Below are 72,089 nucleotides of genomic sequence, written 5' to 3' on the forward strand. Positions count from 1 at the left end.
TGCTTTAGGAAATGCACTTAACAGAATATGATTGTTGGTTTACAACCAGTTTTCCCTTGCATTTTTCAAGACGTAAAGGTCTGTGCAAGTCTCCTATTATCACGGCATACTGAAGAGCAGAATTGGTTCAGCTATGGAAAGAGTGAGTTGGGCCAAGCAGTCTTTTGATTGCTGAGGATAATCTATAAACGTAAGACACCACGTTGACCCTTGAAGTGATCTCTTCTCACCTCCTCACAAGGGATGGCAAGCCAGTGATTTCGTTATAGGGTACAAAACAGCATTTAGGAAAGGTTCCTAAAGGAAATCATTCTTCCATTCAATGGTGTTGCCATGGCAACCAAACCAATCAAGCTTCTTCACAAAGGCTTTTATGTCAAGTTCTGTTAGCAAACTCATAGAGAAAGTATAACTCAACTAAATTAACACTACATCTGTTACCTTATTAGAGATAGGCGAAAGGCACAAATCTTTTTCAAAATTAGAGAATATGTACTCCTTCCACATCAACATTTTAAATTAGTCAAGTTCAGTCTTTTTAAATAAATAGAACTCTCTTGAAGGCTCTTCTGGAAGCGGGGGAAAGGAATTTACCTAGCAGTATTTGCCCTTTCCAAAAATGGATTTTTCCTCTACTTTCCAAAGAAAACAAGAGAATTCTTATACCTTACTAATTCTTTTATTATCATTTCTTTGTAAACCTGTGCTTCAGATACACTTGTACTATAGGCATAACATGGAAATAATCCTAGCATTTACCACTGGTCATTTTTAAGGTAAGCAGATAGATAGAGAAACACTATAGATTCATTTTATTAATGGGCATTTTTCTTTAGCATGGCTTGATGAAGCTATAATATGAATTACAGACTTAAATTTGAAGTCCATTTTATGTTAGTGACATGGTTTCACACCAGGGTAACTCCATTTTTATGGGACACTCCTCATGTTAGTTTAATTTATTTACTAAAAATAACTCTGGCTCAGCGGGTTAAGCGTCTGCCTTTGGCTCAGGTCATGATCCTGTGGTTTTGGGATAGAGTTCTGCTTCTTGACTTCCTGCTCAGCAGGGAGTCTCCTTCTCCCTCTCCCTCTGCCCCTCCCCCCGTGCGCACACCAGGGCTCGCTCTATCAAATAAACAAATAGAATCGTTAAAAAATAAAAATAAAATAAAAATAAGTCTGACCAACAAGCTTTAGTAAACTTAGTAATAGAACACTCAGCTCCAAAGCCAAAGGATTTTCAAGAAATTATCAGTAAATCACTCACATTCTTATCTTTAATTTTATTCAGAAATACTAAATGAAGGCTGATGATAGAATTCTTAAAATACCCAACAAGCAAACTGATTACTGAAGTGAAAAGTTAATAGGTTAAGGCTCTGTCCTAACATCAAGCTTCGATTTTAAATAATCATTGTTTTCTTCCTAGACTCAATGGTAGAATTTCAAGATTCTGATAACCAGACTTCACTTTGAACATTTGACCATGTGGGAAATAATTACCTGGATAAGGCCCAGGACTGAATAGAACCGAAATGAGTTGCTTGGAGGTTTTTAAAAGACTAAACATCATCAATACCATTAAATGTAAGTTTTGGTACACATCGCTCTTCCAAACTAAGTGCCTGGCTATGATCTGAGGCATGGGCAGTTTAATATAAATATTTTTAGGGCATATTAGCCTGAGTAAAATTATAAATTAAAACCTGAAACACTATAAATTAAGATCTCCCATTTTAATTTTTAGGTTTTTTAAATACCAATTAGCTAAAACATCAATCCAAAACTTTGGAAACTATCATTTTAATTGGTCTTATTTTTAAATATAAAATTATATTCTCAATAATAAAGAACGATAGCACTTTGCATTTGTATGGCCACTAGAAAATTTACTATGTATATTCTATATATCACTTTATTTTACTGTCTACAATTCTGGGACACTGGCAGGGAGGTAAGAGGGGAAGAAAATGAGGCTTAATTAGGTTTGATAATATTTATTTATAATGCTGTTATTTATAATAATGATTGTAAGAACAATAATTTTGCAGTCACTTATTATAGGCCAGGTATTGTCTGTCCCAAGATCCCTTCATTCTCTCTCTCTGATTCTAATAATAATTCTGAGATGTAGTTATTCTCATTTTACAGGTTAAAAAAAAAAAAGATGCAGAGACATTAGTCTGCAAAAGGCACACAGCCAATAAACCCACCTCTCAGAATTCAAAGATCAGATCCACTGAACTGACATTATCACTCATTTGCTCTAATAAGACTAAATACTCAGATGTGCTTCCTACTAGACCACTCTTTCGTATAAATATGATATTTAATTGTTGCTAATGAAACTATTCATGAAATTTCACACAAATTGTTAATTTGGTTCTGATCACTGCAAATTTTCCTCTCACAGATACATTCAGGTATTTTTATAGCAATAAAATACAGACACCCTAAAACACAGAATTGTCGTAGTCACAACAGATTTAAACAGTTACTCTTGATAGGTTCCCTGTTTTCATTTAGAACACTGTATCCTGTAATAAAGGAGGAGAAAGACATAGCCTACTAATTGTAATGTCTGCTGTGTTAAATACAAAATACCACTATACCAGAACAAGGTATAAATGCTAGGAAGTGAGAGTTTAACAAGAGCTGAAATTTCAAGATCAAGGGAAACATGATCTTATTATCCTTAACCTTGTTAGGAATAAAACAAATCACTAACTTTGATGACATATAAAATACCAAGCTTTCTGAGTCCTGGCCATTCCTTTGCTAAGTAAAGATATTATTTAACAAAATTTGCCACATATTTGACTATATGAATAAATTAAATATATAAAATACATAAAAACTCTTTCTGATAAAACATATTTTGTATGTTTTTTATTTATTTATTTTACTTTATATTGATACATTTTAATATTAATATATTAATTTATATTTTACATTGATATATATGTCTAATACAAAAGCTCTTTGGCAAATTTGGAACACATATTAACCTTCTATATGACATTTTCATTGTTTTCAATAAAACTAGCTAGGAAATTTTTAGTTAAGGCCAGATTCTTTGGTGACACAATATCGTAAAGTTCTTGATAGCTAAAATTACCAGATAATTCTTTTACGTGACATATAATCAGAGAACACAAAATGAGCTGAAAGAAAGATCATATGTAGGCTCTTCTTTGTCTTGTTCTCTTTGTCCACACAATGATATATTCTGAAAACCAACTTATTATAAAAATAGAACAATGACAATTGTCAACCCCATGACAATTGAGTGTCCTTGTGTCAAGTTTCTTAAAGTAGCCTTTCACAACAGATAGCATTGCTTTTGAGGCAGGATTCTAGATACGCTGAAATTCCTCACTCCAGTTTTTTATTTGGACAGGGAAAAACAATGTACTCATCACCGGTAAGAGAATATGCCATATTTATTGGTTAATTATAAAATGTCATTATTCAAATGAGGAATTTCTTGGTGAATTTCTTGAAGTGAAAATACATATACACTACACAGTGCACACACTCAGAGTGGTGTATGGATTTACGTCTCTGGATCCACTTAAGACTCACATAGCATAGTGACAAAATGCCTTTATTTCACCTTCCACCACACCTTTATTTAAAATTTATTAAGGGCAAAGTTATCTGCCCTTACGTGACAACTCAAGCAGTCCAATTACTTTCCTATCGAATAATATGATGACTTACAGTCACTTTAAGTCACCAAATACAGTCCCAACTCAGAAATTAGAGTGCTCAGTTAAATATATTAGCCCTAGTTAAAATGATCCAGTTATAAGTACCTCACTCTTGTAGCCAGGATTGGCTACAGACCAGCATCCAACAGAAAAGGAGATGGTCTGTCCCTTCCTTCCCTTTTTGAGCTCTTTTGATTCCTCAGTTCCTCCAATGGATAGATAAATTTTCCAAACCACCAGGTTGGAGTGCTAAGGAAAATGGGAGTAAGACAATTTTCAATGGGTACAGCTGATAGCTGACTTCATGTTGTCCAAGTTTGGCTACTGTTTACAGACAGCTTGCTCTCTCTCTCTCTCTCCCTCTCTCTCCCTCTCTGTCTCGGAACCTGTCACCTGCTCTACTTTATGGAGATGTTATAATCTCTCCCACCCATCACTTACTCCTTCCACAGCTCCTAAGAATCCAGAGTGACTTCTGGTGAGGCTTGATCCTTTCTTCTGGCAGCAAATTGAATAGAGCCCAAAAGGGCCTCAGCTCTCTCTTATAAATGGCCCATATTTTGTCTCAGGAAGCACAAATGGAGGGGAAGTCAATGTCTATGCAGTTACCTCTTCTTTCCTCGACTTCATAATAAACAGCAAGTAGGCCTATTCCTCTCTCTTTAAAGACACCTTTCCACTAGATTCCTTCAACTTCTGAAAACATGCAAAGCTCTAAAGGTGGTCCCCTGAAAGTTTCTTCCCTGATTGGCTTAGTCAAGGTGGTGGGAAAGGCATCTGAAGAATACCACTCCTCAAAAAAATTGTCTTCATGGGGATGCCTGGGAGGCTCAGTCTGCTTAGGTCATGATGTCAGGGAGCCTGCTTTTCCATCTCCCTCTGCAGCTCCCCCTGTTTGTGCTATCTCTCTCTAACAAATAAATAATTAAAAAAAATTTTTTTGTCTTTATGAATCCTCTTCTTAATGCCCAGTCCCTAAAACAACTTTCCAGTATTTCTTTTAAAAATTTGATATCTATCATCTTTGGGTTGCCGCCAAAGCTACTTATTTTAATACCTTTACTAATATATTTGTAATGAATCCTATGGACACTTGAGATGTTATTTGAATTAAGTTTGAAATCAATTTCAAATGATGAGTTAATCTTGAGTAAGGTATTTTAAACATTGATACTGTTATTTTAAGAACTTAAAATACCAATTATGAATATTTCATTTTAAAAGAAATTTCTATGACTACTTCTATTTTCATAGTTTACATTTATTACTATTTGTTCATTAATAACATTATGTTTCCTTATAGATGTGCCAGATATTCAATAATCAAAACACTGGGCTATTTGTAGAGTATTAGAGAATAAATATTCTCATTACTAATCTTAGAATAAAGTGGATTTCTTTTATAAAATAATGACTCATTATTGAAAAATTATTATTATTTTTAAAAGATTTTATTTATTTATTTGTCAGACAGAGATCACAAGTAGGCAGAGAAGAAGACAGAGAGAGAGGAGGAAGCAGGCTCCCCGCTGTGCAGAGAGCCTGATGTGGGGCTCGATCCCAGGACCAAGATCATGACCTGAGCCGAAGGCAGAGGCTTAACTCACTGATCCACCCAAGTGTCCCATTATTGACAAATTATTAACAAATTTTAAGACAAAATACTGTGCAGATACATATCATTCTCAAACACGTCTGTATTTCCCTCCCTCGACCTCCCAAGTAAGCTAACTCTGAAAGGAGGTAAGCGTCTTTACAAATTCTGTGACCACATGCAGTTACAAGATTTGTTTCTATCATTTAGGCAAACATGAAAGTCATGGTAAAGAGGCACCTGAGTGGCTCATTTGGTTAAGAATCTGTCTTTGGCTCAGGTCATGATCACAGGGTCCTATGATTGAGCCCCGCTTCAGGCTCCCCACTCAGTAGTGAGGAGTCTACTTCCCCCTCTCCCCTGCTCCCCTCCGTCCCTTCCTTTCCCCCTGCTCTTGCTCTTTCTCTCTCTCTCAAATGAATAAAATCTTTTTAAAAAGTGAGGAAGATGTTTGTTAGTTGTTTTTGTTTTGTTTTGTTTTTGTTTTACTTAGTAGGCATTTGCCAGCTTCCATTATTCCTTAAATACACAAGGGGCTACACGCCTCTTAGGTTTTTTATTCTGTACCAGATCGAGTCGCTGCCAGTTTCCTCAATGACTTAGGACATCTGTTCTCTTTGACTTTTGCCCTTGAAACAATTACCCACACCCTGGTAATGTCTGCATCAGCCAGGGTTCTAACACCCCAACTGCTATAAAAGCATACAAAGACTGAGAAATGAAAAACTGTAAGAACTGGGGATAAAATGTTGAAGTGTGAACCAATATAAACATGTGTTCTATCAGAGAAAGGGTGCTTTAAATTGTGCACAGCCAGGTGCTCACTATAATTTGGAAATTCTTCCAGAGAGATTAGAATTACTGCATTTATACCTGGATAGAAGGTTAAAGACATGGTTGTTGAAGGATAATGTTAAAATACTACCACAAGGGAAGGGCAAAGTGCAATGCTTTACAGAGATGTAAGCTTTATAAAAGGCATACACATGCTTACAAATACAGTATCAATGATAATAATAATAAGTGATACTATCAGGGGCTTATCTGTATGATACATTCAACCTCATAACCCTCTGTGGGGGGGTATTATATTTTATCCTCAAATTACACATAAGGAAACCAAAGTTGACAGAAGTTAAGCAACTCTCAGGTCCTGGGGCTGACAATAGAAAATAACTTGGATACAGTTCTGTTAAAACCCAAAGTCCCCCATCTCCCAAAACCACTACATGTGCTGCTGTCAATTTACTTTAAGAGAAGGCAATTTAACAGGTTAGAAAGCAGAAAGGATGAACAGATTTCTGTTCCTCTAAACTAAATTCAGTGTTCACACAGCCCACATTGTGATCTTTCTAAAATACACTTCTAGTCAGGTCAGTCCTCTGCACGAAACTCTCCGATGCTTTCCCATTCACAGCTGAAGAAAAAACAAATAAACGCTCCAGCAAAATATATAATGCTCCATGCTTTGTCTTCCTCTTGTTAAACATAATCACCCACTCCCCCAGCCTCCTCTTGAAAACCTCTTCTCTCTTGGTGTTCTATTGTACCATCCAATCCTGGTTTAATTCCTACCACCCGAGCTCCTCTTTCTGGGCTCCTTAAAACTTCCAGCTAATTTGCTTGACCTCGAAGGACTCTGTGCCCCACGGACTCTCCCTTCATGACATCCTTGGGTGATTTAATCTCTGTCCACATAGCTTAATGTTTTCAAACTTTTATCTCTATGGCAACCACACCTTTGACCTACAGACTCATATTATACATAGTACCCCTCTCTCCTTTGATGTTTCATGGGGACCTCAAACCAAAGTTTCCAAAATGATTTCCCCATCTTCCAATATCCTCACTCACCAATTCCCCCATCTCAGTGAATGACATAATTTCAAGACAAGAGCCTGTATTGTTCTCCTTTTGTATCTGTCCTTCCTCCTCTTCTTCCACCTACACTTAATCCATCAGAAATCCTGTCTTCATTGTCCCTGCCATCTCTCCTCCTACTACATATAACAACTTCCTAAATGGCCTCCCTATGCCTACTCTTATACCTCTCAATCTATCCTTTACAATCTTTCTGAAACAAAAATCAAGAGTGTCACTCTACCTACGGCCCCTCCCACAGTCCCCACTGGGCCTTAAATGAAATCCAACTTCTCTACCAAGGCCATCAAGCCCCATTGACCAGCTCTCTCCCATATTAACCACTTTCATTCTCCATGAATCTACCACACTCCAGCTTGGCTGTAAAGTTTATCAAGCAGGTATCTCCACTTCTTGTCCTTCACACATACTATTATTCACCACCCATATCCAACTGATTATTTCTCATCCTTCAGACCTCAATTCAAACGTTGTCTCCAAAGAGAGATTTACAAGGCCAGGATCTACGAAGCAGGAGCCAATTTCTTTTTCTTCGTAATCCTTAACCAGCCTGTTACTGCATATTCAAATACTATCTCATGCTTCTTCTGATGGCAAGCTCCCCACTCTCAAGCTGCACTGATCACCAATAAAAATCCAGTGCCCAATGTGGTACCTGGCAGTACAGAAGACCTTCCACACATAGTAAAGTTAAAGCCCTTGTGTGATCTGGTCCCTGGCTGTCTCTCCCAACTTTCCAACTCTGTACTCCTGTTCTCATCATGTCTTTAAAAGGCCTAAGGGTTACCCCAAGAGCACATTTCCTTGGTATATGCTGCTCATTCAGCCTGGAAAATTCCTTCCCTCCTTGTTTAAACTGGCAGAACTATATTCACAGCCTGGATCCAACTCCAGGATCTTCTATTTTCTGTCCGCTCAAGCATAAAACACAACACATGCAGAGAGAGATGCTGGGTGGAGTTGATTACTTTCTCTTCTATAGGTTCACTGTATTTCTATTAAAATATTATCACACTAACTTGCTATAATCTGTTCTCCTATCTCCTAGATTAACTTCATTGAGGATAAGGATGATTTCTAATTCATATTTCAATCCCCAAAGCCTAGCAAAACCCATGGTGAAAGAATAAATGATTTAACCCACCAATCTGTCTGGTATTCAAGGAATTTTAGTTTTCTCCCCCAGAAAGTAACCAAGTTCCTTTTTCCCCCCAGACCTTGCAAAGTAATTCAACTCATCATTTACATTTCAAAACAGAGCATACTTTTAGCCTATAGGCTATTTATCATGTCCCTTCACCCAAAGATTTATTCTTGTTCACTAGAGGTTATTAAAATTTTTGAATTAAACCAAACATGGATTTAATCCAATTAAGCCATAGCTAAATGAACGTGAATAGGTTCCATTTAAAATAATAGCCCTGAAATTATGTAGAAGAGTATCTTTCTCAGGAAAATCTACATTTTCGTAATTATTAGTATAATATCCTGAAGCACATTGAATTAGCACTTATCATCACCCTAAAAATAATAACAAGATAGTAATATATCCAAAAATGTGTTGGGCACAGTTTGATCTATTTTGCTTATAATAAGTCCACTATTAAAAAAGGAAGTAAATCTTATGAGAGTCTATTGGTTACATAAAAAACAGATGAAGAACTTGATGTCATGGCTATGAAACACACAGGCCTGACAGAAAGAGAATCATTTTCATCTTCAAAAGATTTATGCTTTGAAACGGAAGGTGTTTAAAGAATTGTGTTTAAGTACGAGTATACTAGAAGTACCACAGGATAAACAAGAACCCAAAGCTACTGTGGAATATACACAGTTGCTACAGAACTGAACCAGGTTCTGTAGAAATCGCAGAACTAGTTGTCAAAATTGAGAAGATAACAGGTTATTATTGTGTAGATAGCTCTAAAAAACATAAAAAATGAAGTGCCAAGACCATGCTTGTTGGCTTCATTGTAAAACTTTAATCTTTGCAATGGGATAAAAAAAAAAATGCCATATAAAATTTGTGAACTGCCCCCCCAAGTAAACTCAAATAACTCAAGACATGGCAGGTTTGTTATTATTTTTAAATAACTCATAGTACTTCAGAGCATATGTGAGTAAGGGTGGTCCATTCACTGTGGTACTTGTAAGAAATATTCTTTGCAATACTCTATGCAGCTACCCTACAACCCAGCATATTTATCCAAAAGACACAAACTTAGTAAACCAAAGGGGTACATGCACCCCAATGTTTATAGAAGGAATGTCCATATTAGCCAAAATATGGAAAGAGCCCAGGTGTTCATTGACAGATAAATGGATAACAAATATACTGGTATCTATCTATCTATCTACCTATCTTTCTATCTACATATATGCACAATGGAATATTACTCAGCCATCAAAAAGAATGAAATCTTGCCATTTGCAATAACGTGGATAGAACTAGAGGGTATTATGCTAAGCAAAATAAGTCAGTCAGAAAAAGACAAATATCAGATGATTTCACTCATATATGGAATTTAAGAAACAAAACAGATGAACATAGGGGAAGGGAAGGGAAAATAAAGTAAGATGAAATCAGAGAGGGAGACAAATCATAGAGGCTCTTAACTGTAGGAAACAAACCAAAGTTTGCTGGAGGGGAGGTAGGTAGGAAAAAGGGATAATTGGCATTAAGGAGGGCATCTGAAGTAATGAGCACTGGGTAGTATATGCAATTGATGAACCACTAATTCTACCTCTGAAACTAACAATATACTGTATGTTAATTAAATTCAATTTAAATTTTAAAAAAAGAAATATTCTATCATACTACACTGGCAATGCCGTATGTTGTATATATCCATTTTACATTTACTTTTGAGAGCTTGCCAATGTGAATAAATAATTACCACTAAAGCTTTCTTAATTATCATGTAAATTATTTTTTTATGTTTAAAAAAATGAAATACAATTTATGTAGTGAAATACACAGATCTTGAGTGTAACTGGATGAACTGTCACAACTGGCATGGGTATATGACCATACAACCATAACCACACCATATAACCCACATCTTCATCCCGATATACAAATTCCAATTATTCTGAAAAGCTCCCTACTGTCCTTGTCCAGCCATGCTCTGCCCCCCCTCCACACCTCTTCCATCCTCTGTCAAGGGAAATACTGTCATGATTTCTGTCACTGTAGATTAGTTTTACTTGCTTTAAACTTCATATAAAGGGAATCATATAGCATGAATGCTTTTGGGTCTGTCTTCTTTCAACCAATATATATTTTCAAAATCTATGTGTTTGTACATTTATCAATAGTTTATTCTGTTTATATTGCTGAGTAGCTTTCCATTGAGACTGAAAAGCTTGGCCAGAGGGACATTTTTTGAAGATTATTATAAAGCCCACAGCGGCTGGGTGGCTCAGTCGTTGAGTGTCTGCCTTTGGCTCAGATCACCTAGGATCAAGCCCCATATTGGGCTCCCTGCTCAGCAGGAAGCCTGCCACTCCGTCTCCCTCTCTCCCTGCTCGTGTTCTCTCTCTGTCAAATAAAGAAATAAAATCTTTTTTAAAAATAAAAAATAATCCCCATAGAGTCTTTATTGTAACAAGTATCACACTGGGTTGGAGTTTCCTGGTAAACTGTACTTGTCCCTCTGTGAAAATGGGATTGTGCCTGACTTGATCACTGGCAGAGGTCCAGCACATGACAGAGTATCCACCACATCCTGGAAGCCCAGTTACTGGGAAGAGGATGAGCCCCACTCTGAATACATTTTGTCGAGAAATATATTTATTTGCAATACATTTTGACAATATGGAGTAATGTAACAACTCTAGAGTCAAATGATCAGGGACAAAGAGCCCAGTCTATCACTAACTAGCCACAACATGCACAAAGTCATTGACTTTCCTTGACCTTCACTTTTCTAATCTGTAAAATGGGAATAACAGCAATGTTTTAGAAAATTACTAAGAAGTTCTAATGATGTTTCTTGTATGAAATTTCCTCATAAACTGTAATTCTATAAAAAAGTTATTATAATGTAACTGAGATAAGAACTCTTCCTCAGTAATACTAGTAAACAAAATATAAAAATTAAATACAAAAGCTTGAACTTATTGAGTCTTCACTATGTTTGAATCAGGCACTGTTTTTAGTCACTTTGCATATATTAATTTTCTTAAATTTTTAAACAATCCCATGGAATAGGTACTAATATTAACTTCATTTTATAGGTAAGAAAATGAGATAAACCAGATTAAGTGACCTGGACTGATAGCTCATGAGAGGCAAAGCCAAAATATAAACTTAGTTACTTTGGTCACAGAGCCCAAACTCTTAACCGCTTTGTTCTGCTCCCTTTAAATAATTTTGTTTAGTATAAATTTATAGAAATTATGCTTAACTATAGCACTAAAAAAACAAGTATGAAAAGATACAAGGAAAATTTTATAGACATCCTGAATGAGACCACCAGTCATTTTCAAGAGAATCTTGGAAGGGGTACCAATATTAAGAAGTAAGAGTTAAGGGGCGCCTGGGTGGTATAGTCAGTTGAGCATCTGATTCTTGGTTTTGGCTCAGGTCTGATCTCAGGGTCATGAGATCAAGCCCCCCTTCCTGCCACTCTCCACCCCCCACCATTGGATCTGTGCTCAGCCAGCATGGAGTCTGCCTGTGTTTCTCTTTCCCTCTACCTCTGCCCCTCCCCGCTGCCCTCTCTCTCTCTAAAATACATAAAACAAATTTAAAAAGAAAAGGAGGGGCACCTGGGTGGCTCAGTGGGTTAAAGCCTCTGCCTTCGGCTCAGGTCATGATCCCAGGGTCCTGCGATTGAGCCCTGCATCTGGCTCTATGCTCAGCAGGGAGCCTGCTTCCCTTCCTCTCTCTCTGCCTATCTCTCTGCCTACTTGTGATCTCTGTCTGTCGAATAAATAAATAAAATCTATAAAAAATTTAAAAAAAAAAAAGAAAAGGAAGTAAGAGTTAAACAAGAATGGAAGGTAAGAAATAAGCTAACATGGCTGAATACCAGATACATGATAGGGTGTCTCAAGGACAATCAGGAGGTCTGTGATCAAGTAGAAAAATGAGAACCAAGGTCAACACAGCACTTCTCCATCTTCTCCAGAGAGAGGAAAGAAAGGAGGTCATGGTGAAGCAACAGAGTATTTGCCTTGATCATGAAGACACCATGTTCCTTCCAGATGATGACTGCTAGAGTACACAGCAAAGGGGAAGTGGACAATGTATGGCTGAGAGGAAAATGAAGAGAGTACAGTGTCTATGGCTATTCACTTCTGAGGGTATTCCCAATTCTGCCCATAATTAAGAGAAAGAGCTCCCATAGTGATGAAATCATTGCTTAAGAAATATCTAAACCTCTCCAAGGTACAAATTGTTGCTTTCTTTTTCCAAAAATTCTTGTTTTTTTTAAATTAATTATTAAGATGCCTTAATGAAGATTAATCAACAATGATATTAGCATTTGTTATAAAGTCTATGTGTTTAATAAAAAAAAAAATGCTTCAGAATTTTCAGGAATAGTTTTCCAAACAATGCTGATGATCCAACTCCACAGTAAGATATGCATTTGAAATTTTATGGAATTAGAAGGGAGTATTGATATCATCAAATCCAACCCCCACCTGGCAGATCAGGAAACTGAGACTCAAACTGTGCTGTCTGAGTTTCAACTTCCTGTTTCAACACAAAATGTAACAGTAACACAGGAGGACAAAATAACATTAAGTTGTAAATAAAATGTCACCAATATGTTTCAATGACAGAAGGATTCCTTTTCAACCTAATAATCATTTTACTAGAGATTAGTTGTAACTAAGGAGCTACATACTCATAAGCCCACATTTGAGTGTATAAAGGGTTCGGACAATGGAGGAAAGTGGACTTTTTCCATAATAACTTCCTAAATACTGAAAGACAACCACCTAAATCAATATCAATCCATGGATAACACTTAAGCATATTTTCTGATTACCTCCCACAAACAAAGAATAGGGAGGTCCAGAACAAGTTGTCTTGTTCTTTGAAATTAGATTTTAGAAAGAAATACATTTTGATATGGATTTGACCTGCTTTGTGTACACAGGTCACATCCGCAGGTCGGATTACAATCACATTTTATTAAAGATTTTATTTATTTATTTGTCAGAGAGAGAGAGCAAGAGTGAGCACAGGCAGATAGAGTGGCAGGCAGAGGCAGAGGGAGAAGCAGGCTCCCTTGCCTCCAATTCAGTCAGAGTTAAAATAAAAAAAATATGGACCAGGGCATCCTCTGCACATGTGGTAATTTTATAGGGAGTAAATGGAGAAGCACTATACAAGATGAGTGAGTGCAGAGGGCCAAGACTGCATGGAAATGTCTTGCGTGAGAACTACCTGAAGTGGAGAAAAGAGATGAAGGTGGGAAGATAAGGATGAACCCAAAGAAGGAATGTTCAGGGAACCAGAAGAACCAGGGAGGCTGACCACCTGGAACTGAAGCCAATAAGAATATCCCAGAGAGAATGAGGTTAACAGTACCAAAGGCAGCAAAGAAAGTAGAAATACCTGGGAAGGGAATCCTACAGGGCAGAACTTAGGCAAAACACTTTGAAACTGTGAGTGAAAACAGAAAGCAGACATCTAAGGACAGGGACATTCAAGTGCATGGTTTAGAAAACACAAAACCAACTGTGGCACAGAGTATACAATGGTCCAAGTAAACATAAATAATAAAGACTAAGACAAGAAGTTCTTAACTGGAAGAATGGTGTCCATACAGACATATATACACACAGACATAGAATAGATTATACAACTAGGAAGAGAATATACTGAGTCTACAAAAATAATAAAGACACTTTAGAAGGTAAATTCTCAACCTTAATAGGAGAGAAAGCTTCCATCATTGAATTTAAAGTTCTATTTTCTTGTGCATCTATACAGTCTTCCAAGGACAGGGCTCATCTCAGTAGACAATAACTTAGAGTAAATGTGTCAATTTTGTCCAAAAACTCATCTTCCTCTTCAATAAATTCTTTTCTTAAATACAGGTATATGTGTCTCAGCTATCCCATGGCTCCATTCTGTGGTGTATAAGAATTGCCATATCTCACATTTAAAGGAGCTATCACTTTATAGAATTTGGCTTTTCTTTCAATTTTCTCTTCATTTGTATTGAGGGAAAGGGCAATGAGAGAACAGTGTGGAAAGAAGTGAGAGTGAACTACTCATTTGAAAACTCCACATCTAATATAATTTGTATCTCAGTCTTAAACCTTGTTTCTGCAACTTCTACAGTCATAAACTTAACTGGCTTACCTTTAATCACAGAAAATGATGTGCTACTGAAATATCTATTTTCCCAGATAATCCACACAATCCAAGATACACAATAATAAATATTTGAGGTGATCAAATGTGATCCAATCTTTTTCAATAGCTTAATAGTCATGGGCACTCCAGATAGCTCAGATAAGAGAATTGGTTTGAAAACTGAAAACGAGCAACCAGAAGTCAATACAAAAATTAAATTCTAACATTTACTCATAAAAATTAAATAATAACTCTAATTGAATCACCTCATAGCACTGTATATGAATTTTGTTATCAATCATGTGATGAAAAGTTAGAAGCTATGTGATACAGTCTAAAATAATTCATATCAGTATGAGGTTATGTTCCCCCCCCACTCCCTGCACAAAATTATTTCTAAACAACTTTTGAGTCACTGTATTACTGGCATCAAAATGTTGACACAATTCTTCAGTTATAGCTAGTAAATCTATTTTGGAGTATCTGATTCCAAGGACCTAAACCAAGGGGTGAAAATGAAAAATTACAAACATGTGGCTGATTAGAAAAATAGTTATAATAGGCCTAACTGCTGTTATTATTGAATGTACAAGTGAAATAACCATTAGCCTGTTTTAACCACTGGAAAACACCTTATGGTGGTACTTGACTGATTCGATGCATTTTTGTACACAATTGCTGTGCTAATGGAGCAGACATTTACCCCATAACAAAGGAAATCTCAAATGTAAGCCTTAGGGTTTATAGTAATTCCAGAATACCAAACCACCACTAAAGATTTTAAATGAAGCCCCTGCTGACCTATTTGTTGGTTAAACCCTTTTGTCTCCTCAAAACAGTAACATCACTCACAGGACAAATTATTGATAAATTGTAGAATTTCAAACAAAGATAAGCAGGGAATTAAAAATCCATGACAGGGGGTGCCTGGGTGGCTCAGCGGGTTAAAGCCTCTGCCTTCGGCTCAGGTCATGATCCCAGGGTCCTGGGATCAAACCCCACATTGGGATCTCTGCTTAGCAGGGAACCTGCTTCCTCTTCTCTCTCTCTGCCTGCCTCTCTGCCTACTTAAAAAAAAAAAAAAGAAGTAATTATGGATAGTCACAAAGATTTAGTTAAAAAAAAAAAAAATCCATGACAGATGTTTGCTTTAGGAAATGCACTTAACAGAATATGATTGTTGGTTTACAACCAGTTTTCCCTTGCATTTTTCAAGACGTAAAGGTCTGTGCAAGTCTCCTATTATCACGGCATACTGAAGAGCAGAATTGGTTCAGCTATGGAAAGAGTGAGTTGGGCCAAGCAGTCTTTTGATTGCTGAGGATAATCTATAAACGTAAGACACCACGTTGACCCTTGAAGTGATCTCTTCTCACCTCCTCACAAGGGATGGCAAGCCAGTGATTTCGTTATAGGGTACAAAACAGCATTTAGGAAAGGTTCCTAAAGGAAATCATTCTTCCATTCAATGGTGTTGCCATGGCAACCAAACCAATCAAGCTTCTTCACAAAGGCTTTTATGTCAAGTTCTGTTAGCAAACTCATAGAGAAAGTATAACTCAACTAAATTAACACTACATCTGTTACCTTATTAGAGATAGGCGAAAGGCACAAATCTTTTTCAAAATTAGAGAATATGTACTCCTTCCACATCAACATTTTAAATTAGTCAAGTTCAGTCTTTTTAAATAAATAGAACTCTCTTGAAGGCTCTTCTGGAAGCGGGGGAAAGGAATTTACCTAGCAGTATTTGCCCTTTCCAAAAATGGATTTTTCCTCTACTTTCCAAAGAAAACAAGAGAATTCTTATACCTTACTAATTCTTTTATTATCATTTCTTTGTAAACCTGTGCTTCAGATACACTTGTACTATAGGCATAACATGGAAATAATCCTAGCATTTACCACTGGTCATTTTTAAGGTAAGCAGATAGATAGAGAAACACTATAGATTCATTTTATTAATGGGCATTTTTCTTTAGCATGGCTTGATGAAGCTATAATATGAATTACAGACTTAAATTTGAAGTCCATTTTATGTTAGTGACATGGTTTCACACCAGGGTAACTCCATTTTTATGGGACACTCCTCATGTTAGTTTAATTTATTTACTAAAAATAACTCTGGCTCAGCGGGTTAAGCGTCTGCCTTTGGCTCAGGTCATGATCCTGTGGTTTTGGGATAGAGTTCTGCTTCTTGACTTCCTGCTCAGCAGGGAGTCTCCTTCTCCCTCTCCCTCTGCCCCTCCCCCCGTGCGCACACCAGGGCTCGCTCTATCAAATAAACAAATAGAATCGTTAAAAAATAAAAATAAAATAAAAATAAGTCTGACCAACAAGCTTTAGTAAACTTAGTAATAGAACACTCAGCTCCAAAGCCAAAGGATTTTCAAGAAATTATCAGTAAATCACTCACATTCTTATCTTTAATTTTATTCAGAAATACTAAATGAAGGCTGATGATAGAATTCTTAAAATACCCAACAAGCAAACTGATTACTGAAGTGAAAAGTTAATAGGTTAAGGCTCTGTCCTAACATCAAGCTTCGATTTTAAATAATCATTGTTTTCTTCCTAGACTCAATGGTAGAATTTCAAGATTCTGATAACCAGACTTCACTTTGAACATTTGACCATGTGGGAAATAATTACCTGGATAAGGCCCAGGACTGAATAGAACCGAAATGAGTTGCTTGGAGGTTTTTAAAAGACTAAACATCATCAATACCATTAAATGTAAGTTTTGGTACACATCGCTCTTCCAAACTAAGTGCCTGGCTATGATCTGAGGCATGGGCAGTTTAATATAAATATTTTTAGGGCATATTAGCCTGAGTAAAATTATAAATTAAAACCTGAAACACTATAAATTAAGATCTCCCATTTTAATTTTTAGGTTTTTTAAATACCAATTAGCTAAAACATCAATCCAAAACTTTGGAAACTATCATTTTAATTGGTCTTATTTTTAAATATAAAATTATATTCTCAATAATAAAGAACGATAGCACTTTGCATTTGTATGGCCACTAGAAAATTTACTATGTATATTCTATATATCACTTTATTTTACTGTCTACAATTCTGGGACACTGGCAGGGAGGTAAGAGGGGAAGAAAATGAGGCTTAATTAGGTTTGATAATATTTATTTATAATGCTGTTATTTATAATAATGATTGTAAGAACAATAATTTTGCAGTCACTTATTATAGGCCAGGTATTGTCTGTCCCAAGATCCCTTCATTCTCTCTCTCTGATTCTAATAATAATTCTGAGATGTAGTTATTCTCATTTTACAGGTTAAAAAAAAAAAAAGATGCAGAGACATTAGTCTGCAAAAGGCACACAGCCAATAAACCCACCTCTCAGAATTCAAAGATCAGATCCACTGAACTGACATTATCACTCATTTGCTCTAATAAGACTAAATACTCAGATGTGCTTCCTACTAGACCACTCTTTCGTATAAATATGATATTTAATTGTTGCTAATGAAACTATTCATGAAATTTCACACAAATTGTTAATTTGGTTCTGATCACTGCAAATTTTCCTCTCACAGATACATTCAGGTATTTTTATAGCAATAAAATACAGACACCCTAAAACACAGAATTGTCGTAGTCACAACAGATTTAAACAGTTACTCTTGATAGGTTCCCTGTTTTCATTTAGAACACTGTATCCTGTAATAAAGGAGGAGAAAGACATAGCCTACTAATTGTAATGTCTGCTGTGTTAAATACAAAATACCACTATACCAGAACAAGGTATAAATGCTAGGAAGTGAGAGTTTAACAAGAGCTGAAATTTCAAGATCAAGGGAAACATGATCTTATTATCCTTAACCTTGTTAGGAATAAAACAAATCACTAACTTTGATGACATATAAAATACCAAGCTTTCTGAGTCCTGGCCATTCCTTTGCTAAGTAAAGATATTATTTAACAAAATTTGCCACATATTTGACTATATGAATAAATTAAATATATAAAATACATAAAAACTCTTTCTGATAAAACATATTTTGTATGTTTTTTATTTATTTATTTTACTTTATATTGATACATTTTAATATTAATATATTAATTTATATTTTACATTGATATATATGTCTAATACAAAAGCTCTTTGGCAAATTTGGAACACATATTAACCTTCTATATGACATTTTCATTGTTTTCAATAAAACTAGCTAGGAAATTTTTAGTTAAGGCCAGATTCTTTGGTGACACAATATCGTAAAGTTCTTGATAGCTAAAATTACCAGATAATTCTTTTACGTGACATATAATCAGAGAACACAAAATGAGCTGAAAGAAAGATCATATGTAGGCTCTTCTTTGTCTTGTTCTCTTTGTCCACACAATGATATATTCTGAAAACCAACTTATTATAAAAATAGAACAATGACAATTGTCAACCCCATGACAATTGAGTGTCCTTGTGTCAAGTTTCTTAAAGTAGCCTTTCACAACAGATAGCATTGCTTTTGAGGCAGGATTCTAGATACGCTGAAATTCCTCACTCCAGTTTTTTATTTGGACAGGGAAAAACAATGTACTCATCACCGGTAAGAGAATATGCCATATTTATTGGTTAATTATAAAATGTCATTATTCAAATGAGGAATTTCTTGGTGAATTTCTTGAAGTGAAAATACATATACACTACACAGTGCACACACTCAGAGTGGTGTATGGATTTACGTCTCTGGATCCACTTAAGACTCACATAGCATAGTGACAAAATGCCTTTATTTCACCTTCCACCACACCTTTATTTAAAATTTATTAAGGGCAAAGTTATCTGCCCTTACGTGACAACTCAAGCAGTCCAATTACTTTCCTATCGAATAATATGATGACTTACAGTCACTTTAAGTCACCAAATACAGTCCCAACTCAGAAATTAGAGTGCTCAGTTAAATATATTAGCCCTAGTTAAAATGATCCAGTTATAAGTACCTCACTCTTGTAGCCAGGATTGGCTACAGACCAGCATCCAACAGAAAAGGAGATGGTCTGTCCCTTCCTTCCCTTTTTGAGCTCTTTTGATTCCTCAGTTCCTCCAATGGATAGATAAATTTTCCAAACCACCAGGTTGGAGTGCTAAGGAAAATGGGAGTAAGACAATTTTCAATGGGTACAGCTGATAGCTGACTTCATGTTGTCCAAGTTTGGCTACTGTTTACAGACAGCTTGCTCTCTCTCTCTCTCTCCCTCTCTCTCCCTCTCTGTCTCGGAACCTGTCACCTGCTCTACTTTATGGAGATGTTATAATCTCTCCCACCCATCACTTACTCCTTCCACAGCTCCTAAGAATCCAGAGTGACTTCTGGTGAGGCTTGATCCTTTCTTCTGGCAGCAAATTGAATAGAGCCCAAAAGGGCCTCAGCTCTCTCTTATAAATGGCCCATATTTTGTCTCAGGAAGCACAAATGGAGGGGAAGTCAATGTCTATGCAGTTACCTCTTCTTTCCTCGACTTCATAATAAACAGCAAGTAGGCCTATTCCTCTCTCTTTAAAGACACCTTTCCACTAGATTCCTTCAACTTCTGAAAACATGCAAAGCTCTAAAGGTGGTCCCCTGAAAGTTTCTTCCCTGATTGGCTTAGTCAAGGTGGTGGGAAAGGCATCTGAAGAATACCACTCCTCAAAAAAATTGTCTTCATGGGGATGCCTGGGAGGCTCAGTCTGCTTAGGTCATGATGTCAGGGAGCCTGCTTTTCCATCTCCCTCTGCAGCTCCCCCTGTTTGTGCTATCTCTCTCTAACAAATAAATAATTAAAAAAAATTTTTTTGTCTTTATGAATCCTCTTCTTAATGCCCAGTCCCTAAAACAACTTTCCAGTATTTCTTTTAAAAATTTGATATCTATCATCTTTGGGTTGCCGCCAAAGCTACTTATTTTAATACCTTTACTAATATATTTGTAATGAATCCTATGGACACTTGAGATGTTATTTGAATTAAGTTTGAAATCAATTTCAAATGATGAGTTAATCTTGAGTAAGGTATTTTAAACATTGATACTGTTATTTTAAGAACTTAAAATACCAATTATGAATATTTCATTTTAAAAGAAATTTCTATGACTACTTCTATTTTCATAGTTTACATTTATTACTATTTGTTCATTAATAACATTATGTTTCCTTATAGATGTGCCAGATATTCAATAATCAAAACACTGGGCTATTTGTAGAGTATTAGAGAATAAATATTCTCATTACTAATCTTAGAATAAAGTGGATTTCTTTTATAAAATAATGACTCATTATTGAAAAATTATTATTATTTTTAAAAGATTTTATTTATTTATTTGTCAGACAGAGATCACAAGTAGGCAGAGAAGAAGACAGAGAGAGAGGAGGAAGCAGGCTCCCCGCTGTGCAGAGAGCCTGATGTGGGGCTCGATCCCAGGACCAAGATCATGACCTGAGCCGAAGGCAGAGGCTTAACTCACTGATCCACCCAAGTGTCCCATTATTGACAAATTATTAACAAATTTTAAGACAAAATACTGTGCAGATACATATCATTCTCAAACACGTCTGTATTTCCCTCCCTCGACCTCCCAAGTAAGCTAACTCTGAAAGGAGGTAAGCGTCTTTACAAATTCTGTGACCACATGCAGTTACAAGATTTGTTTCTATCATTTAGGCAAACATGAAAGTCATGGTAAAGAGGCACCTGAGTGGCTCATTTGGTTAAGAATCTGTCTTTGGCTCAGGTCATGATCACAGGGTCCTATGATTGAGCCCCGCTTCAGGCTCCCCACTCAGTAGTGAGGAGTCTACTTCCCCCTCTCCCCTGCTCCCCTCCGTCCCTTCCTTTCCCCCTGCTCTTGCTCTTTCTCTCTCTCTCAAATGAATAAAATCTTTTTAAAAAGTGAGGAAGATGTTTGTTAGTTGTTTTTGTTTTGTTTTGTTTTTGTTTTACTTAGTAGGCATTTGCCAGCTTCCATTATTCCTTAAATACACAAGGGGCTACACGCCTCTTAGGTTTTTTATTCTGTACCAGATCGAGTCGCTGCCAGTTTCCTCAATGACTTAGGACATCTGTTCTCTTTGACTTTTGCCCTTGAAACAATTACCCACACCCTGGTAATGTCTGCATCAGCCAGGGTTCTAACACCCCAACTGCTATAAAAGCATACAAAGACTGAGAAATGAAAAACTGTAAGAACTGGGGATAAAATGTTGAAGTGTGAACCAATATAAACATGTGTTCTATCAGAGAAAGGGTGCTTTAAATTGTGCACAGCCAGGTGCTCACTATAATTTGGAAATTCTTCCAGAGAGATTAGAATTACTGCATTTATACCTGGATAGAAGGTTAAAGACATGGTTGTTGAAGGATAATGTTAAAATACTACCACAAGGGAAGGGCAAAGTGCAATGCTTTACAGAGATGTAAGCTTTATAAAAGGCATACACATGCTTACAAATACAGTATCAATGATAATAATAATAAGTGATACTATCAGGGGCTTATCTGTATGATACATTCAACCTCATAACCCTCTGTGGGGGGGTATTATATTTTATCCTCAAATTACACATAAGGAAACCAAAGTTGACAGAAGTTAAGCAACTCTCAGGTCCTGGGGCTGACAATAGAAAATAACTTGGATACAGTTCTGTTAAAACCCAAAGTCCCCCATCTCCCAAAACCACTACATGTGCTGCTGTCAATTTACTTTAAGAGAAGGCAATTTAACAGGTTAGAAAGCAGAAAGGATGAACAGATTTCTGTTCCTCTAAACTAAATTCAGTGTTCACACAGCCCACATTGTGATCTTTCTAAAATACACTTCTAGTCAGGTCAGTCCTCTGCACGAAACTCTCCGATGCTTTCCCATTCACAGCTGAAGAAAAAACAAATAAACGCTCCAGCAAAATATATAATGCTCCATGCTTTGTCTTCCTCTTGTTAAACATAATCACCCACTCCCCCAGCCTCCTCTTGAAAACCTCTTCTCTCTTGGTGTTCTATTGTACCATCCAATCCTGGTTTAATTCCTACCACCCGAGCTCCTCTTTCTGGGCTCCTTAAAACTTCCAGCTAATTTGCTTGACCTCGAAGGACTCTGTGCCCCACGGACTCTCCCTTCATGACATCCTTGGGTGATTTAATCTCTGTCCACATAGCTTAATGTTTTCAAACTTTTATCTCTATGGCAACCACACCTTTGACCTACAGACTCATATTATACATAGTACCCCTCTCTCCTTTGATGTTTCATGGGGACCTCAAACCAAAGTTTCCAAAATGATTTCCCCATCTTCCAATATCCTCACTCACCAATTCCCCCATCTCAGTGAATGACATAATTTCAAGACAAGAGCCTGTATTGTTCTCCTTTTGTATCTGTCCTTCCTCCTCTTCTTCCACCTACACTTAATCCATCAGAAATCCTGTCTTCATTGTCCCTGCCATCTCTCCTCCTACTACATATAACAACTTCCTAAATGGCCTCCCTATGCCTACTCTTATACCTCTCAATCTATCCTTTACAATCTTTCTGAAACAAAAATCAAGAGTGTCACTCTACCTACGGCCCCTCCCACAGTCCCCACTGGGCCTTAAATGAAATCCAACTTCTCTACCAAGGCCATCAAGCCCCATTGACCAGCTCTCTCCCATATTAACCACTTTCATTCTCCATGAATCTACCACACTCCAGCTTGGCTGTAAAGTTTATCAAGCAGGTATCTCCACTTCTTGTCCTTCACACATACTATTATTCACCACCCATATCCAACTGATTATTTCTCATCCTTCAGACCTCAATTCAAACGTTGTCTCCAAAGAGAGATTTACAAGGCCAGGATCTACGAAGCAGGAGCCAATTTCTTTTTCTTCGTAATCCTTAACCAGCCTGTTACTGCATATTCAAATACTATCTCATGCTTCTTCTGATGGCAAGCTCCCCACTCTCAAGCTGCACTGATCACCAATAAAAATCCAGTGCCCAATGTGGTACCTGGCAGTACAGAAGACCTTCCACACATAGTAAAGTTAAAGCCCTTGTGTGATCTGGTCCCTGGCTGTCTCTCCCAACTTTCCAACTCTGTACTCCTGTTCTCATCATGTCTTTAAAAGGCCTAAGGGTTACCCCAAGAGCACATTTCCTTGGTATATGCTGCTCATTCAGCCTGGAAAATTCCTTCCCTCCTTGTTTAAACTGGCAGAACTATATTCACAGCCTGGATCCAACTCCAGGATCTTCTATTTTCTGTCCGCTCAAGCATAAAACACAACACATGCAGAGAGAGATGCTGGGTGGAGTTGATTACTTTCTCTTCTATAGGTTCACTGTATTTCTATTAAAATATTATCACACTAACTTGCTATAATCTGTTCTCCTATCTCCTAGATTAACTTCATTGAGGATAAGGATGATTTCTAATTCATATTTCAATCCCCAAAGCCTAGCAAAACCCATGGTGAAAGAATAAATGATTTAACCCACCAATCTGTCTGGTATTCAAGGAATTTTAGTTTTCTCCCCCAGAAAGTAACCAAGTTCCTTTTTCCCCCCAGACCTTGCAAAGTAATTCAACTCATCATTTACATTTCAAAACAGAGCATACTTTTAGCCTATAGGCTATTTATCATGTCCCTTCACCCAAAGATTTATTCTTGTTCACTAGAGGTTATTAAAATTTTTGAATTAAACCAAACATGGATTTAATCCAATTAAGCCATAGCTAAATGAACGTGAATAGGTTCCATTTAAAATAATAGCCCTGAAATTATGTAGAAGAGTATCTTTCTCAGGAAAATCTACATTTTCGTAATTATTAGTATAATATCCTGAAGCACATTGAATTAGCACTTATCATCACCCTAAAAATAATAACAAGATAGTAATATATCCAAAAATGTGTTGGGCACAGTTTGATCTATTTTGCTTATAATAAGTCCACTATTAAAAAAGGAAGTAAATCTTATGAGAGTCTATTGGTTACATAAAAAACAGATGAAGAACTTGATGTCATGGCTATGAAACACACAGGCCTGACAGAAAGAGAATCATTTTCATCTTCAAAAGATTTATGCTTTGAAACGGAAGGTGTTTAAAGAATTGTGTTTAAGTACGAGTATACTAGAAGTACCACAGGATAAACAAGAACCCAAAGCTACTGTGGAATATACACAGTTGCTACAGAACTGAACCAGGTTCTGTAGAAATCGCAGAACTAGTTGTCAAAATTGAGAAGATAACAGGTTATTATTGTGTAGATAGCTCTAAAAAACATAAAAAATGAAGTGCCAAGACCATGCTTGTTGGCTTCATTGTAAAACTTTAATCTTTGCAATGGGATAAAAAAAAAAATGCCATATAAAATTTGTGAACTGCCCCCCCAAGTAAACTCAAATAACTCAAGACATGGCAGGTTTGTTATTATTTTTAAATAACTCATAGTACTTCAGAGCATATGTGAGTAAGGGTGGTCCATTCACTGTGGTACTTGTAAGAAATATTCTTTGCAATACTCTATGCAGCTACCCTACAACCCAGCATATTTATCCAAAAGACACAAACTTAGTAAACCAAAGGGGTACATGCACCCCAATGTTTATAGAAGGAATGTCCATATTAGCCAAAATATGGAAAGAGCCCAGGTGTTCATTGACAGATAAATGGATAACAAATATACTGGTATCTATCTATCTATCTACCTATCTTTCTATCTACATATATGCACAATGGAATATTACTCAGCCATCAAAAAGAATGAAATCTTGCCATTTGCAATAACGTGGATAGAACTAGAGGGTATTATGCTAAGCAAAATAAGTCAGTCAGAAAAAGACAAATATCAGATGATTTCACTCATATATGGAATTTAAGAAACAAAACAGATGAACATAGGGGAAGGGAAGGGAAAATAAAGTAAGATGAAATCAGAGAGGGAGACAAATCATAGAGGCTCTTAACTGTAGGAAACAAACCAAAGTTTGCTGGAGGGGAGGTAGGTAGGAAAAAGGGATAATTGGCATTAAGGAGGGCATCTGAAGTAATGAGCACTGGGTAGTATATGCAATTGATGAACCACTAATTCTACCTCTGAAACTAACAATATACTGTATGTTAATTAAATTCAATTTAAATTTTAAAAAAAGAAATATTCTATCATACTACACTGGCAATGCCGTATGTTGTATATATCCATTTTACATTTACTTTTGAGAGCTTGCCAATGTGAATAAATAATTACCACTAAAGCTTTCTTAATTATCATGTAAATTATTTTTTTATGTTTAAAAAAATGAAATACAATTTATGTAGTGAAATACACAGATCTTGAGTGTAACTGGATGAACTGTCACAACTGGCATGGGTATATGACCATACAACCATAACCACACCATATAACCCACATCTTCATCCCGATATACAAATTCCAATTATTCTGAAAAGCTCCCTACTGTCCTTGTCCAGCCATGCTCTGCCCCCCCTCCACACCTCTTCCATCCTCTGTCAAGGGAAATACTGTCATGATTTCTGTCACTGTAGATTAGTTTTACTTGCTTTAAACTTCATATAAAGGGAATCATATAGCATGAATGCTTTTGGGTCTGTCTTCTTTCAACCAATATATATTTTCAAAATCTATGTGTTTGTACATTTATCAATAGTTTATTCTGTTTATATTGCTGAGTAGCTTTCCATTGAGACTGAAAAGCTTGGCCAGAGGGACATTTTTTGAAGATTATTATAAAGCCCACAGCGGCTGGGTGGCTCAGTCGTTGAGTGTCTGCCTTTGGCTCAGATCACCTAGGATCAAGCCCCATATTGGGCTCCCTGCTCAGCAGGAAGCCTGCCACTCCGTCTCCCTCTCTCCCTGCTCGTGTTCTCTCTCTGTCAAATAAAGAAATAAAATCTTTTTTAAAAATAAAAAATAATCCCCATAGAGTCTTTATTGTAACAAGTATCACACTGGGTTGGAGTTTCCTGGTAAACTGTACTTGTCCCTCTGTGAAAATGGGATTGTGCCTGACTTGATCACTGGCAGAGGTCCAGCACATGACAGAGTATCCACCACATCCTGGAAGCCCAGTTACTGGGAAGAGGATGAGCCCCACTCTGAATACATTTTGTCGAGAAATATATTTATTTGCAATACATTTTGACAATATGGAGTAATGTAACAACTCTAGAGTCAAATGATCAGGGACAAAGAGCCCAGTCTATCACTAACTAGCCACAACATGCACAAAGTCATTGACTTTCCTTGACCTTCACTTTTCTAATCTGTAAAATGGGAATAACAGCAATGTTTTAGAAAATTACTAAGAAGTTCTAATGATGTTTCTTGTATGAAATTTCCTCATAAACTGTAATTCTATAAAAAAGTTATTATAATGTAACTGAGATAAGAACTCTTCCTCAGTAATACTAGTAAACAAAATATAAAAATTAAATACAAAAGCTTGAACTTATTGAGTCTTCACTATGTTTGAATCAGGCACTGTTTTTAGTCACTTTGCATATATTAATTTTCTTAAATTTTTAAACAATCCCATGGAATAGGTACTAATATTAACTTCATTTTATAGGTAAGAAAATGAGATAAACCAGATTAAGTGACCTGGACTGATAGCTCATGAGAGGCAAAGCCAAAATATAAACTTAGTTACTTTGGTCACAGAGCCCAAACTCTTAACCGCTTTGTTCTGCTCCCTTTAAATAATTTTGTTTAGTATAAATTTATAGAAATTATGCTTAACTATAGCACTAAAAAAACAAGTATGAAAAGATACAAGGAAAATTTTATAGACATCCTGAATGAGACCACCAGTCATTTTCAAGAGAATCTTGGAAGGGGTACCAATATTAAGAAGTAAGAGTTAAGGGGCGCCTGGGTGGTATAGTCAGTTGAGCATCTGATTCTTGGTTTTGGCTCAGGTCTGATCTCAGGGTCATGAGATCAAGCCCCCCTTCCTGCCACTCTCCACCCCCCACCATTGGATCTGTGCTCAGCCAGCATGGAGTCTGCCTGTGTTTCTCTTTCCCTCTACCTCTGCCCCTCCCCGCTGCCCTCTCTCTCTCTAAAATACATAAAACAAATTTAAAAAGAAAAGGAGGGGCACCTGGGTGGCTCAGTGGGTTAAAGCCTCTGCCTTCGGCTCAGGTCATGATCCCAGGGTCCTGCGATTGAGCCCTGCATCTGGCTCTATGCTCAGCAGGGAGCCTGCTTCCCTTCCTCTCTCTCTGCCTATCTCTCTGCCTACTTGTGATCTCTGTCTGTCGAATAAATAAATAAAATCTATAAAAAATTTAAAAAAAAAAAAGAAAAGGAAGTAAGAGTTAAACAAGAATGGAAGGTAAGAAATAAGCTAACATGGCTGAATACCAGATACATGATAGGGTGTCTCAAGGACAATCAGGAGGTCTGTGATCAAGTAGAAAAGTGAGAACCAAGGTCAACACAGCACTTCTCCATCTTCTCCAGAGAGAGGAAAGAAAGGAGGTCATGGTGAAGCAACAGAGTATTTGCCTTGATCATGAAGACACCATGTTCCTTCCAGATGATGACTGCTAGAGTACACAGCAAAGGGGAAGTGGACAATGTATGGCTGAGAGGAAAATGAAGAGAGTACAGTGTCTATGGCTATTCACTTCTGAGGGTATTCCCAATTCTGCCCATAATTAAGAGAAAGAGCTCCCATAGTGATGAAATCATTGCTTAAGAAATATCTAAACCTCTCCAAGGTACAAATTGTTGCTTTCTTTTTCCAAAAATTCTTGTTTTTTTTAAATTAATTATTAAGATGCCTTAATGAAGATTAATCAACAATGATATTAGCATTTGTTATAAAGTCTATGTGTTTAATAAAAAAAAAAATGCTTCAGAATTTTCAGGAATAGTTTTCCAAACAATGCTGATGATCCAACTCCACAGTAAGATATGCATTTGAAATTTTATGGAATTAGAAGGGAGTATTGATATCATCAAATCCAACCCCCACCTGGCAGATCAGGAAACTGAGACTCAAACTGTGCTGTCTGAGTTTCAACTTCCTGTTTCAACACAAAATGTAACAGTAACACAGGAGGACAAAATAACATTAAGTTGTAAATAAAATGTCACCAATATGTTTCAATGACAGAAGGATTCCTTTTCAACCTAATAATCATTTTACTAGAGATTAGTTGTAACTAAGGAGCTACATACTCATAAGCCCACATTTGAGTGTATAAAGGGTTCGGACAATGGAGGAAAGTGGACTTTTTCCATAATAACTTCCTAAATACTGAAAGACAACCACCTAAATCAATATCAATCCATGGATAACACTTAAGCATATTTTCTGATTACCTCCCACAAACAAAGAATAGGGAGGTCCAGAACAAGTTGTCTTGTTCTTTGAAATTAGATTTTAGAAAGAAATACATTTTGATATGGATTTGACCTGCTTTGTGTACACAGGTCACATCCGCAGGTCGGATTACAATCACATTTTATTAAAGATTTTATTTATTTATTTGTCAGAGAGAGAGAGCAAGAGTGAGCACAGGCAGATAGAGTGGCAGGCAGAGGCAGAGGGAGAAGCAGGCTCCCTGCTGAGCAAGGAGCCCGATGTGGGACCCAATCCCAGGACGCTGGGATGATGACCTGAGCCGAAGGCAGCCACTTAACCAACTGAGCCACCCAGGCGGTCCCTATAATCACATTTTAGAAATGCATTTGTGTTCTATACCGCATTGCTACACAATTGTTAGGAAAAGGATCTGTTACTAAGTCCACAGTATCCCCAGCCATATTACCCGGCCCTTCGTGACCATCCACAGTGCACAGCATGTTCCCAACAAAGCTAAAGAAGAAGGACAGCTTAAACCAAAGTACGGAGGCTCTACCTATCCAGGTCTCCTGAGGCAAGCAGCACGTTGAGAAGAGGCCTGTGTGCTCAATCAAGGTTGCAGTCACACATACGCACTCAGCTTCATTACATCTGCTGAGCCCCATCCTCTCTCACTGTAGCTCTCGATGGGATCATCTCAGCTGCAGGTGTCCACAGAACACCAGACCATTTTTCATAAAGTAAGAAGGAAAGAAAGCAGGGAGCATGAAAAGGAAGGAAAGGATGGAAAAGCAGGTGTGGGGGTTGGGGATCTCCAGAACCTGCCTATTATATTCAGTGAATATATCACAAACCAAGTAAGCCCAGAAATCTTATGCTGTTAAACACTCAAACAAAAATGGTTTTGCTTTTATTTTTCTGAAATTTTAGAGTGAGAAGAAGAGGCAGGGAATGGCTGCTGTTAGAGATTCTCCTCCAAAATTTTTATGCATCGAATCCTGCACTTGTAATGGTTATTCTCATTTCTGATCATTGTCTTTGTTGGATCTACCTAATGAATCTTAGGAGAATGTCAGGAAATCTTTAAACCTGAGTTGGTTTAAAAAAAATAAAACAATCCTGCTCACTCTGTATCAGTCTTGCTCACACTTGGCTTGCCTCCATTATACCATTATAAAATTTCATTAGGAGTAAGTTATGTAGAGATGTTCAGAGACTGGACTAGAGATTATAAGTTCCATATACAATTAAAAAGAAAACTTCAATCTAATTCAGTAAAGCCAGTCATTTTGGATGGGAAGAGAAATGACAAGGTGAGCATTATTAAATTTTGCTAAACTTTTTTTTTATAAACACACACTAAATCCCTTTAAATGCAAACTCAAAGTCCTTCTGAATCAGACACATCATCTCCAATACTAACAAAAAAGAATTCATACAAGATACCTCTCTTTCAGCCCCAGCTAGAATGAATGTATCATTCTGTAAACACTTTACTATTCATCTCAACACTGTATTACTTTTACGAGTTGACTGTATTATAAACACTGTAAAACCTCAGAGAAAGTTTCACAGAAGCAAAGACCATTTACATATATTAATTTGGCCAAAATTGCTTTAGAAATCACAATGTTTTGCAAAGGCCATATTCTACTTTTCCTTTAGCGCTTTTTTGACAGATGGAAATGGGTACAAGTTGTAATTTACTTGTATCCATTTCCTACTTTAGTAGTGTCCAGTAAAATAATTCAAACAGCATGACAGATAAAAGGCAATAATGAAAAGTGTTTGCAGTCTTCTGAGAGCTGTAATGTGCACTGAATGCAAACAGTAACTGGTGATTAAAAAATACACACACACAGACACGTATGTGTATGGTGTTCACACATGTCTAATGACTACTAAACTAGTCCCTAAATATATTTAAAGACCCTGCAAAGAAAATGTAATGTAAAGGGGTGTGAATCAATCTAATAATCCCCCAAATTCCTAGCCCATCTTTAATTTACCTGAATGAAGAACTGCTTTGAGAAAAATCCTGCAAGACACAGTGAAATCTGATGGGGAGGAACAGTATTTTTGTAGACGTGAAAGCAGAACAACAACTAAAAGATGTCAAATGTGAGGACAACGGCAACTAAAGCCATCATGTTTTTCATCAAATCACACTCCACAATTTGACAATTATGGGGAAAATGTGTGATGAATCACAAGGAAGCGAGTAAGTCAATTATGGCGATTACCAAAACAGCCACACAACATTTCGGAAATGCCTCACTGAGCACGGCCACAATACACTTCAAGTTATGTGAAACAGAAAATTAACTAGTGTTTGCACCCACTAACTGTGTTTTGTTAACAAAGTGATTTTGATTAAGTTTATGGTCACATTGCAGGATCACAAGACTTCACAAAGAGGATTACTTTAAATATGAAATCTTTCAGCTGTAAAAGTAATCATGTCTGAAGGAGGCTAGATATTTAATATTTCTCCACATTGGAGGGTTTTTTTCCAGATTGCCTGAGGCTTCATTTTTCCATGAAGTGAATAACTACACATACCCCCCAAAGAACAGAAAATAATATTCTAAATGAAAAGAAATGCAACCCTTCACTTCCTATTAGTACTCTCATAAATTTAATATCCACTGTTCATCATCCAGAGAGCTGTATAACATAAAATACATTTTCTTTCCTATTCTTATTTTGCCCAAGTTAAAAACAAATCAGTCATACAATTGACTTGGTATTTTCTCTGTGGAGCCCAGAAATCTGAACAACAGTGGTAACCCATCTATTTATCTGGAAGCCACACACATACAGCTTAGGGTGAAAAAGAAAAAATAAATAAATAAATAAGGATTATAGGTTGAGATGGGAAGTTTAGAGCTTTCCTCTTCTGACTTACCATAAAGGAAGACCTTGCTAAAGAATGAATCTTATTGGACAGTATTCTACTATCCCTTACTCCCAAGAGGTTATTAACATTGATTTGAATATGTAATCTTTGAAGCTTCTGTAGGAGGTCTGGGCACAGCTACTTTTGATGATCTATAAGCCTGATATACAATCAGTGACAGGCAGAAGGATGGAGAAAGAATTGAGTCCCGTAGGTGGAGATATGTATTATAAATGATAACATGTAATTATTTCAATTTATTCATTTATCGCTTTAGTAGATGTCATATAAAAATTCTCATTATTCTCTAGACCTCATAGCAAAATTTTAGGATTTAAGCACAGTGATTAAAGCTAATAAGACTGTATCGTATACTTGAATGTGGCAAAGAAAGTGGATCTTAAATATCCTCACAACAAAAAAGAAATAGTGGGGCACCTGGGTGGTTCAGTCATTAAGTATCTGCCTTTGTCTCAGATCATGATCCCAGAGTCCTGGGATCAAGCCCCACATTGAGCAAGTCCCTGCTCAGTGGGAAGACTGCTTCTCCCTCTCCCACTCCCTCTGCTTGTATTCCCTCTCTTGTTGTGTCTCTCTCTGTCAAATAAATAAATAAAATCATAAAAAAAAATAGTAAATATGTGATGGGCCAGCAGGGTTAGTTAACCCTGTGGTAGTAATTATGCTACAATACAGAAATGTGTCAAAGCTATACACTGTACATCTTAAACTTGTACAATGTTTCTGTCAATTATATCTCAATAAAGCCAAGGAAAAAAAAATTTAAAAAGTTTCAGGATATAACACGATTGCAACTCACTAGATGCATGATTCCATCTTGGTAACAGACAGAATTCAACCACTATATAGATATTAATAATACTCTGAAGTTGAATGGAAAATAACTTAGCAAATATGCTTTATCGTATAAAAAGTGAATATTCAGTAATTTACATGATAGGCTTTAATTTTTATAGATAAAATGTTTAAGAAATTAAGCAATTATGTAAAAGACTTTTGTCAAACATCTGACCATCTTCTATAATTTGTTTTTATTTACTTCAAAATTATGTCATTAATAACTACTCTGTTCATACATCAATTTTTTTAGATTTTTTTTTAAATTTGTTTGAGAGAGAATAAGCAATGGAGAGAAAGAGAAAGAGCAGGAAGTGGGGCAAAAGGGGAAGCAAACTCCCTGCTGAGCAGGGAGCCCAATGCTGGGCTCAATCCCGGAACTCCAGGATCATGACCTAAACCTAAGGCAGACGCTTAGCCAACTGAGCCATCCAGGCACCCGAGACATCTATTTTTAAAGGTTTATACAGAGAGGAAGAACAACGGCAAAAGTAGTAATAGTAGTAGCATCAATACTAGTAAAAATTGCTTTATGTGTGGAATATCCCACGTGTCAGGCACAGGAGTCTTTAAATGCATTATCTCATTTAATGTTCACAGCAATAGTAGTAGACAAGTGCTCCTATCATTCCTACATCAGAAAAAAGGAGACTGAGGACAAAAGAAGCTAGACAGTAGGAATTTAAACCCCAGTGCTTCCAAAGATCACCACAGTGAGGTAGAGCATGCAAAGATGATGATTTCTAGCAAACATCCCACCAGGTCCTCCCTCTATAGCATTGGACAAGACACTGAAACTTTTTGTTTCTCGGAGGGTTTGTTTTATTTTGTTTTCCTTTCTAAAATGAAGGCAGAAAAGAAAGTAAATAAAGAAGTGCTCTATAGAGGCAGCTTAGTTTGTAACTTGAATTTATGTGGGGTGATTAAGATTAAACAACTCAGCATGTTCAACACTTTTGCCTTAAAGGAGTGGGCATGACTGGACTGAGGAATCCACCAGTATGGGAAAGGTCTAACAGATATGACCGAGGCCACGCAAAAACCCGAGGTTCAAGTCAGTAATCAGGAAATGCAGTGGTCTTGGCTGATATTCAAGTGGGGCCTGGAACTTCAGATTCCGAGAACCAGCAGAGCAGAACTGGAGCATGGGATAGACAGAGGAACTGGATAATTGTGGCCCTTCTGGCCAGTGAGATGTCATCTGGGCTCTCAAGCACCAGGATGAGATCAGAGAGCATGGGTGGGTGTGGCCTAGCATCTGAGGCATCTGGGTACAGTGAACAGGGTATGTCTAGAATTGTAGCCTGTACAAATAGAGCAAAGAAGAAAATGTGCTTTCAAGAGCTGAGAAATGCAATCCAAGCATACTCCTGCCTCAGTATACTGCATTCACTGGTCTCTGCTAAATTTTTCTTCCCCAGAAAATAACCATCTCAGATGTCCACTTTCCAGGATGCAGCTCTGAGTCTACCACACCCCCAGCACTGGTCATTTAAATGTCTCCACTTCCCCTGCCATGTATTTTCTTTGTACTTATCATTATCTCATTTATTTTTCACACCAATGTATATCTGTTTATTGACTATCTCCCCACAAAAATAAACATTCCCTAAGAAAATAATCTTGGCTTTCTTGTTCCTTGCTCCATCTTCAGTGCCTAGATTCATGTCTGGGATACAGTGGGAACTCAGTAAATATTTGTTTATTTTTTATATATATATATAAGTATATATATAATATATTATATATATATATATATTTATATATAATAAATTTCAAAACAATACTGTCTAAATGCCATTTTTCACTTCCTGGAGTTTTAAGTTATGTGTGCTCCTGCATGCTCTATTATATAAATTAAGGCATGGCTAAATTGGTAAATAATAATAAATATAAAGTTAGTGGCCCTGAAACTTGGGAATTAACTCAAGCATAAATACTGCTCAAAATGCAGAACTTGATTGTTTTGATAATTTAATAGAACACTGACAAAGCAAACTACAAGATATGCTCTATTTCACAAAGAAAGAGAGCCTTTGGCACATCTCAAAAAGACCAGAGTTATTGGTTAATCACTGAAACCCATAATCTTCTTGGACTGTTTTGTTTTGTTTTGCTTTGTTTCTAGTTAAAAATAAAAAGGTTTTAACATTAGGACATCTACAGAACAACTGATACGTACCAAATATATAATCAAAATCCATCCTTACGAAAAATATAGGAATTAATTTTTAAAATCTCATCTTTAATATGTAATTCTTTTTTTTAATTTTTTTTAAGATTTTATTTATTTATTTGACAGACAGAGATTACAAGTAGGCAGAGAGGCAGGCAGAGAGAGAGGAGGAAGCAGGCTCCCTGCTGAGCAGAGTCCGATGTGGGGCTCGATCCCAGGACTCTGAGATCATGACCTGAGCCGAAGGCAGAGGCTTTAACCCACAGAGCCACCCAGGCGCCCTAATATATAATTTTTAATTTTAGGTCTTCAGTTCAGAACTTTAATAAGAACATTTTATTATTTTTTTAAGATTGCATTTATTTATCGGTCAGATAGAGAGAGAGAGAGAGAGCATGTACAGCAGGGAGAGCAGCAGGCAGAGGGAGAAGCAGGCTCCCCACATAGCAGGGAGCCCTATAGAGGCTCGATCCCAGGATCTTAGGATCATGACCTGAGCCAAAGGCAGACATTTAATGGACTGAGCGACTCAGGCATCCAATGAAAACATTTTAAAAATAGGATATAGAATGAAAAGATGAGAAACTAACGCATACACAGATTAGATGTCGTTTTCTTCCAACTATGAAACTAATTGACACAAGATTCTGGAATCAGAAAACTGGGATTTAAGTCAAAATAGGCATTCCCTAGTTAGAAAATTATCTAGTATCTAACTTTGAAAATGAAAAACTGTACCATTTAAAACAAAAGTATTTCTGTTTGTTCGCTTGTTTTATGTAATGTTATAAAGAGAAAGGAAATAATTCCCACTATAATTAAGCCTTTGACTATAATTAAATTATATGTAATGTGCCCACTTCTCAGAACATGAGTAAGTCCAATGATATTTTGTGAACATCCGAATTAAGGGTTCTCGGTTTCTAACTCAAAATTTTAGGGTTAACTATAATTCATTTCAAAAAATAAAATGGAAGGAAACACCAAAGAAAAATGTGTAAGGAAAACATGAGAAGTGTTCAGCCCAGCAAGCTATAATAGTGAGGATTTACAAAAAGGACAGTAATTCTAAGTGTATTATAACTAACTCAGTCATGAACCTATAGAAAAATAAAACAATATAAAACTTAAAATGATTTCAGGGGTACTGGGTAGCTCAGTTGGTTAAGCATCCAGCTCTTGGTTTCAGCTCAGGTCATGACCTCAGGATGGTGAGACTGAGCCCCTGGACCATGACAGGCTCTGCACTCAATGGAGAGTCTCTTGGGATTCTCTTTCTCCCTCTCCTTTTCCCCTCCTCTGCTTGCTCTATCTCTTTCTCAAAGGAATAAATGAATCTTTAAAAAAAATAATGATTTCAAATAAAATATTTGTAAAGGAGCATTATAAATAACTGGGGAAGAAAGAACTATGTAGTTTGGGGATAAACAGTGGGCAGGGTAGAGGGAAAAAATCTATTTAGAATCTTGCTTTGTACTACAACTACATATGACCTATAGGTCATCTATAGAGGATTTGAAGGTGACACTATCAAACAACATTCCTTTTTATGGAAACATCTAGGTTCTATGAGCTGCTTAGAAATACTTCATTTCCAAAATCAGCTAAAGGTATCCTTTGCTAATTTAACTAAAAAATAACTTAATGTATCTGTTTCACTAAATGGTATTCCATTTTCTAATAACTAAACAAACAAAAATACTAATTTATGAATAGTGACATAAAAATTGATTGATTAAATAACAGACCATCTAGTTTGGCAACTTAAAAGAAACCTATGTACATATAACTCTTGGTTGTGGATTTATCATATTTCTTTATTCTAACAAAGCAGTACCAGGTTTCTATGCTGGATACAAATATCATGATATTTCCTGTTATCTAGTACTTCCAAATATTCCACTATCTTATACAGAACCACTTGGCCTGAAGAACCAATATAAAGTAGTAACAAGGGGAATAAAACACCAGAAAAAACAGATGAGAATCTTAGAAAAGGAAAAGATCTCTAATTCTAACTATAATAAGGATAATAATAGAGAAAAAGATCATCAGTGGTTTTGACTATAAAAAATTACAAATAAAAATTCTGCATGTAAAATGAATGACTAAAGTAAGATCAATACTAGACTTAAGGTACATTTTTCACAAACAAAGAGATAATGTGCCCAATAATATAAATAACATGAACTAATGAATAAAGACCTGGAGGCAAGGGATATGCAAAGACAATTCATGTAACAGGAATAATTACCTGCAAACAAACACTAGGGAGAAATTATCACTTTAGTAATTAAATAAATTCATATTAAAATAATAAGGAGGCAGTGTTTTGTCTATTACATCAAGAAAACCTAGATGATTGTTTTCAAACTGACAAAGGGGAAAAAACAAAACAAAACTAATATCCTCCACCAGTAAGAGTGGCATTATCAAGACATACATCCTTTCTGGAATGCAATTTGGCAACATGTTTCAAAAGTCATAAAAACATTCATATCCTTTGACCTAGTGACACCACTTCCATGTATTGACCCTAAGAGAAATAATATAAAATACAGAAAAAAGTTATCTCCATTAAAATGTTCTTCTAAGCTTTGTATTTGAAATAGTGAGATAAATGGGGGAAAAAACACAAATGGCTAACATAGGGAAAGAGACACTTCTAGTCAATGCAATATTGGGCAGCCATTAAAGACAATGATCATATGAGGCAAGATGGGAAAAATGTATTTATGCTAAAATGTTAACTGACATTTAACAAAAAATTCACTAGAATATAAAGGACCAAAAATTTTAGTCAAGTCAGAACAGTGGGTTGTTTTCAGGTAATAACATTATTAGTGACTTTTTTTTTTCCCAGTCTAAATTTTCTATAATTAGATTATACTACTTTTTCACTTTATAGAAGAATAAAAAGGGTAGAGAAAAGTGAAAAGAATATTGCTTGACCACTGTATTAGAGCAGTGCATAGAAAAAACTACTTTGGGTTCATATTTTCTTTCAAATCACCCTGCTGTAACCCAACCTACCTTTTCTTACTCTGCCACTTGTCAGACACACCTAAGTGGGATGTTCCACATTTATGTGCCTTTCTGGGTTCTACTCAGAATGTCAGCTACCCCTGGGGCTCAGTATTTAATTTGGCAGGGCTATAATTACATAAATTTCAAGTACTAACATAGGGGTGCCTGAGTGGCTCAGTGGGTTGAGCCTCTGCCTTCGGCTCAGGTCATGGTCTCAGGATCCTAGGATCGAGCCCCGCATTGGGCTCTCTGCTCATTGGGGAGCCTGCTTCCCCCTCTCTCTCTGCCTGCCTCTCTGCCTATTTGTGATCTCTGTCAAATAAATAAATAAAATCTTAAAAAAATAAAAATAAAACAAAATACTAACACATAAACTACATATTTCTGAATACTAATCATGCCCATCCTTAATTTTTTTCAGATAATTAAATGATAGAAAATGATAAATTGCCCCTTTAATGGACATTGCGACCCTCTGGCACCAATCACATCAATTAACTGCAGTACCATTCTGGATCTAATATTGCATATTCTCCAGGGCCTGTAAAAATATGTGCAAGAGCCTTTTACCAACAAGGATCAGTGCCACATACAGATCACCATGTCACCTTACCTGAGAGTCCTCAGTATCCTTTCTATAATGACGAATTCAAGTTCAATGTTTTTACCTAGAGCACTATAAACCATGACTGCAGTGTGGTGGGCTTGAGGGATGGACTACTATATCTTTCTGGGGTGAAAATGCGTGGCTGTTTCATATAGCTCCTGTCCTATCATAATATTCTTACAACCATCAAGATTTAAATCTTTAATTACAGAGGAACCTGATTTTCACCTTGGTTACTGATAGAGATGGTACTCATAAACACAATAAGAAGCGAAGACCTGAAACAATGGACTTTGCAAGAGGTGAGCGTCCTCAGTATCTAGTGGATGAATTGCCTCAAAGCAGACCTTCCACTTTTCCACTTTGTTAAGGGGGCTGAAAATGTCCTGAAGTACAAGAACTCCCATCCCTGCCATGAATCCTTTGGGTGAGGAGATAAATAAATCTGTTATAACTGAAATGAAAACAACCTTTGTTATTTTCTTAATTGAGAAATATTCTGAGAATGAGGTGGGAGACACATTTCGTGGTCCTAAGCAACCCCCAATTTATTCTGTACCAAGCACCCTCACCATCTCATATATACTATAATCCACTAACAGAGACCTTTGCCTCTTTTTTTAAAGCTACGAGTACAGCTTAATACACCAACTATATTTCTAAACAACTGCCTTTGAAAACACTTATCCCTCAGAAACCTGTTCTTGCTGATTTTGATTATGTAACTGGAGATACATAACCACAAAGAGTCTCAGAACTGATTAAAACAAAACAACAACAAGAAACTACCCCTAACTGTTGCTACCTAGTTTCTAAAGCATATATATTTAAAACAAAGTAACTTCTTTCTATAACTACAGTAAAAATGCAAAAAAAAAAAAAAACCTGAAAAATGCAAAGGCTGCAACTAAAAATATCAGAACCTGTGGTGCTCCCTGTGGGAGGTGATAGAGATTTAAGATGTGAAGGGAAAAGAGTAAGGCATTTGGGAACAATTATCTCAGATTCTGCGACCAAAAGAGAGGCTGGTTGAGAGAAAGTGAGGCTATGTTTCCAGGAATTGTTATAAAGTAGTTCAGCTTTTATCCCTCCTCCTTCCCCTGACTATTCTATTATGGCTCTATAAAAACATTAAAATGAACTTTAACCCTTGCCTGGGTCTGGGAGAGGGTGGAAGAGGGTGGGGTAGGGTCTAAGTTGTAGGCTTAGAATTGTCTGGACTGCTCTGCCTCTCATCCCCACTGAATTGTCAGGGGTTAGTATGGAGGTCCTCATCCGCCCCACATTCCTTTCAGTGACTTCTAACGGGTTTTCTGATACTGCTTGACAGCATTAATTACAGGTGACACTGGTTTGGCTTGATCCCTGACAAGATTCAAGAGCATTATAATAAAGCAAAAGGGGACGCCTGGGTGGCTCAGTTGGTTAAGCGGCTGCCTTCAGCTCAGGTTGTGATCCCAGCGTCCTGGGATCGAGTCCCATATCGGGTTCCTTGCTCGGCAGGGAACCTGCTTCTCCCTCTGTCTCTGTCTGCCTCTCTGCCTACTTGTGATCTCTCTCTCTCTCTCTCTCTCTCTCTCTGACAAATAAATAAATAAAATCTTTAAAAAAAATAATAAAGCAAAAGGACAGTAAGAAAGACACTAAGTGGGGCGCCTGGGTGGCTCAGTGGGTTGGGGCCTCTGCCTTCGGCTCAGGTCATGGTCCCGGGGCCCTGGGATCGAGCCCCACATCCAGCTCTCTGCTCCTCGGAAAGTCTGCTTTCTCCTCTCTCTTTCTCTGCCTCCTTGTGATCTCTGTCAAATAAGTAAACAAAATCTTAAAAAAAAAAAAAGAAAGATACTAAGTGAAGGCTAGGTAAGTAGCGCTTTTGCATCCCTGGGATTTCCTTCAGGCTTCCCTCCTGCCCATTTCAGCCAACCTGCAAAAGACACATTTGCTCTGCTCTGCATATGAAGCTTTAAGACATCAGAACTATCCAGTTGGCTTAGAAAGGCCTAGTCTAGGGGCACCTGAGTGGCTCAGTGGGTTAAGCCTCTGCCTTCGGCTCAGCTCATGATCTCAGGGTCCTGGGATCAAGCCCCGCATCGGGGTTACTCAGCAGTAAGCCTACTTCCCCACCCCCTATCCCCGCCTGCCTCTCTGCCTCCTTGTGATTTCTGTCTGCCAAATAAATAAATAAATAAAAATTAAAAAAAAAAAGAAAGAAAGAAAGAAAAGCCTAGTCTACACCTGTTGTCCCATTAAGAGTGTCCCCATTCACTGTCAAAGCCTAGTGTTTGGATGTTAAAGAATACAACCACACTCCTGAGCCGCTCCTTTCAGCCACACTGCCACCACTTACTCCTTCTTGGGGACCCTCTGAAGGTGAAATGGCTGAGATACAAACAAAAACCCCTTGGAAAATAACAGAAAAGACTGCTAACGGAATGAAAGGACATGCGATGGAACCAGGGGTCATGAATTTGCCTCCTTCCTTAACTTCAAGGCAGGTGTCCCCCCTCTCCATTACGCAGGGACAAAGTAAAGAGTATGCATATTTGTCGTGAGACACAGAGCAGAGATTCCGCTATCAATTCACTTTCCTTGAGCATGTATTTCTGAGACACAGTATCTTTCACCTACATTTGGCAGGTACATTCTTTCCTACTAAGATCAATGGGTGTTGTCAGTACATAAATGGTCTAGCTTTATTTTGTTACATATGAAACCTTAAAAATACCAACTGACATTCCAGACTGATCAGGTAGGCTAGTGTTGTGCAAAGCAGCTTCGTGCAACAATGGAAATATCTGTGCTGTTCTATCACACCCACCAACTCCATGGGGATACTGACCACTTGAAATTCAGCTAGCAAAACTAAGTTTACAATCATATTAAATTTTAATTAAGTAGTAAGGAGACTTGGAATTTTGTGGAGATATATGTATGTGTATATACATATATATATACACATATGGATATATATATCCATATGTATGTGTATATACATATATATACACATATGGATATATATATCCATATGATATATGTATGTGTGTGTGTATATATATATATATATATATATACACATATGGATATATATATATCCATATATGTGATAAAGAAGATCTAGGTCCTTTTCTTTCCCTTGAAATTTTTTTTTAAAGATTTATTTATTTTAGAGAGAGTATGTGAGCAGGGAGAGGGACAGAGAGAGAAAGAGAAACTCAAGTCTCAAGCAGACTTGCAGATGAGTGTGGAGCCCCACACAGGGCTCAATCCCACCACCTTGAGATCATGACCTGAGCTGAAATCAAGAGTTGGATGCTCAACAGACTGAGCCCCTCAGATCACCCTCCCTTGAATTTTGATGAGAAAAAGACAGTAGGATTCTTATCAAAGCAGATACTGTCTGATGTAGAACCTTCCTCTAACTCAGAACCAGCAATGCATTGGCCAAGACCCCATTTCTGGGAGGGACAGCGTTAACTACAGAAAAGAATGACTTAGAGTTCAGGAGACCAAGGTGGAAGGGCCAGCTAGGACAGTGAAGTCTCTTCAACTCTTGGGGTCTTAGTTCCCTCAGCTAAACCACATAAGATTTAATCTAATGTCCTTTCTAACACCTTTGGAAAATTTCCCATTTACTCTCTGAGAAATGGCTATCCCTACAACAAAGAGGCCAAGGCAGCTATTTTACAGAAAGAAAAGTGTTTCATTCTCATCTGGAGACACAAAAACAGTGGAGTTTCTCACTCTGGTACATAAATAATCAAAAAAGAAAAAGAGTCTTATGCTTAAAATACCTAAAAGATAATTTGTTTCCCCTTTACCTAAAAGTAATACTATATTCATAAGGCTTGCAGATGCAAGTTTTTATCTATTTCATTACTTTTCTCAATTCTAACTGCAAAAAAAAAAACCTACTAAAAAAATCCTCCTACATCAATGTGCATCTTTTCCTCTAAATCATGAAGATTATTTCGAAAAATTTACACAATTAGAAAAAGTAACAGTCCCCCCCCAAAAAAAGAAAAAAAAAAGAAATGGTAACAGTCCTCTTAAATATATTTGTTAAGCACTGTTAGTCATATTTTTGTTACTTTTTACATATATATTTATTTATTATTTTCTTTTTTAGGACGAACACCACTCACTAAGTGTCTAGTTCAGCATACCCCATTAAAGGCTCTATCATTTTAAAAATGCTTTGAAATAAAATATCAGTCAGAATGAGGCCAAGAAGTTGCATATTTTTAAAAATTTCTCATAGAAACTAACCATCTGTACAATAATCCATTGTCTGCTCTACCAAGGTGATTTATTAAGGATAATGAAGCATATGATTTCATAGCTGCCACAAATCCTTTTTCAAGTAGGATGGGTATAAATAATACAAAAAGATGGTCCAATAATAGCCAAATCCTAACCTAAGAATTATTCTATATGCTAGGTCACAAGAAATTAGATGAGCTCAATTAACTGTGGAGCTAAGTGACGTGTGGCCAGATAGCTAAGGCGATAGCCGCTCTCTCTTATTCTAGTAGTGGTTATTACTACTATTTAGTGAGTCCATAAGTTCCAGTATCATAATGGAACTTGAGTAGCTTTTTTCCACATGACAACACAAAGCTCTCCAATAGGAAACGGGTTTTATGTAGCACACATCTCTCAAAATCTTAAGAATCTAGATCTCAGTCTATTTGTCCGTGCAAATTATACTTGGCAGTGTTTTGTTCATCTGTATATTCCCACAGTTCCTTGCATTTAAGGGAGTCTAATGTGTGGCACTTTAAAGAATGAATACATAAATGGGAGAGCGGGTAGATAGTAAAATGAGGTCTCTAAAATCCTTGCCAAAAAAAAAGCAATCCCATGTCCTTGTGAGAACTGATTCTAACATTTGCCAACACTTATGCTTTTAACTTTTGATGGCCAGTCATCAAAAGTTTATTTCCCTTAGTGGCAAAGGTTTCCAGGGGCCAACTTCCTATACAACATGAGAAAAACCCAAGAAATTATACACACAGTCTGAATGAAAATGTCCAAACATGAGCTCCTACTTGCAAACTGACACATTCCTCTCCTGGTTAACTCTGTTAATAGTCAGGTTTTGCAGAGAATTTATGATGTCAGTAAGGCAAATTTCTGATGACAGGAAGTAAAAGCCATCATACCTGCCAGCTCTCTGGCATGAAAAGATTACCTAAGTGTGCCTTACAGACACAGCATAGCCATCCATCCATAAGCTGGCACAACCAGTCCTGTCCACGTACCACCCAGCAAGTCCATCAAAAATAAGATTCGATGTTACAAATCCTCATGTTTAAGGAACACTAGGCTGTGGAAAATTTCCACGGCTCCACATAATCAAGGGGCCGATGTGGGAGACATATGTCAACTCCTAAAAACGGGATGCTTCACCAGGCACACTCCGCACCAGCATATTTCCACACTGCACTTCCTACCCCTCGTGCTCTTGTAAGCCTGGCTTGCCAGAGCTGAGATCAATTTTATTAGACACCATTAGTCTCTGTTCCGGCGGTCATTTGAATAACAACAGATTGGCAAGTATAAAATGAAGGCACCTGTTGTACATTTGGCAGCCTGGATGAAGCCCTTTAAAATGAAAACAAATACAAGCTACAATCATGCCAGGCAATGGCTTTTGGTTCAATAATGACCATGTGTCAGAATTAAGTGCATCTGGGAATTCCTACCCCAGCCAGATGTAAAGGCAGATTTGTCTTGTCTAGTGACATACGAGTAGATACACACAGTATACTCAGATTTGGCTTTGCCATGGTTTGGTAGAGAACTAGGTAAGTGAAACTTAGCTCAAGTAAAGTAAAAATTAATTACTAAAGAGCAACTGATAATAAGACCATAAACTGTAGAGTTAAATATTAAACATATGGGTTATAAGATTTGGGCCATGAACTAATCCATCCCTGATTTTTCTGCTCACACATGATCTGTCCATGGAATACTTAAGAGCTATGTATCAATATTATGACTACCCTGAGCAAGGTCATGGGCTAGGTACTAGAGATCCCACTGGGAAGAAGACATGGGTTTCAGCTTCAAAGAATTTGTAATTCTTCAGACCATAGATAAGCAATTGCAATACCTTATGATATACATTAACTGCCAAATTTATTCAGTGCTTGTTTAGTGTATAAAGGGTATCCAGTCTTGGGAGAGTGGGAAGTCTTCCTGGAAGAGTTGTCAGCCAAGATAGAAGAGGAAGAGGTGATGGAAGAGGTGACTCAGGCAAAAATGGAAGGGGAAGGGACTTTACACATGAAAGAGAGAGGACATGCTCAAAATTAAAGATGGAAAAGTCAGAGTAGTGCATCTTAGAAACAGCAAATAATTTTATGTTGCTGGACTGTACATGCATTGAGGGTGGGATGAAGGGAACAGAGAAAATGAACACAAGAATGACAAGGTGGCAAGAGACAAGGCAAAGGTAAAGCACCAAAGGCCAGGTGACTTTTGCTGCCTATTTCAAGCCATACTTCAAGGAAATGTGGGACCATCAGAACATTTGGAGGAGAAACTCCGAGTTGCTTAAAGATTATACTGGCTACAGAGCAGAGAAGCAACAATAGTGTGTTCTCAACTGAACACAGAGAGGCTGCAAACCAGGCAAAAGATGATGTGGACCTTGCCAACAGATGTCGGAGAACATATCAGAAGATAGTGTATAATTTGGTTGAAAGGAAGTTAATATTCATTTTGGTATACTTGGGATAACAGATTTGAAGTGACAAATTTTTAGAGAAAATAGATTTTAAGTGACAAACTTTAAATCAAAATTTAAATTATAGATTTCCTAATTTTTTTCAGTAAAAATAAATCAGATCAAGTTGAGTCTAAATAACAGTAAAATGAGACTCAAATGCATTTAGGGAATCATTTATCTGGTAGTACCTGAATATGCATAACAATATTTATGGAACTTGTCATTCCTAATCTATAACTGTTATCATCAAAACACATTTATTAAGATTGTAGCTGGCCTCACTACACATTACCCAGAGAAGGTAGGATACCCTTCTCTAGGCTTCTCAGAGGCTCCATTTACAGATAAACTCATAGGAAAACATGGTTAAACAAGGCAGTGTATGATTGTAAGAAGTGCATTAGAAGCCCGGGCAAAAAACACTTAACTGTTGACATTCTAGAAGAACCATAAAAGACCAGAGCATTTTCCATGTAACTTTATTTTATGTACCATGTCTGATTTAAAACTTCAGGGTGCCTTGTTGCCAGAGAAAAAAATAATTTTCCAAATCATCAAACAAATGTAAATCCTTTATTGTATTACTTATAAAATCATAATTAACCCAGAATTAGACCTCGGAAGCCTCCCAAAAAAAGAAAAAAAAAAAAAAGTTAAACCTTCACAAAATAGATTAAATGGAGAAAAACTTATCAAATCATCCATCTGTTATTGATAATGAAATTAACAGGTATGCAATAAAAATAGAGTATTTTAGAAGAGACATTATAATTGACTAAACTCCCCAGATACAACTGGGTAAGGCAGGCTGCCAATAAATAGAATGTATATATAAGTCACTTGGCATAATTTCATTTCTTTGATGGGAAGCTGCTCCTCAGATAGTCCTGCTGGATCCATATTTCTCTTTATAAAAATGCTTTGATCCCTTACCTGTTGGGCAGTTATGAAAATGCCAGCCTCTGTGATTTTTAAAAACTATTTTTGGTGAAAATATGTTGTTTAACCACTTCTGCTCCAGAGCTCAGGCTGTTGTGTCACTGGCCTGAAAAGCACATAATTCTGGAGTTGGAAGGTGACTATCACAAAAAGACCATCTAGCCCAAATCTAAGTATAGGAAAAAAAAAATAATAATAATGCCTCTGGTCAGAGAAAGGAGCAGAAGAGATTCATTGGAAATGAGGGAAGGACAACCTACATTAACACCTAAGATTCTTCCTGAGTTTGTATCAAGAAAGCACCATATTGGTTTTATTTGCCTGGTGCAATAAATTTTAAAAATCCTGTCAGACATGAGCATATATTGAGGGTTAAGACTGGAGTGCATGAGAGTTGGGACTATAATATTGCTTGACTTAAAACCGTGGCTTTAAGTTCCTTCTTCACTATTTCTTGCTGTGTAACCTTGGGCAAGTCACTTAACCTTTCAACGAATCAGTTTCCTCCTAAATAAACTGGTGATAACAAAACCATCAAACTTACACACCCTTACTTTAGAGATTAAGTGTGGTACTGAAAAAAAAGTGCCATGCCAAATGCCTGGCACATAGTAGGTACTCATGAATTGACACATCGACCACTGCTACTGTACTTCTAATATCAGAAAAATTAACAGAAATTTGGTTTTTACCTATATGTGTCCCAAGCATCATAAGAGGTTCCAAATGAACAAGTATTCTTCACATTCATGATTTCAATTAAATTCAACTCCAACTAAATTCAAAGAAGGGGGCACGGTACTTGAGCTGAGAATTAGAAAATGAGAGAATAATTAGAAGGACTTCAAGGGATGCAAGTTAGGACAGCTGGTAGAGAAAGGGGATTCCAGAGACGGTACTGTCAGAACCGGATGTGCTGGAAGCAGTCTTCTCCCTGATGGCAGGGACTCTCGATGCTGTTGGAGGGTAAGTACCTAGAGTTCTGTAAGGGAGGGTGCTTGTTCAATTGTAAAGTGCCTGGACTGCTGTATTGAGGATTCGGTACATGGGTATGCAGACTTGAGAAGGTTGGCATTTCAGAAAAAGGAAAGTTTTCAGGAAGAATTGAGAGAAGTGTGAGAACACAGAGATCGCCTAGGCAGCTATGAATGGTGTGTTGAGTGTGTCAACGATATGGCAAAGGGACACAGTTGAAAAGGAGTGATAAGGTTAAAAGAGATTACAGGCATCAAACCTGCAAAATTGAGTGGGGACAAGAATGAAAGGAAGGGAGGAGACAAAGGTGACACCCAAGTTTCTAGTGCAGAGCTAAATCAGATGATGAGGTACCAAGAAAAAAAAAAAGTCATTTTGTGTATGGATGTGTAGAGAGTGTTTTAGGTTTACAAAATGTAGAGTGTGAGATACAGGAGAGTCTTCTGTTTCTCAACTATCTAATAAGCAGATAAAAAAAAAATCAGGTCTGGAAGTTCATGAAGAAGTTAGGAAATTTATTTTGAAGGTCATCTACCAGAAATCATTGCTTCTGTTAGAGGTGGATAGGAATATCACAGAAGACAGGATAAATGGCGACCTGATGAGGGCCACAGAAAAAATGACGAAATGGAGACGCAGGGGCCAAAACATCAGATTAAGAGGAAACAATGTTGATGAAAAAAGTGCCAAAGAAAGAGCTCAGAGAGAACAGCTACCATCCATGGGATGTTTCCAGTGGAAGATGTTTCCCAAAATTTATTCCTTTAAAAATACTACAATTTTTCCACCTAGGAAAAAAGTGAAAATCATTCCTTGGTCATTAAGTAGATTCACAATATTTACATCATTTCCAATAGACTACTATTATTCCCAACAAGCCAAATAATCTTGATAGATCCCTTTAAAATAAAGTATAAAACCATGTACCTAAAAAACACACTGAACTGTTTCAAACAGAACCATGAAAATGGGTAGGCATATTTTGTTTCTTTCTTAAAATCCTTTAATAAAATTTCAATTAAGTTTCTATTGCAAGTAGTTTGATTTGTTTTTACAGAGACGCTAGGGTCTACTTGCAGTAAACCATTAGTGCACACGCTCAAAAAGTCCTTTCAGTTGGGATAGAACATGAGGAAGGGGGAATGGAAGAAAAAAAATATTTTAAACATGGAAAACAAATGTCTTTTTGACCTATAATGGGACACTGGATCAGCATTTGATGTGTCTAGTCTAATTTTTCTCTGTGAAATTGTACTGGCAGATCTTAGGGAGAGACAGAAGGCAGTAAATTCCTATCCTCCATCAATACATTTGACCTCAGAACAAACCCCACAACTGGCTACAGGCACCCACCATCCATCATTGCTCTTGAAACCTGATCTTTCAGGGAAGGACAGCTGCACTGGGCAAAGAGCTAAGGAGCTTTCTAAGATGCACTAACATTAAAGAAAAACATGGCAATTCTTTTGGTTCACTATTTTAATTAAGTACTTTTCTAAACACTTCTTCCCCCAGACCACAGCTCCACATCAAATATCAGCAAGAATCTATTAATACATTTTTTTACTTTAAAACAAAATGCTCTCTTTGTGTACTTAAGGTAAAATCATTTCTAGCTTTTGCTTTAAAAGCTTTCTGAGATAGTGTCCCATGATGTCCTGATGTATACAGACTTCAATCAACATGCTGGAAAGAAACTGCAGTTCTAGCATGTGTGGTAATGACAGCAGGCAGACAACAGTGAAAACTGAGCAAACCTACACAAAATGTCCATAACCAACAAGTCCTAATTTTTAAGGCAGGTAGCAATAATTTACAGCAGATAACTAAAGACAGCAGAATTCTATCAGAGAAACTAGTATTAACGAATATAACATGTTCCTTACATAACTCTTACATCCAGGATTTTGATTAATGAAAAATAAGGTAAATTCTTATTATCTAACTGGATCTTCATTGTATCTATGGTTATTTTCTCCACTTTACAGATGATGAAACCGAGACACTGAAATGTTATATAACTTCCCCCAAGATTCCACATATAAGTGACAATACTAATGTATAAATTCAGTTCTGCTTGCATCAAATTTATGTTCTTTTCACTGCAGCAAAAGAAGGAGAAGGAGGAAAAGGAGAAGAGAAGGAAAGAAGAGGGGAGGGAGGGAGAAAGGATGGAAGGAAAGAAGTCAGTTGAGATTTTATAATCATTATCATTACCTTTATATACTAATAGGATTAAATAAAATGAAACAAGAACTAATTTTCAATTATTTATAAGATCAGAACTAATACAAAAATTTTTGTTAATAAGAGAAATTGATTTACTGAAGCTTACAAGAGAAGTCTCTTATCACTTTTGACCCAATGATTACAGATGATCATTTTATGTATCTGAAAGTACAATATCTCCTAATCCCAAAATGATATGGAGAAGTGCTGTTCTCTCAATGTAATTCACAATCTCAATTTAGTTAGCCACTGCTGCATTAAGGAATATAGCCCAAAGGCTGTTAACAAAAGACAATTAAGAATTTATAAATTCAATCAATTTCATGAAACTGACAAGAGTTACACAGCTTAAATCCAGTAAATAGCAATGTGGTGAAGGTCACCATGCTCCTGACATTGTTATCAGAATGTCAAAGTTAAACAGGGTTTCTGGTCACTGAAAATCCAAAGAATTTGGAGAAAGCCTAGCTTCAGATGGCTGCTTTTGCTTTTGTGTTTTGTTATAGATGCTGAAGGAGCCAAAGAAAAGCCTGGCAGCTAAGAACAGTCATTTACAAAGGAAAGCAAGGTTTGCTTACTGCAGGTGGGGAATAAGGATCATCTAAGTTGTCTCAACATTACTTATTTACTGGTACACCTGATCTGCTGGCTTATAGACAAAATCAGTTGTCTTAGCTTCTCAAATTGTCAATTCTTTCATTTAATTTACTAAACTATGACACATAGGAACTTGATTTGGGGGCCAGTAAATGTTGAAAAGTCAATAAAAAGTTCAGTTTTGCTCTATTTTTTCTGTAATTTTTGAAAGGCAATAGACAAACTGACAAGTATTGACATGATCCAATTATATGTATCAGCACCAAATAGAAAATAATGAACAGAAAGATACTGAATGGATTATCTGGAAAGGGAGAAGGCAGGACATTACTGGCATGATTTTAGTCATTTTTCCTCCAACACATTGTTTTGAGAATATGGTAGTATATGTGGATATAATACTTAAATTAATGTCTAAGCCTTAAAATACTTAATGATTAAATGTTAAAAGAAGAAAATGCAAGCTGACTGTTGATTACATGAAAGCTAAGTGGGCAATTTATTAAAGGGGAAACAAGGGGCAGAGGACCTAAATGTGATTTTCTGAAATACTTCTTGTAACAATTCTACTTCATTAATGCTTCAGTCTAGTGCCACTGTCATGACTTTATTATTTAGGTTGCATTAGGTCAGAGACTGCTGTAACATATAAGTATTCGCTCTTTGACCTTCCCAAGACTTATGATGCAAAGAAAATGCTGAACTTTTACGTCTAAGGCCATAATTTCATATAATGAACAATCAGGAAGCACAAGCCATATATTCTCTCAGCTATCTTTTATAAGGACTTAACTGTGAAAGAGCTGAAACACATTTTTATTTGAAAAATGGGGGAGGGAGTTGGATACTTCAATTGTCAAAACAAATGCAAGCCAAACATCAAATTTTAAAAGTGTTATCAAGTACTAATTACAAGAAAATGAAATTATCCATATAGAAAACATATCCCCAAACAAATGGATCCTTTGCTGGAAATGTCACTGTGCTATGAAATTACAGAAGCTTAAACAAGTGATGTTTGTTGGAATAAAATTCATTGAAAAATCCCTTCTAAGCAATCTTCTTACATGTTACCAGGTATCTTAGATGATGTGTTATACAGGAATCCTCACTCCTGTAGGGCACAGAAAGAATAACTCCTCTCTTTGCTCTTTCTTGGCAAATCATTAGTAATATAAAAAAGAAATGTTTTAAACATTGACTTTGCTTCAGGCTGCACGTTGCATTTGTGCCATCACAAGTAAGTAGCTTTCCAAAATGAATTTTTCAAAGAAACCAAACAGTACAAAGAAAAGGTAAATAACTCCAAAAAGCAATAAGACACCCAGAGTAGACCTGGCTTAAAATAGAACTTATTTTCTCACACTAAACTTTTCAGCCAAAAACTACTGTCCCTTTAAGGAAATAGGGGAAAAAAATAATACATTCTGTGAGTACTCTGGAAAACTGAATACTTACAGCTGTATATTTAGCACTTCATATATCTTGTAATACAAATCCTAAAGGTATACTCTATGGCCACTCAGTTGAGCACACTATGTCAAAGGTAAAGTTCATTTGTGAGATAACCAGGAACTTTGGGGCAACTAAAAGGGTACCCTTGAGCAAAGGTTAAGTGCACAGATGTAAAGATGTGAGTGTAAAAGTTTGAGCTCTCAGGATCACAAGTTAGAGCACACACATACTTTACCTCTCAGACTACCCAACTACACCGCTGAAACTGAAGAAGGGTGGTTTTAAAGCAAAATCACCTTGAGAAATCCATCTTTCCTGAAATGGCCCTTTTCATATGGGATTGTGTTAATGAATTCTCATTTATCCATAGCATCTTTTTTTTTTTTTAAATAGAATTGTTTCATGGCTTGATAAATCAAGCTGGATCTGAAGGAAATCCAATATGCAAATGCCGGTAGCGTGCTCTTTTACCAACAGTCACCCTTGTCAGTTTGAAAAACTGAAAATCAACAAAGGAACAGTGTAAGTATACTTGACCTTATTGCCTAATGTCCATCAAGATTGCCACAGCTGGTCGATTTCAAATTTGTGAAACTGACACTTAAAAATGTATAGTGCATCTTCAGTCCAGGTCCCTCAAGTGCTGACTAAACTGGACTGAGCCTCAGATTCTCCTTTCATACTAACTTGCACAGCACTTACAAAGCAAGTTTAATCACACCATCAATCTATGACTACACTTTCCTTAAAGTAATTCTGCTTCATTTATCTTTTAACCCTACGTTATGCAAATAACATCCTTATCAGTCCAATAAAAAAAGTTATTAATGTTCCTACTTGTTTATCCTTGGCATACACTGACAATCTGGGATCACATATGAATTTACACAAATACTTCTTTTGTTTCACATTTTATGTGAAAAAAATCACCTTACACCATCATAGTTTCAGAAGCTCTATAAATAACGTTCTTGAAAAACTCTTCAATCAATGTCCATGACTAACACTAGAGCATGAGTTAATAGGTTAAAAACAAAAGAAAAACTTAGGGGACTGCCTACTTTGTTTTTTTTTTTTTTTTAAATGTCTCTCTAGGAAGGGTTTGCATCTGCCATAGGAGGGTATCTCCTGTATATAAGAACAGTAATACAGGCCCCTAGTGGCTCAGCGAACAGCAGCAGATGAGGGGATTCCGATTTTCAGTTCTCCACTTGAAGATATTCTGGCTTTACATGAATGTCATTCTTAAAAGGCAAATCAAGTCACTGTATTTAATACTTTAGTCGGTTTTACTTTCATGGTTATCTACCAAAATACATATATATTAAAGAAGATCCTCGCATTTAATTACTTTAGTAACTATCACTGCACTGGTCCAAGAAGAATTTGGGTTACATAACCTCCACAATAAAATATTTAACATCCACCTTTTTACATGTCATTACAAAAAAGTGATATATTACTCAAATATATTAAAGTATTATTTGAGAGACACTTTTTCTTTTTGAATTTCATTCTTATTATACTTATTATAATGAAGGGTTTAAGAACAGATAATTTCTAAGTAAAGTGCTCACTATTTTAAATGAAGTATTGATACAAACTGAAGGCCACTTTTAAAATAGTAGAAATCGACACGTATTTCCCAACAACAGCCAGTGATAAAAACTCACATTGGAGTGCCCCTATTTTAAAAGATGTACAATTAATAACACCCCTTAATCCTCATCCTCTTGCTGTCTTTCCTTTACAAAAGAAAATTCCAGGCAGGCACATTTACAGCTTTTAGCAATTTTTAACTGGACACAATCTGACAGCTGAATTCATGAAACTGACCAGCTTGTCAATTTCACACTTTGAAAGTACAATAATAGCTGATAGCATGAGGGTGAATTTTAAAAATCTGTCACAGAATTGCTAGCTCCATTGAAAAGCAAAGTACAGTACATAATTATGGGAGGCGGGAGGTGGAGAAATTTTCCTTCCATGTCCATTTAGGATGTCTATTTCAAGAATTCGGACATCTAGCATTGAAAATTTATTCTCTTTGCTAAATCAATAAAATAATGTCTATCTGTGGCATATAACAGAATATGCTTTCAAAACAAGCATAATATATACTAAGCATTGTTCTGGATATCATCATATTACCAACATAACACAATCTTTAGGTCGGTATCATCTAAATATTCCTTAAAATCAGGATATTTCAAGTCCTGGTACATCACCTTGGTTTTACTCAAGTTGAGTCGTGGGTGTGTACACTTTCAAACAGACAAAATAGCCAAAAGAGTCAAAAGTATGAACGTTTGGACCAACTCCCCATATATGTGTTATTACAGGATGGTTGGAAAGAACACATCAAAGGTAAAGGTCCATGTCTGTAGCTCTGGAAGTCCACGAGCAAATCTCTCTCAAGTCACAAGCAGTTACTAGTCTCTGAGGCTCAGAATGAGTGTGCTAAGCTCTGTTAAGTCACTGTCACTGTGTCTATAGGCATCTAAAACGGCGGGGGGGGGGGCTTTAAGAGAAAAAACAGGAAGAGTGATCCCTCAGGAATATTCTTGGGTGCTTAAGTCACAACTGTAGCTTGGTCTTGGGGGATCACGCTAAGAATTTTAGAAAACAGAGACATTTGGCAAGTCGTATACTGGGAGGCGAGCTGGAAACAGTACTAGTAGATGTGATAGTCCCGGTTTTGGAGAATTTAACTACTATTCAGAATCCTAGAACACCCAATTAATGAAAGCTCAGCTTACACTTTAGTGTTCAAGATTTTTTTTTTAAGCATAAGAAAACTGACTTCATTTGTTAATGTTTGTAAATGAAAATCAACCTAATAGATAAACAATCCAAGTTTTCTACATGCCTACATAAAAGCTACAGTAAATCGATAGAGAAGCCAAGAACCTTTGGTTTGTTGTGGCTTTCTTTTAAAATTGTTTCCTACAACTTGGATTTTTCATTATAAATTCTCCGTTCTTTTCCCTACGGAATGAGTAAGAACAGCAGATTCCCGTAGCAGAACTAGGATCTTTCTGCCATGGAAAGGTCTCCAAAACAATCCCCCTCCTCTATGGCAGCCGCGTAGACTTGGGTTCCTGCTATTTCTCCTTCCCCCCACTAGTTCAGAGGAAAGAAAGAAAAAGAATTCTCCCCCTCACCATAACCAGCCCTCCTTAAAACAGTAATCACAGCCTCTTAAAAAAAAAAGAAAGAAAGAAAGAAAAAGAAGAAGAAGAAGAAGAAGAAGAAGAGAAGAAGATAGATAGATAGATAGATAGATATAGATACATGCAGAGGCAGAATCCCTGGGTAGGGTCCGACTGCCCCAGAGCTCCTCCATTTCCCCAATACTCTACCCACCCAAGGAGGAAAGAGCGGGGGGTCACACAAATAAACATACACAAACACCCTCATTCTCTAGAATTGCCACTCTTCCTTGGTCTGAGGTTTTAAAAGACAAGCGAACCGTGGAAGGGAGGAGGAGGACCTCTGCCCAAGGAGGTTCAGAAGAGCAAACTGTGTGCGCTCCGGTGCCGGGGCGCTGGGCTCCGGACGCGGGAGTGGGAAGCTCCGGACGCGGGAGTGGGAAGCTCCGGCCCGGGAGGCGCCGACTGCCTGAGCCGGGCTCAGGGCAAGCCCCGGGCTTAGGGAAGGGAGGGCAAAGGGGGGCGGACCGGGTCACTCGGGGACTTACCTGGTCATGTTGGCTCCGGGCAACCACCGCCACCGCCTCCCGCGCCGCCACCAGCACTTTTCCCCAGCGCCTTCGCGCCCCGCCACGGCCGCGCAGCCCGCGCCTGCCTAAGCAGCCGCCTCTGGGCGGCCAATTTAATCCCGCGGAGCTGCGGCCGCCGCCGCCGGAGTCCCCCCAGTCGCTGCCGCCGCCCGGCCCTCGAATGGCCAGCCCAGTCCAGAGCGAGGAAGTGGAGGAGAGTCAGCGAGTGAGTCCAAAAACCCAAAATCCAGCATCCAGAGGAGCGCGTCCCCCCGCCCTCCCTCCACCCCTACCCCCTTCTCCTCCTCCTCCTCCGCCTCCTCCTCCTCCTCTCGGGCCGTCCTCCTGGCCCTTCTGAGCCGGAGGCTTCCGCGGCGGTTTCTCCTCCTCCCGCTCCTGCTCGCCCTGCGCTCGCTTCGCAGGCTGCTCCCGCCGCCGCTGTGTCTGCTCTCCCTCCTCCTCCTGCTCTTCCTCCTCCTCCCGCTCCTCGATGCTCCGCTGCTCGCGGCTAGGGGGTCCGGGGCCGGGTCTCCTCTTCTCCCTCCGCTTCTCTCGTTTTCTCCTTCCTGCTGCTGCTGCTGCTTTTAAAGAGGATTCTTTGGCCACAAATAGCAACTCGGCTGCCCCCCTCAGCGCCTCCCTCCCCTTCTTCTCTTCTTCCCCCCAAAAGTGAAGAGCACTCGAGAGGTAACCAGAAACTGAGGCCGGGGGGAAAGAAGGAAAGCAGGGGAGATGGGGCGAAGCGAAGCCTGGAGACCGGCCCGAGCGGAGTCAAGAGCCAGGAGGTGGGATGGCCAGTCCAGTCCAGTCCTTGGACCTGGCGTGAACCTGGTGGTTATGGTTAGAGGCGAGATGATTTGTTGGGGAATTTAAATGAAAAAGCTCAGGAAAGTGATTGGAAAGCTTCTTTCTTTGTTTCCTTGTCTGAGTGATTTCTAAAATCCTCGTAACCGTGCTGGGGATCCCACGGAATCGCGGTGCCCCAGCGCTGGGAGATTGTGCGTGCGCGTTGCCAGTGCGAGAGTGTGAGTGTGGGTGCGCCCGGGCGCAGGGAGAGCCAGGCCCGCTGCGCCCGCTGGCGAATCCCTGAATCTGGACCACTGACCCACTGAAAGGGACGGAGAGCTGGACGAAGGAGGGGCAGGCAGGAGAGGTGGGTGAAGGAGGCGCACCACACACACACACACACACACACACACACACACACACACACACACGGAGGAGGGGGCGGGGTGACGTCACTCCCCAGCATCCATCCACCAGGCCAGAAAAGACCCCCTCTAACAAATTCACTCATCTCCTAAGAGATGCACACACGGGTGCTTCCTGCTCTGCATCCCGGCACACTGGGGGAAAAAATGCTGATTGCGCCCCCATTCAAAGGAGTTATAATAATATGTAAGGAGCGCGCGTTGATGAGACAGTTTGTGTCCGCCCCAGTTCACCTTGGCCGTCTTATTCAGGGATGCTTGTAGGATCTACTTTGGAGTCAGAGAGGAAGAAAGGGACGTCTCTCATCAACCTCAGTGGGATAATTCTTGTCTTGCTTCCATTCTACTTGTGTTTAGGATGTTGGAAATTCACTGCTCCCCGCTTCTCTGAAGAACACCATAAAACCCTTTCCCTAGACATGCACTCAGTTGTTCCGCTGCACAAGCTTCAGCTGTGAACCCTTCACCCACAGAACACACTGGATGGATTGTTAGCTAACAGGCACATTTTAACCTTCTTCACTCCTCCTCACAGGATCTCCAGCATGTGGAGAAAGTCAGCAGCTGGAAGCCACCATTGGCAATTGGCCTACCACAATTTTATTAGAAACCTGGTCAGAAAGATTAAATAAAGTAAAGGCAGGGCCTCCAGCCACCCCCCTTGTTCATTCTGCACTCAGGGCAGCACATACACACTATACTTATCCCTGAAGGCTGGAGGCTTTTGAAAGGGCAAAGGTAAGCAGACCTCTTAGGTTCATCCTAATGATCTAGCATCCTGACTATTATCTCAAGCTGGCATTTGTTCCAACCATCTGCATGCTGTACTCCTGAAACACACTGAAGGATTGGTCAATAATCCTCTGCCCCTTTTATACTCCAAAAAGAAGCCACCTATTTTTGCAAAGAGTCTTGCTAAATTAAGTTTAGTTTTCCAGCAATTTGAAGGGGGAGGGATTATTCTGGCATGACTCTTCTCTGTGCCTTTTTTTTTTTTTTTATGGTTAGCCTTATAGTAAAAAGAAGAAATTTCTCTTTGTGCAAGCCACCCCCAGAGCCAGGTTTACCCTCCAGTCTTTCTGATGATGTGAGGAACTGAAAGGTTGAACAAGTTATGATGGGCCCTTGCCCCTGTGCCTTAAGGATGGATTAAAAAAAATCTGAGCTCCACACCGGTGATTCTCACTCAAGGTGTAAACTGATTTGGCTTTCTCATCGCCACATCCTCCTCCATAAACTGATGAACCCTGTTCTCCTGCAAAGCTCAATGTCAGAAGAAAAAAAAAAGAGTTTTTAAAACCCCCCAAATCATTTTATGTTGCATTTGGTGGAGAGACATGCATGCCTGTGCTACTTTTAAGGAGGTCTGACCAAATTTGACCTGATTTTAAGAGATTCCGGCTGGGAATTCTGACCGCTACCTGGGAGTGTAGTTAAGGAAATAATCCACCCCATTGGTAGCCAGTTAGACTACTTAGAAAATGTTAGCAATGATCATTACCAACATGATCACCAAAGAGGTAGCAAAGGGATCCAGAAAGAAGAGGAGACAGAGAACAGTGTTAGTGAGATTAGCCCAAGGACCCTACTTTCCTGACATAAGGAGGTCCTAGATGCTCCTGTCCCACAATAAACAAACATCTTGAAAGAAGTAGCAGTAGGAGAAGGAAACAAGGGATTCTGAGCTATTATTCTGCAAGATCCAGCCTTAGGATCTAGGGGATTGAGTAAACAGGAGCCAGACTCTGCACATCTGAGCAGCAGTGGGCTAAGGCAGCCACCCCATATACAAACTTTAATACATTCACAGCAGATTTGTAACAAAACAACACTCTGTGGCATCTCATATAACCTCTGGGAGTGTTTACTGTTTGGAGATTTGAAGTCAAAGAACATCAAGGTGGGGTAATCATCTGTTGAAATCACCTAATTTTTACAGGTAATGAAACTGAAATCCCTGAGAGTTTAAGGAGACCCAACTATTTGGTGGCAGAAGCAGACACAAAACACAGATATCATGACCCAGTGTCACCCTGCCCCTAACTCTTCCTAGTTACCTGCCAGTTCTAGATCAGTTTTTCCCACTTATCCATGAGCAATAAATATAGAATATCTTAAAACTATACTTAAATGAAGGAAAATGAAGAAATGGGACTAGACACGTTCTTAGTTCCTTTCTGCTTTAGCATTCTGTTATGAATAGCACACAGGATCTTTGCAATAACACAACCCCCTCTAGTGCATAATTCAGCATACAATGAGTATGAGTCTATTTTGGACCCCATCCAAGGGAGTTAGTTCCTAGAAGTACTTGAAAGATTTTATTCTCATCTATAATGAAACATCCTAAAAAGACTAAAAATAATCATAACGACAATGACAGTAATCATTTGTTACTCTTGTATTATATACTAAAACATCATGCTGTCCCGCTATTTTCAAAAGGTGCATCATGACCTTTCGTGGGTCGCAAACCTAGTGGGTAGTGAACAATTTTTTAAGCAAAAGAAATGAAAGCAGGAAAGAAAAGAAAGAAGAGTTTTATAAATACTAAATATTGCTCTGTAAAACTTATGTTTCGATCATGTAGCTAGAGATTAAAAGTTTCACGGCTGTTGCCTTGGCTCCAGTCTTAATAACTGCCTTGGTAGTTAAGTATAATTAGGCCCATTGTACAACTGAGAAAACAGGATCCAAGAGGATAATTCGGCCATGCTGACGTAAGTAGACAAGTGGCCAAGATAGAATTTAAACCTATATCGGCTTGACTTCAAACTGTGTGATTTACTTCTATTCTGATTACACATTATTAACCAGGAATCAAATACTTGTTGCTTATAATATTTTCTTTGTAAGAGCCAGTTTTGTTTTGTTTTGTTTTTCAACTCAGTTATAATGGAGAAACATGACATAGGTTCAAATGATATGTTCTGAAGATAGTTTCATAAGGTAGCAAAATGAATATCTAAGATCTCTTCCTATATATTATAATAGTTATGTCCAATATACTTTATTAATTTGCATCTAATGCACAAAGGGAATAACAATTAATGGTTGGGCCTCTAGGAGGCTCAGTCAGTGAAGTGTTTGTCTTTTGGCTCAGGACATGATCCCAGGATCCTGGGATCTAGCAGGCTCCCTGCTCCGTAGGGAATCTGTTTCTCTCACTGCCCCTTCCTCCAACTCATGGTCTTGCTCTCTCTCCCTCTCTCTCTCATGTGTTCTCTCTCTCAAATAAATAAAATCTTTTAAAAAATAATAACAATTAATGGTTTTGATCTTCAAATAACTATTCATCTTTAGAAGGGTTAAAATGTTTGCTAGAGTTTTTCAAATTTAATTCATACAACAGTTTTCAGTGACTTACTGCCTGTTCCAGAGACAGAACTGGCACATGAGAGAGATAAAACAAATGGATACTAAATACACTCACTATATACGGGTTTGATTCATTTGGGAACACGGGATCTACATATATAAAGTAATCCAAATATACCATAATTACATCTAAATTGTGAAGAAGAAAGGAAGACAGTACTTCAGTTGCCATGCTGACTTTTTGATCCATATGGCCTCATGCATTCTACCAGAAACAGCACATTTAGATGCTATTAGTCCTATTCTTCAGATCTGGAAGCTTCTACGCAGAAACTAGTTGGTGATTGACATGAGAGTCTAATCCTGGTCTTTCTGATTCCACCAATCAAAGTCTCTTTACAAACAAGGGGGTTTCCAGTAGACAAAGAGGTGGTTAGAGATTTTGAGACATGCTATGCAAACATTCACATTTTTCTCCATACGAGGGAAAGGTGCTTTCTTTTTCTCCAGGGCAGAATTTCTTGTTGCTGTCAGCGCTGTTCTCTTAAAGAAAAGAAATCCGTATCTTTCTCTAAAGAAAGGCCTAGAAAAGCCAGGCCCTCTACCCTGAGTGTTCAGTTCTTCTGTTGCATTTCACTCTCACCTGCAGTGTGTAGAGGACGTTATGGTACGATGCTATTTTCCATTGGCTCTGCTACTAGAGATTACGGCATCCGACTGTGACAAATGGATATTCCCATTAAATTCTTTAGTAGAGTGGGGCATTCCATTAACCATTGGCACTATCCCAACCCAAGTGAAACATTGGGTCATTTTTTCTTGTGAGCAAGAAATGAAGGGGGAAACAAAGGATATACTCTAATTACCTTTCTTCCTTTTCTTTTTTTTTTTTTTTTTGTTGCATGCATTATGATAGCTGTATATTACAATTATTTATAATTAATATATGACAAGCTGTCAGCTAAAATTTAACAGGTGATTTGTCAAGAAGTCCCATTAACTCTTACATTAAGTAGTGGGTTTCAGTATTCCCTGACAATAAAAGTGTGTTTTGGTGTTGTTGTCTTAAATATATTGTGTTTAAATATTCAGAGACAACCAATCTTTATATATTTGTGGCACCTTTTAAAAATACAACTATTGCTAATATAAATGGGCACTCTGTTAGTAATGTAAGGAATAAGCACAATTTTTGTCACTTTAATCTTTAAATGTTAATGTTTTCATTGACAAAACTAGTTGCCTAATGTTTATTTTTAAGTTTTAAACTTTCATGATTCTTTAATACATTTTCCAAATGATGTCTTTGGTAGTAAAGGCAAAGCTGAATAAAAAGGAAAGTAATTGCAGTTACTTATGTTCCATTTAGAGTTTGTATCTTACACTAGAGAATTACGAAATGAAGGAATATTTTAAAATACAGAAAAAGATTAAGAAGTCACAGAAAGCTAGTAATTAATCACTCAATAAAGGGGAAATCTACAGAGACCAGAAACTGATGAAGCAGGCTCCATTTTGCTGAACAACAAGAGAATGGGGCACATGGTAGAAATGAATCACAGGTATTTCTTGGGAGGGATAACAAGATTCTTTAAAAGAGAAAAAGCTTGGGTTCACTATCTACAGAATGTCAATGTATGGGATATCACCTGGAAATAAATTTAAATTTTAAACTATAATGCGATTATTGGTTCCATGGCCAACCAATGTTTGTATTGTTTTGTTTAAGAGAATGATGAGGGAAAAAAAAAAAAAGAGAGAGAGAGAGAGAGGGAGAGAGAGAAAATGATAGAAAAGTAAAGCAGCATTTGTTTAAAATTTTATTGCATGAGGCTGACTCCTACCTTTCAAGACTAAGACCTGCTGTAGGATGTTAATGACTCAGTCAGCTACTGAAGAGGGTGCTGAATCTCCTTAATGAAAGAATGTACTTCAAGAGTCAAGGCTTAGGAAGGGCGGGGGGGGGGGGAGCGAGGGTATAAAACGCTCAGCACAGCAGTTTCTCAAAGCTTGTAAGACTTCTGCCTGCGTCCACCAATCAAGTTCAGTTTTTCCATTTTTAGCAAGAAAGCCATATGAAGTCCTGACTTTATTTCCAAAGGGTTGTTCAAATAGCGTTTCAGAAAATGATTTTCAGAAACTCAGAAGCGAAATAGCACAGGTTGATTTTCGAATAACAGTGAGTCTACCTCTTCACAGGCTGGGGATTATAAGTGACCAGTGCAAAAATGGTCCTGACATCCTGGACGGGGATCGGTCACAAGATCTCACCTTGCTTCCCTGATATGGCAAGGCCCCCATATGTAGCTGCGGATGCTTCCGCACACATTCAGGGACAGTTTTCAAAGCAGTGAATGGAACAAAAACATTAAGACTACGATTTTTCAGTCGCCTTTAAACATTTTGTCTTTGTCTTATACATCTTTACTTATCTTACACTTCAATTATGTCACTTAACAATTTCTACAGGGTGTGCATATTTAGAAAATGTTCTTTCTCAGCCATTCAAGAGCAGATTAGTGTCTGATTAGAGCCAAAAACTCTCATCATGGTGCTTTAAACACTATGGAAATTCCTTAAGTATCTGAGGAAGTAAAGAAAAAGAGGGATGGAAATAGGAAGAGAGGAAGAGGAAATGAATTGATTGTCAATTGCCCATTTGATGGGAAATATTACTTGCTTTACAAAGCTTACTACAGGGGTGCCTGGATGGCTCAGTGGGTTAAAGCCTCTGTCTTCAGCTCAAGTCATGATCTCAGGGTCCTGGAATCGAGGTGTGCATCGGGCTCTCTGCTCAGTGGGGAACCTGCCTCCCCTTCTCTCTCTGCCTGCCTCTCTGCCTACATGTGATCTCTCTCTCTCTCTGCCAAATAAATAAATAAAATCTTTTTAAAAACAAACTTATTACAGTCCACTAAGTAAAATGAATTTGCTCTCCCTCTGTTCTCCCATTCTTTTTTTTTTTTTTCTTATTTGGTATCTCCCTATATTTTTATTGTGTATATTCATATCCTATTAAGCTCTGAGCATGTCCCCATTGTTTATATCACCATCCGTGAGTACAGAACATGGACTATTAGCAGATCTCAAAAGATGTCTGCTGAATGAATCAATGGATGATAACATGGAGCTATTAATAGTTTTTGACCTCAAGTAGCACAAAAGCAAATCAAGTCAAGCAGGTGTTTTTCTCTGTCTTCCCCTTGGCAAAGAAACCAATGGTCAGACATCAAGAAGCAGTCCTGGAAAAAAAAAAAAAAAGAAAAAAGAAAAAAGAAAAAAAGAACACGCTTCACACTTGACACCCATGATTTTTACTTTTTTTCCATCTATCAAAGAAACCTACCTAGCGAGTCACGGGCTCTAGGAAATATCGTCCCTTGTACCAAATGAAGGTAAGAAGAGATAGGTATGGGCTTTGGTTTTTCTTCTTATATTCATGCTGTTCTAAGAGTTTGGATGTCAAAAGTGCTCAGTATGGTCAGTTCTATGCTGGGGAAAGAAGTGATGAGAAATTAGAAAAAATGCTGAAAGCTAAAATGCTTTGGTCTGTGATTCAGGCCTTCTTGTGCCATCCATAACATACTTGCCTTTTATTAAAGTTATATCTATCCTTGTTTTGCTCATTCCTTCCCTATGCCTCTGCCACAGGCCAAAACCCATATATGTTTCCAGATTGCAAGGCTGTAAAATCTTCAGGAGAAAGAATGAGTCTTAATCTTCTGTGTGTACTTTGTATATCTGCAAAATGTCCTGTATAAGGAATACATGATAGAATGTTGTTTAATTGAACTTTCCAAAGTCTAGTGTTTTCTTTAAAATTAATAGGAACTCTGTGGGGCACAAGCACATCCTAATTTTCCCCATTTAATACACTCTATTTTATTGACCCCAGGGAGTATACTTGCCTTTATGGACCACAAGCAAATGTTTGGACTGCCAAATCCCTAGAATGGAGGTTCATAACCTTGGCCGTACATTAAAATCATCTGGAAAACTTTTAAAACATATGCCCAGGGACCACATGTATGAGCCGAACTGGATTCTTTAGGAGTGAGGCTCTTGCATATATATGTATATGTATATGTATATGTATATATATATATATTTTTTTTTTTTTTTTAAAGAAGCTTCCAAAGTGATTCAAATGTTTAGCCAAGGTGGAGTAACCTTGCTTTACCATTCTAGGAAGTATGATTTCAAAATCACTAGACTAGATTATTTCTAACATATTTTCCAACTTAGGATTCTTTGTGAAATCACTTTTGTTTTAGAAGTGAAAAAGAAATAACCCTTTGACTGGACTCTGTTTTTAAGTAGTCACTACAAATGAAACACAACCCAAATTTTGTATATGAGGGTGGTAATTTTAGCATTTCTTTTTACTTGTTTTTTATGTATGCCCATTCATCCCACTGTTCACTCATTCAGGCCTCCAGTGTGTGTGAGGTATGTCAACTATGCACTATTAAGGGATTTGAAGAATGTGTGCTGTGACCGAGGCACACATATTAAGGAAAACCCTTTCATCCAAACACAATACAAACATCCCCTAATGATTTTCATCCCCTGCAGTTCAATTAAAAAAGGAAGAAATGCCATCAACTAACTGAAATTCCAGCCACACCACCCCCCAGTGAATCTGTGATTAAAGCAAAGAAAGAAAAGGGTCAGAAAGATTGAAACCCCTCCTTGGAAAACATTTGGAGTTGAGTCGCGTTGTTCATGTGTTATTTTCAGAGTTAGATGAGAAATAACAAAACAACTTTGAGAGAGGAAAATGGGGCTCACGCATTATTGCTTAAGGAATTCATTTTCTTGGGAGGGAAATTTTCTTGGTGAACTCTAATAATAGAAAATGATCCACTATGTAAACTACACAACAATAGCAGACTTCTTTTATTTCTCTGAGAGTTTCTAGCCCAGTGCCTGACAAATACAAGGAAAACTCGCCATACCACATTATTCAATATCACCATTCATGTGGCACTTTGTAGTTCACGCAAAACTTTAAGACACCTGTCTCTTTTAAGGTCCCTAATAATTCTGTGATGGTAAATCACCCATTTTACACATGACACAGACCCATGAATGGAGCTCGACACTGAATCAGAACCTCTGGGCTAGTCCTGGGGAGCCAGAATTTTTAGCAAGCTTTTCAGGTAATTCTAAAAACCACAGTGATAACTCCATTCAAATTCATTGATTTTTATTGTTCCTAGGAAAATAACCCAGTACAGCTGAACAGATTCTGGCAATTCTTAAGAGGCTAGCTCCCTTTTTCTAGGATTTGCCTTTCTTTCTTCCATACTTTTCAAAAGGGGGAGAAAATCACAGGTGGCACTATTTTACCTAAATCTACAAGCTTTTTAATTCTGCTTTGCACAGCTGGCTTATTCTAACAGTTGCCCTTGCTGTGAAGGAAGCTCCTAGCTTCTGGCATTGGTAGCAGGACTTGAATCCTACCTACTCCCCTTCTGGCCACAACTAAGGTCTTAACAGCCTATGGAGACCACAGGCCTCCTCAGTAGGCAGCTGTAATTACATGAAATTTGCTGGACATTGGCATGCAAACCCAGCAGCCTGCTGGGACATTTCAGTCGGCTTCAGCCTTGTGCTTGGGAACCCACTAGTTCTAGCTGTTATGCTCAGGAAGAGAATCACCATGAGCTAGCTGTATTGGTGTGTGTCTTTCTCCATCAGTTTTTTATTTATTTTTTTTTAAACTTAAAAGTAAAAGATATATTCTCAGCTTGCCCCCCCCCACCACATTGTATTAGATCTGCATAATACTACTGCAAATGCCATCTCATCTATAACATGGGTGGGGGGAAGTAAAATAGACCTCTCAGTAAAACTTCTTTAGAATAAAAGTACGTATTTCAAGAGAGGAGTCAATGTTATTTTTACCTTATAATTACTCCTAATCCACACAGAGACTGGAGGGAAGATGATTGTGATTTTAGGACTGGAATGAAATATATTTGATTGGAAATGAAGATGCAAGAGGGGGAAATTCCTCAAAAATGAAAGGAAAAGAAAGTGTGTGTCAACCACCCCAATCTTCTCAATTCTCAAACTTTCCAAATTCTTTTGGTTCACCACCCCAACCTTAGTTATACTGTCTTGTTTAACAACCCTCCAGCTATTATGGTTACAGTTTCTGGAAAATTTGTCTTTCAGAAGAGGAAATATTCCAAAGAGTTTGACTGTTTTCTCTTGGGCAGTAGAAAGGCATAAGGGTCCCAAGAGGTCAATGTGAACACACACACACACACACACACACACACACACAACACACACACTCAGTCTCTCACTCTTTTTGTGGGATTCAGTAGCCCATGATGTGTGGGCCCTTCAGGCTTTGAAGAAAACACTATGATGGGAGAGAGCAGGGATATGCCTACATCATACTTGCTGACTCAGATATACTCTAATATAAATGACTACTTTAGCTGGCTCAGACGGTTACCCTCTGTTCAGATAGCTCCACAAAGTGAAAAGGATATTCAGAAAGGAGGACACAAGGCAGTTTGCCCTATCTTTGGATATCCAAAAAGGTAGAAGAGCTTTACACTTTCCATTTCCTGCTTGCTAAAAAGAAAAGGCAGCTATCCTGTTGGAAACCACTTGTTTCCTTTTAATTTGTCTTATACCCTTATACCTCTCAAATAAGTCCACATGTCACTAGGTCCATAATCCAAGTGTTGGCGATATCTGTTCTCTTGCTTGTAGTTCCATGTATACCAATGTCCCCATGGCTCTTTTCAAAAGCCCTGGGCACACGTTCAAAACATACAACCCAAACAAATAAACAGCATAACCTAAGCCAAACCCACCAACAACTGGACACTCTCCCCACTTTGAAAGGCCACCCTGAGATGTTACTTAATTGCAGTACATTCTGTGAATCAAAGTCACAGAGCTGAAAATGGAAGTTTTCTGTTGACACCTCATCGTGTCCTCCAAAGAAGCGAGACATGCAAGTAAGCCACAGAATCAGTTATTTAAGATTCAGTGGAGTAAACGTCACATTGGGTGATATCCTCAGAAAACAGAATAGTTAGAGAAGATCAGATTCTCTAAATTCCCTTCAGTTCCTATGAGGAATTTAGGGTTAAAATTGGGTGGTATTATTTGCAAGTGCTGAGAAGGAGTTTATATTTAAAACTAAGTTCTTGATCTTATCTAATGATTGAATTTTCATGGCCTTTGGAAGTAACTTGGATAACAAAATTCCTATCTGTTATTCATCCTTAAAGCTGACAAGCTCACAGCATTGGGAGCTGCTATAAATGAGGCCACGATAAGAGCGAACACTTCACCAATGGGAAGAACTCCAACATGCAGGAAAAAGATTGAATTTACTACAAACTGACTTTTACCTTGGTGCAGCCAGAAAAAAAAAAAAAATAGCTCAAAAAATTCAAATTTTGGTGTGAAATTTCTCCAGCACAGAATAAGACAGAACTGCCAAAAAAGCACTGTTTGGAGTACTAAGGAAATAAGGATCTTTGGCAGTGATTCAGGCTGGCATCGTGGTCCTGAGGTGCCACAGAGAAGAAATGCATCCTCTATAAGATGGCAACCTGTGGAAATCAGCAGCAGCAGAATCGCTCAACAGCCAGGGCCAAAAGCTCTTGCTTCCATTTCTCTGACAGAACAAACCACTATAAACTCGGCTCACAGCCCCAACAAAAACTGAAAAGTTCATAGCAAGTGGTACCACCTGTGCTTATGTCGCAGCCTGGCCAAATAATTTCCTCTCCTGGGTCTTCTAACTGGCTTGGGGTGAGGAATGTGGCAGAGTCTGTGAAGAGGAAGAAGGTTCCAATGTGGAGCCCACAGAGTGAATGGGTTAGCCTCGTTTGTGCTAGCAGAGAGATCAGCGAGTCTTTCTCCTTCACTCTGCAATAATTGTCAGTGATACGATCTCTCATCCCCTATCAAAAAAGGCTCTGTCTTCAAAAAACAAAGACTTTTCTGCTCAGTGTTGTTCTCTCACAAGACTGAGCTTTCTTTTTAACAATGTTATATTATTACAACCTTTGTAAACTTGGAATACGGAGGTTGTATTAATAACACAAAAAAGAAAAGCTGTTTGTTTATATAAGCGAATATTTGGGCCATAATTATACTTTTCTCTGTCTTCCTGATGGATCAGGAACTTTTGAGTCAGGTATCTGAACAAAGCAATGGTAGAACTAGGGTCATCCAGGGTGTGACCTACATTTATGTAAATCTTGTGGAAACAAAGTTCTATTCTTCATTCCTTACTTGAAAAAAAAATCTGTAATTCTTTCATTTTTATCTTTGATTTCCATGAAAACCATCCAGGGACAGTCCATATTTTTCAGAAATAACAAATTTTTCAGTACAGGAGGAAGCATTTGCCAGTACAGCAACAAGAAACCAGCCAAGATGCTTTGGAGGACTTAAGGAAGTACATTTCAATAAGGACCCAAACAATCCTTGGCAACCCATCAGAAAAACAAGTCATCAATGCATTAAGGAGCCCTCAAATATGAGTGCTGTCGGTGGAAAATAGCGTTACTCACCAACTGAAAATGTTTGCTTGAAGTGAGAATTATTTTATGGAAACCACTGTGAGTTTTGGAATACTTACAATCTGTTCAGATTGGTCACTCTGTACAATGTTCCTGCCACAATATGCCCTGAGACTTCTAATCTGTCTGCCTAATGGAGCAGGTGGCGAGATTCTCTGCTGAGCTGTTGGCTCCTGGAGGGCAAGGACCATGTCTTATTCATCTTGTATCTTGCACAGTACCAACTCTTCAAAGGGAGTCGATAAATATTGAATGAAAGAATCTTGATATACATGGCCACACTGCCTGATCCCTGCATAACATATCAACACCCCATCATCTCGATCCTATTGCCCTGCTTTATTTTTCTTTTGAGCAATTATTACCAGCTGTCCCACTATGTGGTTGCTTTTATTATTTATTATTTCTCTTTTCCCGACCAGAATCTAAGTTCTCAGAGGGTGGACTGAACAGGGTGATTTCCTGGATATCTCTAGTTTCTAGGATGATACTTGGCACATAATAGGCAATTATAAATATATGTTGGCTTCTGGATGAATGAATGAATGAATGATGAATGAAAGGTATTCCATTGTCTATTCTATTCCATTGTCTAATGTCTCTCTACTTTTTCTCTCCTTTCATTCTCATCTATTTCATCTTAATAAGGCCTGAAAATTCTACTATGGACTTTAATAAATAGTAACAAAAAAGTGTTTCTTCATTACATAATGGTTTTTTCTAAAGAATGAATGGATCAAGAGATGAGGTCTTGCAGGTCTCTGGCACAAGGGTCCACAAACCTGAAGATAAATATGAGTGACAAGAAATGAGGAAGAGAGGGGGGTAAGAAACAAGGTATTCTCTTGGAGGCCATCAGTGGTGGATGCTTTCTGAACTGACAAGCTATCTCATGTAAATAGCACCATCTTCTAGATTCTAGTCATTAAAACATATGACTACCTTCTTTATTATACTGGGCAGAGTCTTCATGCCCTTCTAGTCTTTTAGGGTAAAATTTCATCTTACCTAGATTTTGAATACTCTTAAGGCATCACTTTTAAACTTAAGGTAACGTTTTAATAATACAATGTAAAATCTGTTTCTTTTGGGCACTTCTGCATTGCCCTTATGTGAGAATGAAAAACAAATCCCAACCCTTTAATATCATTCCCCTTTTACTACCCAATTTAATGGCTGATAAAAGCACTGAGTGGGTGGTTCAGTGACTTGCCTGTGACTTACATGTGGTTGGTCATCCTGCCAAATATAAAACTTTCAACTGCAAACTCCAAATATTATTTCTTTCTTTTCAAACCAATATAGAACAGGAAGTTTCTTGTTCCTTGGAGATGCCCATAATATGTGATGACAGTTGAACATACTTATTTTTGCGATTTCCCAATTTGGGTATCACCAAATGAAACTGGAATAAATAGGAAAGTGGCCTAGCTGCAGAGTCTAACTCTGGAAAAAAAGCACTGAGTAAGAAATGTGTCTCTTTGGCCTTCTGACTATTGCCCCTTTTCTCCACTTGAGGCCTCCTCTGAGCATCTCATTCTCTCTTCCTTGACCCCAGTCCCCTCTGTACTCCAGGCTGGCCAAACACTCAGTCGCCTTGCTCTCTTAACGAATCTTATCTCTCCCCTAATTTATTATAGTGGAAATTGCACTGGAGATGAGAGAACATAATCCCTATCTCTGTTAATAGCTGTGTGTCATGGGGTGAGCTATAGAAATCCCCCGAGTCCCCATTTCTTTATCTGTAAAAAACAAAGATAATAATATTTATTTCACAGAGCTATTGCAACAGGCTACATTAAGTCACGTACTTGAAATTTCCACTCAGAGCCTACCTCCTAGGGAATGTTGGGATGCAAATGTCTGGTTATTTGTTTTGATCCCTGTATGTATGTGTATGTATGTATTGCTATTTAAACAACTCATAAGATATAGCTGAAACAATTCGCTGAGATCAGTTTATTAATAATACCCTTGAGGTTTATTTGGGGAATAGTCATCAAACCAAATGAGTAGATGAAAAGCTCATAATTTGGTAATTCTAATGAAATTTTCAAAACAAAAATATGGAGGACATTTTTCTAATGGATGGTGAGGAGGTTCCTTCAGGTGGAGTAAGGGTGGTATGGGGAGAAAGTGGAGGATTTAGGGCGATGCTGTATAGTTGTTCAGTCCTCAGCCTATACAACCAGGCATGGACACACTGAAGGTAGACATCCATTTGTGAAATGGAAAAAAAAAAAAAAATGAAGGTGAAAATGGAGGAAAAAAACCTCTTAAGGTTTTGGGGATGATGAAATGAGACAGTAGAATGCCAATCACTAAATGCATTAAAGTTAATTATGATAACAAAATTGTTCATCTGCCTGGCTCTTTTATAGTGTTGAGACTGGAAGTTCTAGTATAATCACAATAAATGTAACTAAAAACTTTAGAATGACTTTAGGAACTCTACTTGGTTCCTTCATGCCATGGTTTATATGATTCCTAATATGTTATGATCATGGACAACCCTATTTCAACCATAAGGTGAGCATCTCAAAGTATATTTTCTAAAGTGTGTAATAGGGATAGGGAGTTGATAGTTGTGAAATAAACAAATCTAGTTGTATGGATACTCATGTATATCATTGTGTTTAATAATAAACATTATCTCATTTCCTTCATGATGTTTAAAATCTGTAATGTATATCATGACTTTACCATGATTTGAAAAGTAGTTCTAGACTCAAAGTGGGCTGAACTCCTGGCTCAGCCATAAACAGAGTGACTTTGAGCTTAACCTTGTTTTCTGAGCCTCACTGTCCTTCAGAAGGGAGGAAAAATATACACACTTTTCACAGTTGGTGTGAGACACATAGAAAGATCACAGGTTTTTTATGAGGCTGAGCCACAACTTTACAAATTCTGGAGCCCTACCCCTGCATTTCTAATGAGATAATAAGTGTACCTACTGTTTAAATAACATTTTTGTTGAATTCTCTCTTACTTGGAGCTCAAAGTATCTTAACTGGTGCATCTCTTATTTTCAGTGCTTTGGAATGTGAGCATATATGTAAGAGAACCAAACACAAAACTGGCCTGATCTGTGGCTTCTACCACTTATGCTGTAATGTTCTTTACCAGGTTAACCTAAACCAAGAGAGCCTATGTGAGTGTGAGAATGTGTATATGTGTGTCTCTGTGTGTATTTGTAGCTATTTAAACAACTCATAAGACATACCTGAAACAATTCACTGAGATTGGTTTTATTAATAATACAGTTGAGGTATATATTAGGGAATAGTCATCAAACCAAATGAGTCGATGAAAAGCTCGTATTCTAAACATCAGTTTATCTTTCCCTTTAACCTCTGGAAATAGACCAGGAACCTGCTTCTCTCTGGGAAAAAAATGTTAAGAGTCCTGAAAACTCCTTCTGCCTGTAACCTTCCTTTGTAATGTTCATGCACTCTAATATTACAGGATAATCATTTTACTGCAATATCCTCAGAAGAATTTGGAAGTTTGTCATTTCTTGGTTAAAGGTTTCATTATTTGCTTCTGGCAGAAACCTAGTCGGGAAGAATTCATTGGTTTATAATTCTGAGTTAATACACTCTGTCATTTATTTAAATCTGGGAAATTTACTCACAAAAATAACTCAGCACATTTGTTGTTCTTTAAGGACTGCAGTAAAACTTCACTGAGCGACCTGGAACCCTTTGCAAACAAGGACTAGTTTTAAATATTTGAAAGTAAAATGCAAGTATTTTTGTATACATCTTTAAAAGTTACAAAGTTCAAGATCACAGTCTGATGGATGACCAGAGCAAATTATGTTTTAAAGGTGTCTTTTTAAAAGTGTCCTTCTTGTCTTTTTCTTTTACCACTCGGATACATTTTTTTAAAAAAATAACATATAATGTATTATTTATTTCAGGGGTACAGGTCTGTGATTCATCA

This window comes from Enhydra lutris, unplaced genomic scaffold (assembly GCF_002288905.1).
Source record: "Enhydra lutris kenyoni isolate GAN:26980312 unplaced genomic scaffold, ASM228890v2 scaffoldscaffold47, whole genome shotgun sequence".
Taxonomy (NCBI): domain Eukaryota; kingdom Metazoa; phylum Chordata; class Mammalia; order Carnivora; family Mustelidae; genus Enhydra; species Enhydra lutris.